This window comes from Mus caroli, unplaced genomic scaffold (assembly GCF_978045245.1).
Source record: "Mus caroli unplaced genomic scaffold, Mus_caroli_1 scaffold_18, whole genome shotgun sequence".
Taxonomy (NCBI): domain Eukaryota; kingdom Metazoa; phylum Chordata; class Mammalia; order Rodentia; family Muridae; genus Mus; species Mus caroli.
The window spans coordinates 77,095,054-77,167,142 of NW_028227273.1; the positions used below are offsets into that span (position 1 = coordinate 77,095,054).

The window sequence follows — 72,089 nt, forward strand, 5'->3', positions numbered from 1 at the left end:
ATAGACTCTTGTAAACTAAGTCTAAAGGACAGGGAAAGAAATAGGTGAGACCTTTGCAGTCAGCAAAAACTATCATAAAATGGAAGAAATTTAGGAGGAGTCTAATAAAAAGATGCTGCCCAAGGGGAATACAAGAAAGTCTAGAATCTTACTGAGCAAATCTCCAGTAAACTCGGATTAAGAACCACAGTTTCGTGTGGTAGGAAGAGTTGCAATTTCAGGATCTTAAGCAAGACCTCCCCTGAAACCTTGGGAAAAGGTCATTCTTAGATTTCCCTAGCATATTCCTTGTTTTAGAAGATAAACTGTTTTTATTTTCCCTTTACCTCATGGCCTTAGGAAAGTTCCCAGGGCCTAGAGTTTTGTGCTCTGCCAAGCACTTTCCTGGATTTGAGAAATAACTTTATCATTGCCCATTCATAAGGGCCTTGGTGAAAGCTGTGATTGACCAGCCCAGACCACAACAGAATGGTGTTTTTCCATTTCAAACCATGTCACCTAGTGTCATCTTGTCCATGTTGTAGAACAGTGCTTTTATCAAGAACAGAACTGAACTTCTATGGCACAACAGATATTACTATTTACTATGATCTTGTAATGCAACACTCAGCAGTTATTTAGATACCTGCTCTTTGATAGAAGATGTTCACAGTGGCTGGTTGTAAATCAGAGTTGTCACATTTTATGATTTGGAGTTATATTTCTGTTCAATCTTGGAGAAAAAACCTAGTATATCCTAGGGTTGTAATTGCTAATAAGCCTGGTTGGAATAATATTTATTTGTGAACGTTATACAGGCAGTCTTCAGTCAAATAAATTCTATTTGGTGAGACTTATAATCTCCTGAGAACTGGTAAATACTTAATACATTTTAGTCATTTAAATCACAGCTTAACATTGTAGTGCTATACAACACATGAGATGCCATTTAAGACCTCCAAAAATTTACCTTCCAATGGGTTTTACACCTAAATGTTTATTCTAAAGGCAGAACTTGTAGAAGATACTAAAGAAAGAAGGCCTCTCCAATGTATCCAGCCAAGGATATTTCTGTACATAAGCTCCTGCTCCAGATGATTTCTTCAGGTGCAAACTCACAGCCAAGTAATTCAGATAGGAACACTGGGTCTTTGGAATGCCTGATACCACAAGGAACATCAATGCTGTGTACATCTAGCTGCTGGTTCCCATCCAGGCCTTGAAAGGACCCACCATTTCAGTCCTCTCCAGCTCCACCTAATTGAGGGCATTGAACCTATGCTCCTCTGAACTCCCCTGACACACCCCAGCAGTAGCACACAGAGCAAAGCACTCTGAAGTATTTTATCCTGCTTAGCTACAGGGAAACTTCAGCAAACCAAGAGGAAGAACCCTCCTCGTCTTCTGACTGGCAGGTCTGCCTGGAGGCCCTGAATGGCCAGTGAGTCTTGAATGACATGAGCACTTCCTTCAGGGTTAGAGTGTGCTGAAGTGACACAGTATAGTGGTTACTGGCCTTTCAGTCAAGAGCAGGACCTTTTCCAGATCTGTAGAGATTTGTATTTCAGTAGCACTTGTGCATGCCTTCCCCTTAGCCTACTTTCTACCCAGCTAACCTTTGGGAGGACCCGCCACAGTTGCTCACCCAGGATTATCGGCTTGCTTCCCTTTGTGGGCAGAGACTGAAAGAGGAAAAGCTGAATTCTCCATGAACTCTTCAGCTCAAGGTCCTCTTACCCCTCCCATCCAGAGACTGTTCCCGGAACACTCCTGAACTTCTCACCCCAGAAGTCCCCCTCCCAAATGGAAACTGTTCCAAGAACATTTTTAGATAAGGGTCTCCTGGAACAAACCCAGTCCAAACCCACCCAACTTAGGACTGTGCCAGGAACATTTTCAAGATAAGGGTTTGAACAAACCTCAGAATGTTCCAATAAATCAAGTACATTGCCAAGATATAGGACACGACCCCTTGGTTACGAAAAACCCCTTGGAAAGTCCCTGGGAATAACCTTTGGCAGAACCCCTTAGTGACGCACATTTGTACTTTCCCTGCCCTGCTCCCCCCTTGCCTTTCTCCTATAAAAGCCTGTGAAAAATTTGGGCCGGTTGTCGAATCTCCTCTGCACCTTGCTTGGTGTATGAGTTTCGACCCCAGGGCCTCTGGTCCATGTGCTTTGCTTGTTGCTGCTTTATAAAATCTTACTCTCTACATCCTGAGTTCGGTCTCAGTGTCTTCTTGGGTGCGCGGCTGACCCGGGGCTTGAGTGAGTGTCTCCCTTTGGGAGTCTTAAAGTCTTTCATTTGGTGCATTGGCCGGGAAACAGCGCGTCCACCCAGAAGTCCTGGACCCACTCAGAGGTAAGATTTTCTGTTCTGTTTTGGTCTGGTGTCTGTGTTCTGTTAGTTTCTGGAGGCCAGGTAGGCCATTCTGTATCTGGTGCGATCGCAGTTCTGGTTTTGCGTGATGCTCTGTGCTCACTACGAGCACCAGAGACCGCGCTCCGGGAGGGAGCGCAGGGTGGATAAGGACAGACGTGCCCAGGTGTCCACCGTCCGATCTGCCCCTGGGAGACGTCCCAGGTGAGATAGGGGAGGACCAAGGACGCTTGGTGGACCCCTCTGGAGACCAGGTAGGTCTCAATCTGTCGGCCTTTGGAAGGCCATCTGATTCTGTAAGTTGCCTGTGGGCGACGCGAAGTCGCCGCCGTTTTTGGTTTCTTTTTTGTCTCAGTCTCGTGTCTGCTCTTGTTGTGTCTGCTATTATTCTAGAAATGGGACAATCTGCCTCCTCTCCCCTGTCTCTAACCCTGGAGCATTGGGGAGAGGTGAGGGTCAGAGCTCATAACCAGTCGGTGGAGGTTAAAAAGGGCCCTTGGCAGACCTTCTGCACCTCCGAGTGGCCGACATTTGGAGTGGGCTGGCCACCGGAGGGTGCTTTTGACTTGTCACTAATCGCTGCCGTCAGGCAAATTGTTTTTCAGGAAGAAGGAGGTCACCCTGATCAGATCCCTTACATTGTGACTTGGCAGAGTCTTGTTCAGTTCCCACCTCCATGGGTCAAGCCTTGTATTCCAAATTCTTCGAAACTGATGGTCGCGGTTGTCCAGTCCGATGCAGCCGAAAAATCCAGTCCCTCAGCACCCCCCAAGATTTATCCAGAGGTTGACGACCTCCTCTGGATGGACTCCCAACCTCCCCCTTATCCCCCACCCCAGCAGCCGCCTGCGGCTGCCCCGCCGCAGGGACCAATAGCGAGAGGGGCTCAGGGACCGGAGGGGGGAACTAGGAGCCGCCGGGGCCGAAGCCCTGGAGAGGAAGGGGGGCCAGATTCAACAGTTGCCTTGCCACTTAGAGCACATGTGGAGGGGCCGGCACCAGGACCTAATGATCTCATTCCTTTGCAGTACTGGCCTTTTTCCTCTTCTGATTTATATAATTGGAAAACTAACCACCCTCCTTTCTCAGAAAACCCCTATGGGCTCATTGGGCTTCTTGAATCACTTATGTTCTCCCATCAACCCACTTGGGATGATTGTCAGCAGCTCTTGCAGGTCCTCTTCACCATGGAGGAGAGAGAAAGAATTCTGCTAGAAGCCAGGAAGAATGTCCTGGGACAAGATGGGACCCCCACTAATCTCCCCAATCTCATAGATGAATCCTTCCCCTTGACTCGCCCTAATTGGGACTACAACACCGCGGAAGGTAGGGAGCGTCTCACGGTCTACCGCCGGACTCTAGTGGCGGGGCTCAAAGGGGCTGCACGGCGACCTACTAATTTGGCCAAGGTAAGAGAGGTCCTTCAGGGACCAGTGGAGCCGCCCTCTGTTTTCTTAGAATGACTAATGGAGGCTTACAGGAGATATACACCGTTTGATCCCTCTTCAGAGGGTCAGAAAGCAGCTGTGGCTATGGCTTTCATTGGTCAGTCTGCCTCTGATATTAAGAAAAGGTTACAGAGACTAGAGGGGCTCCAAGATTATACTTTACAAGATTTAGTAAAAGAAGCTGAAAAAGTGTATCATAAGAGGGAGACAGAAGAAGAAAAGCAAGAGAGAGAAAAGAAAGAGATGGAAGAGAGAGAAAATCGGCGTGATCGCTGCCAGGAGAGAAATTTAACCAGAATTTTGGCCACAGTGGTAGGTGCAAAAAAGGCAGAAAAAGAACAGTCAGGGTACCTGGGCAACAGGGCAAGAAGATCTCCAAGAGAACAGAAACTTCCACTTGAAAGAGACCAGTGTGCATTCTGTAGAGAAAAAGGACATTGGGCTAAAGATTGCCCCCAAAAGAAGCCAAGAGAACCCAAGGTGTTGGCTATGAAAGAAGACTAGGGAAGTCGGGGCTCGGATCCCCTCCCTGAGCCTAGGGTAACACTTTCTGTGGAGGGGACTCCTGTTAATTTTTTAATAGACACAGGAGCAGAACACTCAGTTTTGACTAAACCGTTAGGACAATTAGGAAGTAAAAAGACTATGGTAATAGGAGCTACTGGCAGTAAATTTTACCCCTGGACTACTAAGAGAGTTTTGGAAGTAGGAAAAAATCAAGTAACTCACTCTTTTCTTGTGATTCCTGAATGCCCTGCGCCCCTTCTGGGACGAGACTTGTTGACCAAACTTAAAGCTCAAGTCCAGTTCACCTCAAAAGGACCAGAAATCACCTGGGGAGAGACTCCTATAGCATGTTTGGTTTTAAATTTAGAGGAAGAGTATCGCCTCCATGAGCAGGGTCCCAAACAATTGCCAGACCCTGAATGGCTATCCGTTTTTTCTGGAGTATGGGCTGAGCAGGCAGGGATGGGATTAGCTAAACAAGTGCCTCCGGTCGTGGTAGAGTTAAAAGCCGATGCCTCCCCCGTCTCGATCAAGCAATACCCTATGAGTAAGGAAGCTAAAGAAGGCATCCGGCCGCATATTCAGAGAATGATAGAGCAAGGAATTCTAGTGCCTTGCCAATCCCCTTGGAACACTCCTCTCCTGCCAGTGCGGAAGCCTGGGACTAATGATTATCGACCAGTGCAAGATTTAAGAGAGGTTAACAAGAGAGTACAGGACATTCACCCTACTGTTCCAAATCCTTACAACCTACTAAGTTCCCTCCCACCAGAGCGGACTTGGTACACTGTTCTGGACTTAAAAGATGCCTTTTTCTGCCTTCGATTACACCCTAATAGCCAGCCACTGTTCGCTTTTGAGTGGAGGGACCCAGAAGGAGGATATACAGGCCAGCTAACTTGGACAAGGTTGCCCCAAGGATTCAAGAACTCTCCTACTCTTTTTGATGAAGCACTCCACCGTGACCTTGCACCTTTTAGGGCACAGAATCCTCAGATTTCTCTCTTACAGTATGTAGATGACTTGTTTGAGTAATTAAATTTATAATCTTCCAATAGAGATTTTTTTAACCTAAGGAGGAATTAGTAAGGTTTTCATCAAATTAGTGACCAACCATAATTACAACTTAACAAGCATTTTAGGCATAGATCAGAACAAGCTGCCCTCATTCCTTAAACACATGTTTTTGGTACTGGTAGGAATAAAAAGAACATTAAAATTACTTTGCATATAATTTCTTTTTTAGTTACACAAGCATCTGAGGTTATTTCTGCCTGTACTCTTTTTTTTTTCATTTTTAATATTTTTATTACATATTTTCCTCAATTACATTTCCAATGCTATCCCAAAAGTCCCCCATAGCGCCCCCCACTTCCCTACACACCCATTCCCATTCTTTTGGCCCTGGCATTCCCCTATATTGGGGCATATAAAGTTTGCAAGTCCAATGGGCCTCTCTTTCCATTGATGGCCGACTAGGTCATCTTTCGATACATATGCAGCTAGAGACAAGAGCTCCGGGGTACTGGTTAGTACATCATGTTGTTCCAACCATAGGGTTGCAGATCCCTTTAGCTCCTTGGGTACTTTCTCTAGCTTCTCCATTGGGAGCCCTGTGATACATCCAATAGCTGACTGTGAACATCCACTCCTGTGTTTGCTATGCCCCGGCATCGTCTCACAAGAGACAGCTATATTTGGGTCCTTTCAGCAAAATCTTGCTAGTGTATGCAATGGTGTCAGCGTTTAGAAGCTGATTATGGGATGGATCCCTGGACGGCAGTCTCTAAATGGTCCATCCTTTCATCACAGCTACGAACTTTGTCTCTGTAACTCCTTCCCTGGGTGTTTTGTTCCCAATTCTAAGAAGGTGCACAGTGTCCACACTTTGGTCTTCATTCTTCTTGAGTTTCATGCGTTTAGCAAATTGTATCTTATATCTTGGGTATTCTAAGTTTTGGGCTAATATCCACTTATCAGTGAATACATATTGTGTGAGTTCTTTTGTGATTGTGTTACTTCACTCAAGATGATGCCCTCCAGGTCCATCCATTTGGCTAGGAATTTCATAAATTCATTCTTTTTAATAGCTGATTAGTACTCCATTGTGTAAATGTACCATAATTTCTGTATCCATTCCTCTGTTGAGGGACATCTGGGTTCTTTCCAGCTTCTGGCTATTATAAATAGGGCTGCTATGAACATAGTGGAGCATGTGTCCTTTTTACCGGTTGGGACATCTTCTGGATATATGCCCAGGAGAGGTATTGCTGGATCCTCCGGTAGTACTATGTCCAATTTTCTGAGGAACCGCCAGAATGATTTCCAGAGTGGTTGTACAAGCTTGCAATCCCACCAACAATGGAGGAGTGTTCCTCTTTCTCCACATCCTTGCGAGCATCTGCTGTCACCTGAATTTTTGATCTCAGCCATTCTGACTGGTGTGAGGTGGAATCTCAGGGTTGTTTTGATTTGCATTTCCCTGATGATTAAGGATGTTGAACATTTTTTCAGGTGCTTCTCTGCCATTCGGTATTCCTCAGGTGAGAATTCTTTGTTCAGTTCTGAGCCCCATTTTTAGTGGGGTTATTTGACTTTCTGGAGTCCACCTTCTTGAGTTCTTTATATATATTGGATATTAGTCCCTTATGTGATTTAGGGTAGGTGAAGATCCTTTCCCAATCTGTTGGTGGTTTTTTTGTCTTATTGATCGTGTCTTTAGCCTTGCAGAAGCTTTGTAGTTTCATGAGGTCCCACTTGTCAATTCTCGATCTTACAGCACAAGCCATTACTGTTCTATTCAGGAATTTTTCCCCTGTGCCCATATTTTCAAGGCTTTTCCCCACTTTCTCCTCGATAAGTTTCAGTGTCTCTGGTTTTATGTGAAGTTCCTTGATCCACTTAGACTTGACCTTAGTTCAAGGAGATAGGAATGGATCGATTCGCATTCTTCTACATGTTAACAACCAGTTGTGCCAGCACCATTTGTTGAAAATGCTGTCTTTCTTCCACTGGATGTTTTTAGCTCCCTTGTCGAAGATCAAGTGACCATAGGTGTGTGGGTTCATTTCTGGGTCTTCAATTCTATTCCATTGGTCTATTTGTCTGTCACTATACCAGTACCTTGCAGTTTTTATCACAATTGCTCTGTAGTAGAGCTTTAGGTCCGGCATGGTGATTCCACCAGAGGTTCTTTTATCCTTGAGAAGAGTTTTTGCTATCCTAGGTTTTTTGTTATTCCAGATGAATTTGCAGATTGCACTTTCTAATTCGTTGAAGAATTGATTTGGAATTTTGATGGGGATTGCATTGAATCTGTAGATTGCTTTTGGCAAGATAGCCATTTTTACAATGTTGATCCTGCCAATCCATGAGCATGGGAGATCTTTCCATCTTCTGAGATCTTCTAGAATTTCTTTCTTCAGAGACTTGAAGTTTTTATTATACAGATCTTTCACTTCCTTAGTTAGAGTCACGCCAAGATATTTAATATTATTTGTGACTATTGAGAAGGGTGTTGTTTCCCTAATTTCTTTCTCAGCCTGTTTATTCTTTGTGTAGAGAAAGGCCATTGATTTGTTTGAGTTAATTTTATATCCAGCTACTTCACCGAAGCTGTTTATCAGGCTTAGGAGTTCTCTGGTGGAATTTTTAGGGTCACTTATATATACTATCATATCATCTGCAAAGAGTGATATTTTGACTTCATCTTTTCCAATTTGTATCCCTTTGATCTCCTTTTGTTGTCGAATTGCTCTGGCTAGGACTTCAAGTACAATGTTGAATAGGTATGGAGAAAGTGGACAGCCTTGTCTAGTCCCTGATTTTAGAGGGATTGCTTCAAGCTTCTCACCATTTACTTTGATGTTGGCTACTGGTTTGCTGTAGATTGCTTTTATCATGTTTAGGTATGGGCCTTGAATTCCTGATCTTTCCAAGACTTTTATCATGAATGGGTGTTGGATCTTGTCAAATGCTTTTTCCGCATCTAACGAGATGACCATGTGGTTTTTGTCTTTGAGTTTGTTTATATACTGGATTACGTTGATGGATTTCCGTATATTGAACCATCCCTGCATCCCTGGGATGAAACCTACTTGGTCAGGATGGATGATTGTTTTGATGTGTTCTTGGATTCGGTTAGCAAGAACTTTATTGAGGATTTTTGCATCAATATTCATAAGGGATATTGGTCTGAAGTTTTCTATCTTTGTTGGGTCTTTTTGTGGTTTAGGTATCAGAGTAATTGTGGCTTCATAGAATGAGTTGGGTAGAGTACCTTCTGTTTCTATTTTGTGGAATAGTTTGTGAAGAACTGGGATTAGATCTTCTTTGAAGGTCTGATAGAACTCTGCACTAAACCCATCAGGTCCTGGGCTTTATTTAGTTGGGAGACTATTAATGACTGCTTCTATTTCTTTGGGGGATATAGGGCTGTTTAGATCATTAACCTGATCTTGATTCAACTTTGGTACCTGGTATCTGTCTAGGAACTCCTCCATTTCATCCAGGTTCTCCAGTTTTGTTGAGTATAGCCTTTGGTAGAAGGATCTGATGGTGTTTTGGATGTCTTCAGGATCTGTTTTTTTTAATTTTTAATATTTTTATTACATATTTTCCTCAATTACATTTCCAATGCTATCCCAAAAGTCCCCCATAGCGCCCCCCACTTCCCTACCCACCAATTCCCACTCTTTTGGCCCTGGCATTCCCCTATATTGGGGCATATAAAGTTTGCAAGTCCAATGGGACTCTCTTTCCATTGATGGCCAAATAGGTCATCTTTCGATACATATGCAGCTAGAGACAAGAGCTCCAGGGTTCTGGTTAGTACATCATGTTGTTCCAACAATAGGGTTGCAGATCCCTTTAGCTCCTTGGGTACTTTCTCTAGCTTCTCCATTGGGAGCCCTGTGATACATCCAATAGCTGACTGTGAACATCCACTCCTGTGTTTGCTCGGCCCCGGCATCTTCTCACAAGAGACAGCTATATTTGGGTCCTTTCAGCAAAATCTTGCTAGTGTATGCAATGGTGTCAGCGTTTAGAAGCTGATTATGGGATGGATCTCTGGATACGGCAGTCTCTAAATGGTCCATCCTTTCATCACAGTTACGAACTTTGTCTCTGTAACTCCTTCCCTGGGTGTTTTGTTCCCAATGCTAAGAAGGTGCACAGTGTCCACACTTTGGTCTTCATTCTTCTTGAGTTTCATGCGTTTAGCAAATTGTATCTTATATCTTGGGTATCCTAAGTTTTGGGCTAATATCCACTTATCAGTGAATACATATTGTGTGAGTTCTTTTGTGATTGTGTTACCTCACTCAAGATGATGCCCTCCAGGTCCATCCATTTGGCTAGGAATTTCATAAATTCATTCTTTTTAATAGCTGAGTAGTACTCCATTGTGTAAATGTACCATAGTTTCTGTATCCATTCCTCTGTTGAGGGACATCTGGGTTCTTTCCAGCTTCTGGCTATTATAAATAGGGCTGCTATGAACATAGTGGAGCATGTGTCCTTTTTACCGGTTGGGACATCTTCTGGATATATGCCCAGGAGAGGTATTGCTGGATCCTCTGGTAGTACTATGTCCAATTTTCTGAGGAACCACCAGACTGATTTCCAGAGTGGTTGTACAAGCTTGCAATCCCACCAACAATGGAGGAGTGTTCCTCTTTCTCCACATCCTCGCCAGCATCTGCTGTCACCTGAATTTTTGATCTTAGCCATTCTGACTGGTGTGAGGTGGAATCTCAAGGTTGTTTTGATTTGCATTTCCCTGATGATTAAGGATGTTGAACATTTTTTCAGGTGCTTCTCTGCCATTCGGTATTCCTCAGGTGAGAATTCTTTGTTCAGTTCTGAGCCCCATTTTTTGATGGGGTTATTTGACTTTCTGGAGTCCACCTTCTTGAGTTCTTTATATATATTGGATATTAGTCCCTTATCTGATTTAGGATAGGTGAAGATCCTTTCCCAATCTGTTGGTGGTTTTTTTGTCTTATTGATGGTGTCTTTAGCCTTGCAGAAGCTTTGTAGTTTCATGAGGTCCCACTTGTCAATTCTCGATCTTACAGTACAAGCCATTACTGTTCTATTCAGGAATTTTTCCCCTGTGCCCATATCTTCAAGGCTTTTCCCCACTTTCTCCTCTATAAGTTTCAGTGTCTCTGGTTTTATGTGAAGTTCCTTGATCCACTTAGACTTGACCTTAGTACAAGGAGATAGGAATGGATCGATTCCCATTCTTCTACATGTTAACAACCAGTTGTGCCAGCACTATTTGTTGAAAATGCTGTCTTTCTTCCACTGGATGTTTTTAGCTCCCTTGTCGAAGATCAAGTGACCGTAGGTGTGTGGGTTCATTTCTGGGTCTTCAATTCTATTCCATTGGTCTATTTGTCTGTCACTATACCAGTACCATGCAGTTTTTATTACAATTGCTCTGTAGTAGAACTTTAGGTCCGGCATGGTGATTCCACCCGAGGTTCTTTTATCCTTGAGAAGAGTTTTTGCTATCCTAGGTTTTTTGTTATTCCAGATGAATTTGCAGATTGCACTTCTAATTCGTTGAAGAATTGATTTGGAATTTTGATGGGGATTGCATTGAATCTGTAGATTGCTTTTGGCAAGATAGCCATTTTTACAATGTTGATCCTGCCAATCCATGAGCATGGGAGATCTTTCCATCTTCTGAGATCTTCTAGAATTTCTTTCTTCAGAGACTTGAAGTTTTTATTATACAGATCTTTCACTTCCTTAGTTAGAGTCACGCCAAGATATTTAATATTATTTGTGACTATTGAGAAGGGTGTTGTTTCCCTAATTTCTTTCTCAGCCTGTTTATTCTTTGTGTAGAGAAAGGCCATTGATTTGTTTGAGTTAATTTTATATCCAGCTACTTCACCGAAGCTGTTTATCAGGCTTAGGAGTTCTCTGGTGGAATTTTTAGGGTCACTTATATATACTATCATATCATCTGCAAAGAGTGATATTTTGACTTCATCTTTTCCAATTTGTATCCCTTTGATCTCCTTTTGTTGTCGAATTGCTCTGGCTAGGACTTCAAGTACAATGTTGAATAGGTATGGAGAAAGTGGACAGCCTTGTCTAGTCCCTGATTTTAGAGGGATTGCTTCAAGCTTCTCACCATTTACTTTGATGTTGGCTACTGGTTTGCTGTAGATTGCTTTTATCATGTTTAGGTATGGGCCTTGAATTCCTGATCTTTCCAAGACTTTTATCATGAATGGGTGTTGGATCTTGTCAAATGCTTTTTCCGCATCTAACGAGATGACCATGTGGTTTTTGTCTTTGAGTTTGTTTATATACTGGATTACGTTGATGGATTTCCGTATATTGAACCATCCCTGCATCCCTGGGATGAAACCTACTTGGTCAGGATGGATGATTGTTTTGATGTGTTCTTGGATTCGGTTAGCAAGAACTTTGTTGAGGATTTTTGCATCAATATTCATAAGGGATATTGGTCTGAAGTTTTCTATCTTTGTTGGGTCTTTTTGTGGTTTAGGTATCAGAGTAATTGTGGCTTCATAGAATGAGTTGGGTAGAGTACCTTCTGTTTCTATTTTGTGGAATAGTTTGTGAAGAACTGGGATTAGATCTTCTTTGAATGTCTGATAGAACTCTGCACTAAACCCATCTGGTCCTGGGCTTTTTTTAGTTGGGAGACTATTAATGACTGCTTCTATTTCTTTGGGGGATATAGGGCTGTTTAGATCATTAACCTGATCTTGATTCAACTTTGGTACCTGGTATCTGTCTAGGAACTTCTCCATTTCATCCAGGTTCTCCAGTTTTGTTGAGTATAGCCTTTGGTAGAAGGATCTGATGGTGTTTTGGATGTCTTCAGGATCTGTTGTTATGTCTCCTTTTTCATTTCTGATTTTGTTAATTAGGATGCTTTCCCTGTGCCCTCTAGTGAGTCTGGCTAAGGGTTTATCTATCTTGTTGATTTTCTCAAAGAACCAGCTCCTTGATTGGTTGATTCTTTGAATAGTTTTTCTTGTTTCCACTTGGTTGATTTCACCCCTGAGTTTGATTATTTCCTGCCGTCTACTCCTCTTGGGTGAATTTGCTTCCTTTTGTTCTAGTGCTTTTAGGTGTGTTGTCAAGCTGCTAATGTGTGCTCTCTCTAGTTTCCTTTTGGAGGCACTCAGAGCTATGAGTTTTCCTCTTAGAAATGCTTTCATTGCGTCCCATAAGTTTGGGTATGTTGTGGCTTCATTTTCATTGAACTCTAAAAAGTCCTTAATTTCTTTCTTTATTCCTTCCTTGACCAAGGTATCATTGAGAAGAGTGTTGTTCAGTTTCCACGTGAAGGTTGGCTTTCTATTATTTATTTTTTTATTGAAGATCAGCCTTAGTCCATGGTGATCTGATAGGATGCATGGGACAATTTCAATATTTTTGTATCTGTTGAGGCCTGTTTTGTGACCAATTATGTGGTCAATTTTGGAGAAGGTGCCATGAGGTGCTGAGAAGAAGGTATATCCTTTTGTTTTAGGATAGAATGTTCTGTAGATATCTGCCAGATCCATTTGATTCATAATTTCTCTTAGTTTCTCTGTGTCCCTGTTTAGTTTCTGTTTCCATGATCTGTCCATCGGTGAAAGTGGTGTGTTGAAGTCTCCCACTATTATTGTATGAGGTGCAATGTGTGCTTTGAGATTTACTAAAGTTTCTTTAATGAATGTGGCTGCCTTTGTATTTGGAGCATAGATATTCAGGATTGATAGTTCCTCTTGGAGGATTTTACCTTTGATGAGTATGAAGTGTCCCTCCCTGTCTTTTTTAATGACTTTGGGTTGGAAGTCAATCTTATCAGATATTAGAATGGCTACTCCAGCTTGTTTCTTCATACCATTTGCTTGGAAAATTGTTTTCCAGCCTTTCATTCTGAGGTAGTGTCTATCTTTTTCTCTGAGATGAGTTTCCTGTAAGCAGCAAAATGTTGGGTCTTGTTTGTGTAGCCAGTTTGTTAGTCTATGTCTTTTTATCGGGGAGTTGAGTCCATTGATATTAAGAGATATTAAGAGATATTAAGGAAACGTAATTGTTGTTTCCTGTTACTTTTGTTGTTAAAGTTGGCATTCTGTTCTTGTGGCTGTCTTCTTTTCGGTTTGTTGAGGGATTACCTTCTTGTTGTTTCTAGGGCGTGGTTCCTGTCCTTGTATTGGTTTTTTTCTGTTATTATCCTTTGAAGGGCTGGATTCGTGGAGAGATAATGTGTGAATTTGGTTTTGTCGTGGAATACTTTGGTTTCGCCATCTATGTTAATTGAGAGTTTGGCTGGGTATAGTAGCCTGGGCTGGAATTTGTGTTCTTTTAGTGTCTGTATAACATCCGTCCAGGATCTTCTGGCTTTCATAGTCTCTGGTGAAAAATCTGGTGTAATTCTGATAGGCTTGCCTTTATATGTTACTTGGCCTTTTTCTCTTACTGCTTTTAGTATTCTATCTTTATTTAGAGCATTTGTTGTTCTGATTATTATGTGTCGGGAGGTATTTCTTTTCTGGTCCAGTCTATTTGGAGTTCTGTAGGCTTCTTGTATGTTCATGGGCATCTCTTTCTTTAGATTTGGGAAGTTTTCTTCTATAATTTTGTTGAAGATGTTTGCTGGTCCTTTGAGTTGAAAATCTTCATTCTCATCCACTCCTATTATCCGTAGGTTTGGTCTTCTCATTGTGTCCTGTAATTCTTGGATGTTTTGAGTTAGGATCTTTTTGCATTTTACATTTTCCTTGATTGTTGTGCAGATGTTCTCTATGGAATCTTCTGCACCTGATATTCTCTCTTCCATCTCTTGTATTCTGTTGCTGATGCTGGTATCTATGGTTCCAGATTTCTTTCCTAGGGTTTCTATCTCCAGTGTTGCCTCATTTTGGGTTTTCTTTATTGTGTCTACTTCCCTTTTTAGGTCTAGTATGGTTTTGTTCATTTCCATCATCTGTTTGGATGTGTTTTCCTGTTTTTCATTAAGGACTTCTACCTGTTTGATTAGGTTATCCTGTTTTTCTTTAAGGATTTGTAACTCTTTAGCAGTGTTCTCCTGCAATTCTTTAAGGGATTTTTGTGCTTCCTCTTTATTGTCTTCTACCTGTTTACCAGTGTTCCTTTGTATTTCTTTAAGTGTGTTATTAAAGTCCTTCTTGAAGTCCTCTACCATCATCAGGAGATATGCTTTTAGATCCGTGTCTAGCTTTTCCGGTGTGTTGGGGTGCCCTGGACTGGGCGAAGTGGGAGTGCTGGGTTCTGATGATGGTGAGTGGTCTTGGTTTCTGTTAGTAAGATTATTATGTTTACCTTTCGCCATCTGGTAATCTCTGGGGTTAGTTGTTTTTGTTGTCACTGTTTAATGATTGGAGCAGAAGCTGTGTTCCACTTACCAGCAGTCTCAAAATCCTGTGGCGGGGGTTGTGGGTAGCTGGCAGTACCCAGGTGCTGGTCCAGCCGGAAGAGGCCTGTGGTCCTAGTCAGGCCGGCTTTCTGCTTCCCTAACTAATGCAGTCTCAGGTCCTGCGCGCAATTGGATTGGAGCAGAAGCTGTGTTCTACTCACCAGAAGTCTTAAGATCCTGTGGCGGGTGTTGTGGGTAGCTGGCGAGTGTCAGCCGACCCTGCGCCCTAGCTACCCCGGTGCTTTTCTGACCGGAAGAGGCTTGTGGCCCTATGTAGGCCGGATTTCTCCCTCCCCAACCAAAGCAGTCTCAGGTCCCGCGTGATTGGACTGGAGCAGAAGCTGTGTTCCACTCACCAGCAGTCTCAAAATCCTGTGGCGGGGGTCGTGGGTAGCTGGCGGGTGTCAGCCGACCCTGCGCTCTAGCTACCCCGGTGCTGATCTGGCCGGATGAGGCCTGTGGCTCTACTCAGGCCAGTTTCTGCTTCCCTAACTAATGCAGTCTCAGGTCCCATGCGCAATTGGATTGGAGCAGAAGCTGTGTTCCACTCACCAGAAGTCTTAAGATCCTGTGGTGGGTGTTGTGGGTAGCTGGCGAGTGTCAGCCGACCCTGCGCCCTAGCTACCCTGGTGCTTTTCTCCTGAGCCCCATTTTTAATGGGGTTATTTGATTTTCTGGAGTCCACCTTCTTGAGTTCTTTATATATATTGGATATTAGTCTCCTATCTGATTTAGGATAGGTAAAGATCCTTTCCCAATCTGTTGGTGGTCTTTTTGTCTTATTGACGGTGTGGAACTCTTTTCAATGAAGGATACAAATTACTCTATTCAATCCAAAAGGCTCAGAGTGTATTTTGATAATGACCTGGTGACTTTTTTGCTACTTTAAGACAGACCTTGCCTACCTTTGGCTGTCAAGGCAGATCTTATCCAAGTTCGGCTGAACAATTCTGCCAGACTTTCTTCCCTAGGCTTTTAACCATGGTTAGGTGAAATGTCAGATGTATTTCTATGCCTTTAATGAATAAAACCCATTATTTTGGTCACATGTACTTTGTAAAATGGTTTCTTTGTAGTCAAAACTTAACCTATATTAGGTACTTAGAATTGGACTGATTAGACTGATAGTTGTCTGGAATTCTTTCCACAAATTGTACTGTATTTTAAATATGCTGGTAATGGGCTGGAGAGATGGCTCAGCGGTTAACAGCACTGTCTGCTCTTCCAGAGGTCCTGAGTTCAATTTGAAGCAATCACTTGGTGGCTCACAACCATCTGTAATGAGATCTGATACTCTCTTCTGGTGTGCTTGAAGACTCAGTGTACTCACATACAAAAATAAATAAATCTTTTTAAAAAATATATGCTGGTAATGATTTGGCTGGAATTAGACTCCCCTCGTCTATACCAGGTAGATAAATTCGACCTGCACCAGGTTTTTATTCTCCTCTCTTAATATGGTTCACTTCACTATCTGATACCTAAAGGGTCCCCCTGTTGGATCCCCAGGTGACCTAGAATGCCTTCAATAGAAAACAGTATCGGTTTAGAAAAATAATGGGATGCAAACTACCTCAGAACCTAAGATCATAGCATTCCTTTAAGAGCATCCAGGTTTTATTCCCAGTACATAAAGAAGCTCACTATTATCTGTAACTCAGGTTCCAGGGGTTTTAACATAATCTCTATACCCTACAGGCATGAATGGTGAACAAAATCATACATACAGGCAAAATATTCCTAGAAATAGAGGGAGGGAGGGAAGAAGGAAGGGAGAGAGAGGGGAGAGAGGGGAGAGAGGGGAGAGAGAGAGAGAGAGAGAGAGAGAGAGAGAGAGAGAGAGAGAGAGAGAGAGAGAGAGAGAGTTCTCCAAGAATTTCTTTTTATCCTAAAACATTTTCTGGAAACCTCATCTGTTGCAGAACACTGGTCCAGTTTCTAATGCTAATAAAAATCCAATCTTTTACTCCAGGTTTCCTTTTGAGTATCTTATGAATCAACATCCCTTAAGATGTCAAAAGAACTCACAGATCTGTCTGCATTTGATAAGCTAATAGTGTAGATGCTGCCCTGAAAGTACCATTTCTTCCATGCCTGCTCCAGCACCTGCTGTGTCCCAGGCTGACCTTGAACTGGGGAATCAGCCTGCCTTTGTTTCTTCCTGCCTTGAATCTTTCTGACAAGGTGGGTCAAAGTGTATCTGCCTTTATTCCTTTAGATTCTTGAAGGAGCCCCTCATTTAATTCATTTTTTTCCCATAGTTGAGAAATTATATATTTTCAAACTCATATATGTACAGCTCTTCCCCTCAGCATCAAATGCTGTTCTGAAATTCCGAGTGTTTACCATTTTGATGGGAAATAGACACACCCTCATCTTATGTACTCCTGCTGTTTCTAATCATCTAGTCAATAACAGGGAGGATATTCCTTAGAAGGAAAGAGTACTCCACTGATAGTGGGTCCACAAAATATGTACATTATTACACAAACAAGCTATAAGCACACAGCAGCCATCAACACTAGTAGAAGCTCACACCTGGGGCCTGTCCCAGGGGCAAATAAAACGTCACTCTGTCTCCATCAAGGACATGCCATGCACAGCTCCTCTAACCAAGGCCCTATACTAGGTGCAAGACTCATGGGCCACACCCACCAAGTACACAGATAACTTCATAAAGTGGTGATTATTAAACTGTAGCTCTACATGCAGAGCCTGAAAAAAACTAAAATCCAAGTGGAGTAAAGACTTAAAACCAGACACATGAACCTGATGGTAGAGTAAGGGGGGAACGTCCCCAACAGCACTGTCACAGCAGACAGCCTTCTGAAAAACACTAATATTGCAGGCATTAAGATCAGCAATTAATAAATTGGAACTCAAGGAGTAATAATGTTTCTCTAAGGCAAAAGCCAAGTTAATGAGACAATGTGCAATATGAGGAAAGGGTATAGTTTTTTTTTTTTAACCATATCTGATAGTCATAACTTACAAAAATATATAAAGACCTCAAGTAACTACATGTTCTAAAAATACAACAAACAAACAAAGAACAGGTAAAAAAAAAAATTGGGAACAGCTTTAAACAGAGAATTCAATTCCCAACAGATAATTTCAAATGGCTGAGAAACACTTGAAGAAATGTTCACCATCCTTAGTCATTATGCGTAGCCTCCCTCAGCCCTGGATCAGGCTGATCCAGAATTGACCTTGCTGCCACTGAGAAGGAAATTACCAAAGGTGGAGCCTTCTGACCTAGATGACTCTTTTGTTCTGTCACCTGGCACTGCTCTTTCCAAGACACTGCTACCTGCTGAGAAGGACCCAATATATTCTTGAGGAACATCCTATTCTGCACATCACCTACAGGCTGGCCCTAGACACCAAGAATGGACTGGCAGGGGATGGGCCTTCCCCTTTTATAAGTAAACTCTCTTAGTAAAATGGAGGGCCTTGAACAGAGTCATGTCTTGGCTCCATTATTCTCTCACCATCTAAGTCTCTTTCAGTCCCAGCCTGCATCCCCGGTGTACCCGGTTCAAGTAGGCCACAGGCCTGCATACAACAATTATGGAAATGCAAATAAAAACTACTTTATACTTCCATATTACATGTCAAAATGGTTACAATCAATCACACTAGTGATTGTTCATATTTGTGAGAATATAGAGTAACTTTATATCGACTATTCTGCTTGTAGGTATGCAAACTAATACAAATGTTATGGAAATCAATATCATGATGTCTTAGGAAAGTGGGAGTTTATATACAAGATCCATCTATATCAGTCTTGGGCAAAAACACAAAGGGAACTCCATCCACAAAATGAAAAGACATGCTCAACTATGTACATAGCAGCTTTATTTGTACTAGCCAGAAGCTAAAGACAACTTAGATGTCTTAAAGCTGAAGAATGAATAAAGAAAATGTGCTATGATTATATAATCGAAGTATCACTAACCTGCTAAAATAAAACAACATGAAATGAATGCATGAAAACAGGCTAATGAATGCAACTAGAAGAAATATCACACTAAATCAGGTAACCCAAAATCTGGAATGACAGAAATGGTATATATTCACTCATAAATGGATACTAGGCTTTAGGTAAACTATAATCAAGCTATCCTCCAGAGATTCAGAGAGGTCATGTAAAGAGAAGAGATACATAGGGGATTCATGGATTGTTGGAAAGGGGAACTAGAGTAGACTCTCTAGGTAGACTGAGGTGAATGGAAAATGGATGGAGAGGGAACATTTGGAGGGTGCTTTATAAGGAAAGAGTATGATACAGGGAGAAAGACCTGGAAGTAGAGGCCATTTGGAGGTCAGTATAGGAAATTAGTGCACTAGAAACTTTTAGGGAAATATGAGGGTGATCCTAGTGACCACTCCTACTAATGAAGGGCAACAGGCTGAACTTGCCAGCCTTTATAGCCAGTAAGGCTTCAGTATTGTGAACAGACCACATTTCCTTGATGAGGTAGCTAGCCAAGAGGCCTCTAAACAATGCATGCTGATTTCAGGAAAAACATTTTGCTCTATGGACACTGACCAAATGGTTCCATTGCTTTGGACAACTTCCACACAGCTCACTAAATGTGAAAATCAAGTGGATGCAGCCTTGGAGACTTCACCCCTATCTTCTAGTCTCTCTGTAGAGAGAAGGTGTTCCACAAGTCATAGAAAGAAAAACCCAGAAAGCAAGCAAGCTACAAAATCAACCTACAAACTCTCCTGCCTTGTGCTGAGCCTAGGTAGTAACAAATCTTGTTGAGTGCCAACAAATATTTGGTTTAACTTGAGGTGCTGCACTTGAGAGAGAACACTATCGTTACACTGACTGGATTCTAGGAATCTCACAGAGATGTAAATACCAAAAATAGGGTTTCAATTTGTCTCAGTCAGGTCTGTTGCTTGTATGTTATGGCTATTATCTTTCGATCTGAATAATGTCTTACTCTGGGAACAGATGTAGCTCTGATTCTTTTCCTTGATCTTATTGCTCTTTACTTCCTATTGTCTTGCTATGTACAGCCTCAAAATGAGGGCTTTCTACCTGTCTTTACTATCTTGTCTTGTTTGAATCTCCTCTCTTTGAGAGCACCTTTTTCAAAAGGACAAACAGAAGGTGGGGTGGCATGTCAAGGGAAGGAGAATAGGAGAGGTGGGGGTTATGTAACTGGAACAAGCGAAGGGAGGAGCAACTGTGGTTGTGCTATATTGTACAAAAGGAGCTGCTATTTTCACACAGTAATTCAGTATTTCTTAAATGAAAATGCAAGGAAGAAGGGAAAGTAAAATGAACAAAAAAAAAAAAGCAAAATAGTGAAGACAAGGAAAGCATGATTTGACAGAGAGAGTTCTCATTTTTTTGTGAAGAGGATCACCATCACACAGGACTTTATGACTAGATCATTTCTAGGCCCTGTGTAGGTCTCTGAAATCACAAGTTTTGCACTCTGCAATGTCACACACACACACACACACACACACACACACACACACACACACACACACACACTATGTTCTCGTTTTGTGGAGAGAAGGAAATCCATAGAAAGACAACTCAACTGTTCATTTAATTATAAAAATATCTATCCTTCCCTCTAAGAAAAACTAATATTTGAATAAGGGTTCCAAAAATAAAAATACATGTGTAAGGTTACCCAGCATTGATGCATTACTTATATACCAAACATTAAGTGCTATGTAAAAGACGTTCAGTGTTTAAAAACATTCTCCAAATCAAAAATGAATGGGTTAGCATCTAAGACTGGCTATGTACTCAGAAGAAAAGAAAGGTGAGTCACTTGTCTAAAGCTATTGCATTATTGTTCATCTATCATTTACAGTCATTATTTAGGATCAAACAAAAATAATTCTATCTACTTACTTTTAAAAATTAAAAAACAAAACAAAACAAAACAAAACAAAAGAATAAAAATTTTAAAAAAGATTTATTTATTTATTTATTATATGTAAGTGCAGTGTAGCTGTCTTCAGACACTCCAGAAGGTGCCAGATCTCATTAAGAATAGTTGTGAGCCACAATGTGGTTGCTGGCAATTGAACTCAGGACCTTTGGAAGACCAGTCAGTGCTCTTAACTGCTGAGACATCTCTCCAGCCCCTTCTGTCTATTTCTTAATGTCATTTCCAGTTTTTCATTCACTCCAACTTATTCTCAGAAAAGTTCTCATTACAATCAAATTAAACAAATTTCTGGGTTTTTATACTATAGTATAAAAGCTATTTGCTTCTGATCTATCTGAAAACTGTGACAGTAAAAAGCTTAATATCTACATTTTCTTCCTCACATACAAAATAAAAGAATATTATAAGAAACCTATGACTGTAAATGCTTCAGCTAGATTCTGTGCTTCCTCCCCTTCATTTTCTATTTCAACCTGTAATGCAGACAAGTCGGATGAAGACTCACTTTCATCTGAGAGTGCAATGAGAGTACCATTAGAGATATAAGATGAGAGTCAGCTTGACAATGCTTAAGCTGTCATTGTGTTATGAAGTTTCATGACCAATAGGGCATAGAATGTAGGGATCCTTTTTAAGTGTGTATTTCTTCAAATATGAACTTGATAAATTTAAAATATCTGTATGTGCATAGAAATCAAACAAACACAAACCTAACAACTCCCGCAAAAATAACTCAAAGTGACCTTCAAAATTGTTACACTTCTGTCTTTATATTACTCATCTCTTGTCCCAGTACAGAGGTCCCAGTGTACACAAATCACTGCAGTAGCAGAAATTGTAAAAGGTTTCTAATAAAATATTGCTGATGTTAGATCCCTATCATCTTTTTTCTAACAGTTTTTAAACTCTTATAAAATTTATCATACAAAACTGATTTTGGCCTCATAGTGGTAGTGCATGCCCTTAATCACAGCACTTGGGAGACACAGGCAGGAGGATTTCTGAGTTTGAGACCAGCCTGGTGTATGGTGTACAGAGGGAGTTCCAGAACAGCCACAGCTATACAGAGAATCCGAGTCATGACAAAAAAACAAAATAAGAAGTCCCAAAACACCCAAAACAACAAAAAAGATTGTGGAATAAAATATTAAAGAACTTCTAGAAAACACACATTCAATTTTTAAATCTTTCTTCCCAGGGTGTTTTGTTCCCAATTCTAAGAAGGGGCGAAGTGTCCACACTTTGGTCTTTGTTCTTCTTGAGTTTCATGTGTTTTGCAAATTGTATCTTGGGATTCTAAGTTTCTGGGCTAATATCACTTATCAGTGAGTACATATCATGTGAGTTCTTTTGTGGTTACCTCACTCATGATGAATGCTCCAGATCCATCCATCTGCCTAGGAATTTCATAAATTCATTATTTTTAATAGCTGAATAGTAGTCCATTGTGTCAATGTACCACATTTTCTGTATTCATTCCTCTCTTGAGGGTCATCTGGGTTCTTTCCAGCTTCTGGCTATTATAAATAAGGCTGTTATGAACATAGTGGAGCATGTGTTATTACCAGTTGGAGCTGAGACGAAAGGATGGACCATCTAGAGACTGCTGCACCCGGGGAACCATCCCACAATCAGCCTCCAAATGCAGACACCATTGCATATGCCAGCAAGATTTTGTTGAATGGACCCTGATATAGCTGTCCCTTGTGAGGCTATGCCGGTGCCTGGCAAACACAGAAGTGGATGCTCACAGTCAGCTATTGGATGGAACACAGGGCTCCCAATGGAGGAGCTAGAGAAAGTACCCAAGGAGCTAATGGGGTCTGCAACCTTATAGTTGGAAAAACAATATTACCTTACCAGTACCCCCAGAGCTCGTGTCTCTAGCTGCCTATGTAGCAGAAGGTGGCATAGTCGGCCATTATTAGGAAGAGCGGCCCCTTGGACTTGCAAACTTTATATGCCCCAGCACAGGGGAACACCAGGGCCAAGAAGGGGAAGTGGGTGGGTATGGGAGCAGGGGTGGGGGGGAGGGTATGAGGGACTTTTGGGATAGCATTTGAAATGTAAATGAAGAAAATACCTAATAAAAAATTGAAAAAAAAAACTTTCTTCCGAATGCATGGCAAAAGTTACACCTGTCATGTATACTGGGCAGTGATATTATAAGCAACACAGCTTTCTATGATCAGAGCTGTAGAGTCTCTTGTTCTCCAGGGGAACTCCACATTAAATGACCCTCAATGCCTAAGGCCATGTTTGTACATCTACCAACAGAACCACAGTGATGGTCAATCTAAGTCCTATCAGAAGGAACTCTGAGAGTTTAGCCATCCTGTGTTTCCTGGTGCCGCTACCCAACACATGACACAGCTTATGGCCTACCTAACACCTCCCTCCAAGTGGATCAGAGGAGAATCCTGGAAAGAACCTGTGAGCTACATGCCCTGGTGCTCCTAATTTCTATATCTTTCCAGAACCTTCTGTACCTGTGACCATCCAGCTTGGAAACAGCACAATATCCCCTCAACTACTGGAGGATTAGAACCCAAATGAGTCAGACAGAACAGGCCTCCACAGATCTGCCCTTCCACATTATGGGCAGATACAGCCCTTCTCTTGTAAACTTTTAGTTTCATAGAACATCCAAGTATTTATCATCCAATGAGCAGGAATCCTCTGCATTCACAAAATTGAGCAAGTGTCCTTGCGGTAAGATGTAGTATCTGTTGGATTTGTGCCTAAGAATGGATTAGTTGGGTCTTGAGGTAGATAGACTCACAGACTTCTGAGAAAGCAATAAATAGTACCTCATATATAAAATTTATCTGCCCCCCCACATTTTAAAAGTACTTGTGTCTAAGATGTTGCTATTTAATAGTTTTAAAATATTTACCTCTAAAATGCCTGTGGTCTTCAACAAATATGTCTTCTGAGTATGCTGAAAATTATGTTCACATTTGTAAGTTTATTACATATGGTAAAAATCTGTTAAAAATTAGGCTAAAACTTATAACCCAATATTTATACTTTTAAATGTGGGAAAACTCTGCTAATTAAGGTTACAGTCCACCAATGTGTAAATTGCCTTTTCTGTCAACACATAATGGAAAATGGCCTTCATTTTTGGGGCTTCTACTTTCTGACCTTGTCTGGGGAATTAAAAGCCCTTGCACAGAACTCACCCTTAGGAATGTCACAGTGACTTAACTGGAATATAGGATGAACTAACTTCATCCTGATTAAGAAACCCATACTCCTAGATTCTCAGATTCCTGAAATGCTTGCCCCTGCTAATGAGGCATTTTGGTATTCTCAGCATTCAGCTTTACCCATTCTGGAAGTTCCTATCCCCAGTCCTGCAAATTATATAAGCCTTCAATCACCAAAAAGTTGTTCTGACTCCCTGCCAGCTGCAGCGTACTGCACTGATCATTCATTGTCCATTTGCACTGGGCTTGTGAACCTGAAGTTTGCTGTGTGCTCCCACTGACCCGATGAACCAATATCGCCTTATGATCCTTGAGGGCATGGAGACATACACTGAATATTCTATACCTAGGTTATCTTAGTTTGTTACAACTTATTATATACTTAATTCATACCTTGTTTAAAAGGTGTGTATGTGTGTGTAAATATGTACAGTTACATTCTTTTTATTTTTTTTACTTTGTTCTCATCTCTCACTTTATATCTGGACCACAGTACACATCCCTCCACTTCTCTATATCCCTCCCAAACTAACATCACACCCATTTATTCTACCATTTCCCCTGAAAAAAAAAGCAGCATACTTGGGGATAGCAAATGAATAAGGCATACCATATTTTAATAAAAATAGGCACAAACTCTCATATCAAACCTAGCAAAGCAAATAATTAAGACAAAAACCATCCCGAGAGTAGGCAAAAGAATCAGACACACCCACCCACTATATTCCCACAAACTATGCTGCATCCCTTAGAAGGTGACTGCTAACAAATGGCTTTATTAGATTGATTACATTTACAGGGTTCTCACAAGAATTTGTTTTTAAAATTCCTTTTCAGACCACCATAGCAAAGCCTTGACCACATTCACTGCATTATCAGGGTTTCTCATCAGTATGTATTCTTTTATGTGCTTGAAGCTGACTGTGTCGTGCAAAGGTTTTACCACACTAGTTACATTCATAGGGTTTCTCTCCAGTATGTGATCTTTTATGATTTCATGGAGTACTGTGACATGCGAATGCTTTGCCACATTGTTTACATACACAGGTTTTTTCTCCAGTATGGGTGTTTTTATGGATTTGAAGATGGCTGCGACATGCAAAGGCTTTGACACATTGATCACATTCATAGGGTTTCTCTCCAGTATGTCTTTTACGGATTTGAAGACTACTGTGACATGTAAAGGCTTTGCCACATTGTTTACATTCATAGGGTTTCTCTCCAGTATGTATCCTTTGATGACACTGAAGATGAACAAATTGTGTAAAAGCTTTGCCACACTGGTTACATTCATAGGATTTCTCTCCAGTATGTGTTCTTTTATGCTTTTGAAGAGTACTGTGATGTGTAAAGGCTTTGCCACATTAGTTACATTCATAGGGTTTCTTTTCAGTATGTGTTATTTCATGACACTGAAGATGAACAAATTGTGTAAAGGCTTTGCCACACTGGTTACATTCATAGGATTTCTCTCCAGTATGTGTTCTTTTATGGATTTGAAGATATCTGCGACATGCAAAGGCTTTGCCACATTGATTACATTCATAGGATTTCTCTCCAGTATGTGTTTCTTCTTTATGGATTTTAAGAGTTTTGCGATATGCAAAGGCTTTGCCACATTGGTTACATTCATAGGGTTTCTCTCCAGTATGTGTTATTTTATGCTTTCGAAGAGTACTGTGAAATGCAAAGGCTTTGCCACATTGATTACATTCATAGGGTTTCTCTCCAGTATGTGTTATTTTATGCTTTTGAAGAGTACTGTGCAATGCAAAGGCTTTGCCACATTGTTTACATTCATAGGGTTTCTCTCCAGTATGTGTTCTTTTATGGATTTGAAGATTGCTGCGACCTGCAAATGTTTTCCCACATTGATTACATTCATAGGGTTTTTCTCCAGTATGTATCCTTTCATGGACTTTAAGATAACTGTGACATGTAAAGGCTTTACCACATTGTTTACATTCATAGGGTTTCTCTCCAGTATGTATCCTTTCATGGATTTTAAGATAACTGTGACATGTAAAGGTTTTACCACATTGTTTACACTCATAGGGTTTCTCTCCAGTATGTATTCTTTGATCACACTGAAGATGAAAGGCATGTGTAAAGGCTTTGCCACAGTGGTTACATTCATAAGGTTTCTCTCTAGTATGTGTTTTTTTATGTCTTTGAAGATTTTTAAAACATGCAAAGGCTTTGCCACATTGATTACATTCATAGGGTTTCTCTCCAGTATGTGTTCTTTTATGGTTTTGAAGAGATCTGTGATATGCAAAGGCTTTGCCACATTGGTTACACTCATAGGGTTTCTCTCCAGTATGAGTTTTTTTATGGATTTGAAGATATCTGCGACATGCAAAGGCTTTGCCACACTGGTTACATTCATAGGATTTCTCTCCAGTATGTGTTTCTTCTTTATGGATTTTAAGAGTTTTGCGATATGCAAAGGCTTTGCCACATTGGTTACATTCATAGGGTTTCTCTCCAGTATGCGTTACTTTATGGTTTCGAAGATTGCTGTGAAATGCAAAGGCTTTGCCACATTGATTACATTCATAGGGTTTCTCTCCAGTATGTGTTATTTTATGCTTTCGAAGAGTATTGTGCCATGCAAAGGCTTTGCCACATTGTTTACATTCATAGGGTTTCTCTCCAGTATGTGTTCTTTTATGGACTTGAAGATTGCTGTGACGTGCAAAGGCTTTCCCACATTGATTACATTCATAGGGTTTTTCTCCAGTATATGTTCCTTTACGGATTTGAAAATGGCTGTGAAATGAAAAGGTTTTACCACATTGGTTACCATCATAGACTTTTTCTCCAGTGTGTGGTCTTCTATGTATTCGATGATCAGTATAAGACATGAAAGATCCAGTGCTCTTATGTAACTGATGATGATGGTTTCTTGCAAAGGCTCCATCATATTGAATACATTCAAAGGGTTTCTCTCCAGTATTATTTGGTCCATCCCTTTGAAGATGCCTGTGATATAAATAGAGTTTAACACATTAGATATTTTCAGAGTGTTTCTCTACAGTAAGATTTTATTTAAGACTATGTATGCAATTGGTACACGTATAAGTTTTACCCCATTTATTATACCAATGAATCATTTATCTGTATGGATTAGGTTAACAATCTATTCTAATTGTAAAGAGGAATCAGATATAATAAGGTTCTATCATGTTGTTTTTATTAATGGTGTTTTGATTCATTATGGTTATTATTTACATCTTTAAAAGTACCTGTAATGGAAAAAGTATTTATCACATGGCCCAAAGTTACAATCTTTTTCATCTTTGAGGTTTTTCATATATTTGACAAAATGTGCAAGCATTCACAGCTTTACCACAATGATTGGATTCATGAATTTTCCTATAATATGAGCCATACAACATTTGGGAAGTTCAACAGGAGAAACAGAACATTTCTACATTACTAATACTCATAGGTATTTTCTGCAGTCTGAGTTTTTTGATGTATTCACAAAGAAGTTGTGAATTTAATTAATTGTACGCCTTCATAATTTTCAACAAATTTATTCTAAGTTGGGAAAATTAACCAATCTTCTAATTGTCCTGAGCGAGCTATGTAGGTTTAGCTCACCTTAAGCAGAGTATTGAATCATTTATGTTCAATGAATAGATGATAGATTAGAAAGACAGATACATAGACAGATAGACAGACACATAGACAGACAGAGATATATCTGTCCCATATAATACAACTATGTAAGGAATAATAACAATATATATATATATATACCTTGTATTCACTTAGTTTTAATTTTTGTTCCTCATAGACATGTGGCATTTAGATTAAGATTTCACAACAAACTTTTTCACTTCCATGAACTTCCACATTCAATAATATAAGCAACCTTGACACAAGTATATGAGTAACATCAGTATACTATGGACTGTTTGCATATCAGATAGTTTTGGATATAAACTGATTTCATAGTCAATTACTATTTATACTTGCTGAGTGGTAGGAGACTAAACAGACTGGCAGATCTACACTGTAGAATGAATGGGGCTGTGCTTGAAATGGTACTGTCTGTTAAGGCAGTGTTTCCGTGTTTTCTGTCTTAAAGGAAAGCCTTACAAACACAATCAAATACCTGATACTGAGTTTTCCTTCTTGTGAGTATTTAATAATCAGTCCATAAAACTGTGCTTATTTACACCCCTGATTTTAACTAAAACTTCAAGAACAAACTAAGATTTCTTCAAAGGCATATTTGGATCAGCATGCACAAGAAAATTACCATCTGGGTCTTCCAGAATTTTCACAATCTTCTTCAATATTGTCATCTTCCCAGTTATAGCCTAGAAGACAGTACAAGGAAATACATGATATATTTGTGGAATTCAGGCAAAATTTAAGAAACTATCTTCAGTGATCTATACAAACAAGCCTAATTTATTCTCATCATTCTTCCTCCTTCTCAAATGAAATTGTAGATGTACATCAATAACAACAAGAAAAACAAACAAACACACACACATACAACCACACAACTAAAATACAGTTGCCCCCTCTTTCAAAAGGAGAAACAACAATCACAATCTTACCTATGGCAGTGAGGTTCTTATAGGTTTCGAGCATCACATCTTTGTAGAGATTCTTCTGGGAAGGATCCAGCAAAGCCCATTCTTCCTGAGTAAAGCTCACCAGTACATCATTGTACGTCACTGTGTTCTAAAACATCCCATATATATGTACAAAAGTAGCATGAGAATGAAATATTAGACATGTACATTTCATTGACAATATTTTCAAATAATGTTGGTAGTTCACCCACTTGTTACTTTACACAGAAGTTATAATGTACTCATGATCACCAAGTCATTTTTGAAGGAAACTGAATAATGAGTTCTCATCTGTCATTTCTTCACCCTTTGAGTTGGAGAAAGTCTTGGAAGACAAAAGCCAATGAATACACATAAAGAGACAAGCAAAAAAAAAAGTTCAATAGTAGTAAGCAAACAGAGATATTGTATGAAATATTGTCATTACAAAAGTAATGAACAAGATACTTAGATTCGAGAATGCATTTAATTACAGCACTGAGGATACAGAGGCACAAATATCTCATTGTTCTTGATGCCAGCTTGGTATAGGCAATGAGTTCTAGGATAGTCAGAGTTGTATACTATGACACAGTATCCCTTACCAAAAAAAAAAAAAAAATCAATTAAAGAATCAAGCCACCTCTAGCCTAGAGACACAGATCAGTGAAAAAATGCAAGTATCATAGGATTTTTGACGATGAATAGGTCAGATTAACTTAGAAGATGTAAATAGAAGAAATCTGCTTAGTTATTGTTCCCTGAAAACTTGATAAATAAATAAATAAATACATATAATGGCCCAGTTTCAATTATTTAGGAGCTAGCTTTGTTACTACAGGCACTGACATTTGGCATACCAATGACTGACAAGAATTCCCTTAGAGCAGAAACTCTAAGGGGAGGCTCTGAGGCTCAAATGTGGGTAACCTTAGTCAAATGTGTAACAGAGTGAATATGGAATCTGAAGAAACCACCTCCAGTACATGGACAGGGCCCCAGTGGAGGCTCTCACATCCAACATTCTCACCTCAAAGTTGTTCCTTACTAAAAGGAATGTGGGGACAATCATGGAGCTGAGCATGAACAAATGGCTGAACATTCACTGACCCAACTTGGAATCCATCCCCTGGGTGGTCACCAAACCCTAACATTATTACTGATGCTATGTTGTAACTGCAGACATGAGCTTAGCATGGGTGTTCTTTGAGAGGCTCTACCAATAGCTGAATGAGACAGTTGCAGATACTCACAGGCAAACACTGGATAGATAAGATTAACATAGTAAAAATGACCACACCCAGATACCCCTTCTCTCAGAACATCTTTGTAAGCCCAGCCTGGTCTTTTGGCACCTATGAACACATACCTGTAACATATACCATAAAACCCACATGAGACAACAGATACTGAAGAAAAATATCAGATCCTACTACAAAACACTATACTCAACAAAAGTTGAGGAAATGTAGATGAAATGGACCATTTTCTAGACAGTTACCAATACCAAAGTTAAATCAGAATCAGATAAACCTTCTAAACAGTCGTATAACCCCCTAAAGAAATAGAACCAGTCATTAAAAGTCTCTGTCAGTGCCAGGACATTCCAAACCCAGGTGCTAACAATGTGACCCATGACCTATGTTGCCAAGCCAACAACCTCAATCCCAGAAGCCATTCTGCTCACCTCCCACCCTTACTTGTGTGATGTCATTTTCCATATAAATTAGGAGATCAACCTCTCCTCACTCTCTTTCTTCTCTACCCCTCTACTTGCCTTGCTGTCCCCTTTGTCTATACACAATAAACCTCTCTCATGTGGAACCCCTTGGTATTGTGCACTGTTTGGTATATCTGGTAAATATATATATTATTATTAATATCAATAATATATGAGTCTCCCAGTCCAAAAAAAAAAAAAAAAAAAAAAAAAAAAAAAAAAAACAACCCAGGATAAGATGGTTTTAATGTAGAATTCTATCAGAGCTTCAAAGAAGAATACCAATACTCTTCAAACTATTCCACAAAGTAGAAACAGAAGGAACACAACACAGTTCATTCTATGAAGCCACAGTTACACTGAGTACTCCACCTTGGAGATGGAGTGGTTTCTGTGTAATCAGGAACTTTTCACAATTTCTTTTCATAGAGGATTCATAAGAGATTCTTCTTTTCTTTTTTTTTTAATGCACTTTTTTTATTAGCTATTTTCTTCATTTACATTTCTGATGATATCTGTAAAGCCCCCTACTATACCCTTGCCCCACTGTGCACCACAATCCACCCACTCCCCCTTCCTGTCCCTGGCATTTCGCTGTACCGGGGCACATGATCTTCGCATGAACAAGGTAGAAATTTTTTTCTCCTCCCTACTTCTATCATGCTTAATTTTTGAAACAGATTTTAAAAATGAAAAAAAAAGAGTTGCTACTAATGTCTCCTACAAACAGAAAGGTCTAATGCTCTACCTATCTCTTTGTGAATTCAGGTGATTAAAATGGTTTATATGTCTCTGCAGATGCTCATAGATCTTTATGATTTCAGGATAACAACTGCAGTCCACACAAAAAACAATGTTGAAGAACAATTTAATGTCTGCTTAGTGCCAAGAACCATGCAACCTGAAAAACCTGTAAAACTCAAAACTCAGATGGACAGTAGTGGTGCACACCTTTAATCCCAGCACTTGGCAGGAGGCAGAGGCAGAAGCAGCAGAGTCAGAGGAGGCAGAGAGGCAGAGGAGGCAGAGAGGCAGAGGAGGCAGAGAGGCAGAGGAGGCAGAGAGGCAGAGGAGGGAGAGGAGGCAGAGAGGCAGAGGCGCAGAGGCACAGAGAGGCAGAGGCAGAGGCAGGCCGATATCTGAGTTCTAGGCCAGCCTAGTATACTAAGTGAGTTCTAGGACAGCTAGCACTATACCAAGAAACTCAGTCTGAAACAAACAAACAAACAACCCTAAAAACTCCCTATGTGCCTTAGAATTTAATTTCCATGAAACACAACCATGTTGATGGTAATTCAATTAAATTGAAAAAATTAAAAACAAATCAAATTTAATATTCAAAAGAAATTAAATTAAAAATGTTGCAACAATTGAAGGTAGATGTGGCCATAAATGTGAAAACAAGGAATGGTTAATGGAAGGTGAAAGGAAAAAGAAATAAAAAGGAAAGGAACATGGCTATTCCTAGACATGGTGGAATAGAAAGTTTATTGCTGATACATGGGCGAGTAGAGTTAAGAGAAAGACACATCTTAGAGAGTGACCAGCATCAAGTGGAACCTAAGCCATGTGGGTAAATGATAGATGAAAAAGATATTCTAACAAATTTGAGTGGATTACATAAGAAAGGGGAGCAGGGAGAGTTGCAGACCAATCCCTGGGATCCAGGGTAGGTTATGGGAGCCATATAATATAAAAGGTAGAGACTGAGGGATTTAGGGAGAAACTGTCATACAGGCCTGCTATGATTTGTTAAATAGGCACCTAAGCCATTTGTGCTGGGCCTTGAGAAGTAACAACAGAGAGAAAGGATAAGCCTAAAGGATTTAACTATAGTATCAGAATTTTTTTCCTTTTCTTTTTTCTTTTTTTTTCTTTTCTTTTTTTTTGAGACAGGGTTTCTCTGTATAGCCCTGGCTGTCCTGGAACTCACTTTGCACTGATCTGTGTCTCTAGGCTAGGGGTGTTGTCTCCTGATGACTCCAGGACTGTTCCAGACTGAATCCCCACTCCCATTATCCTTCTCCATGTTTTGTGTAGAGGAGGTCTTGCATTAGTCTATCACCTGCTTAGTCACGGACTTAATAGGTTTATTGAAAAAATTCAGGAGGAGAAAACACCCCTAGCCTAGAGACACAGATCAGTGCAAAAATGCAGTATCACAGGAGTTTTGACTGGGAATTGGTCAGATTAACTCAGCAGATGAAAATAGAAAAAAACTGCTTGCTTATCGTTCCTTTAAAGCATGACAAATAAATGAATATAATGGTCCAGTTTCAATTATTTAGGAGATAGCTTTGTTACTACAAGGCATTGATATTTGGCATACCAATGACTGACAAGAATTCCCTTAGAGTAGAAACTCTAAGGGGAAGCTCTGAGGACACAATGGGGTAACCTTAGTCAAAAGTGCAATAGAGGGAGTAAGGAACCTGAAGAGACTACCTCCACCCCAGTGGAGGCCCTCACATTCAAAATTTTCCGTTCAAAATTGTTCCTTTCTTAAAGAATGTGGGGACAAAAATGGAGCAGAGCATGAACAAATGGCTGAATACTTTCTGGCCCAACTTGGGATCCAACCCCTGGGTGGTCACCAAACCATAACATTATTACTAATGCTATGCTATGCCTGCAGACAGGAGCTTAGCATGGGTGTTCTCTGAGAGGCTCTACCAGTAACTGAATGAGAGTTGGAGATATTCACAGCCAAGCATTGGATAGGTAGGATTAATATAGTGAAAATATGCAAGTTACCAAGTGCAATCTACAGGTTCAGTGTAACCCCATTAACATTCTAATACAACTTTTTTTACAAATATTGAAAGAGAAATTCTCAACTTCATAGGGGGAAAACAAAACAAAACAAAACAACAAAACAAAACAAAACAAGGAAAGTCAAAGTAATCCTAAACAGCAAAAGAACTTCAATAGGAATCACCATCTTTCAACTTAAGCTGCACTATTGCTCAAGCAATAGTGATGAAAACTGCATGATATTGGTACAAAAACAGGAATGTGGACCAATGGAATCGACCCAAAGACTCACATATAAACCAATTTGATTTTTTGATAAGGAAAGAAAAGCAAACAATGGAAAAAAAGAGGACATCTTCACAAAATGGTACTGGTCCAACTGGATATTTGCATGTGGGAAAATTAAAATAGATTCATATTTATCACTCTGCACAGAATTCAAGTCTGAGTGGATCAAGGACCTCAACATAAAACTGGATACAATGAATCTCATAGAATAGAAAGTAGGAATGAAAAGGTCAGCTCAGGAACTTTGGAAAGGTCATGAAACACATGCACCTCAGGAAGGGAGAGGCTAGTTACCATTTTTTAGACGACAGGGAGGGAACAGACCTGTGGGTGGGGATATATTCCACAGGATGTACCATTGACCACCTTCAGACAAGGGAAGTCCTTTTCACCTCATTTCCTAAACACTAATCAGTTTAAGGGTGCACTGTTCAGCCAATCATATTGTGCCTAGTCACTGATGCTCTATTCTGCCCCTGGAAACCATATACAAAACCCGCCAAATCTATGCTGGGGGTCGCTGCCTCTTCTTTGGGTCTCTGATGACTCCAATGCACTGGAACAATAAAATCCTCTTGCTTTTTGCATTGATCCTGGCTCCACATGGTTCACTCAGGGGGTCCCTGGTAAGCTAAGGCTCCCCAGAGTCTTACAGGAAAAACACTTGAAGTATTTGAACAGGAGACAATATTCTAAGCATAACATCAAAGGCTCATGCTCTAGTCTAAACAATAAATGGAACCTCATAAAATTGCAAAGCATCTGAAAAGCAAAGGGCACTGTCAATAGAACAAAAAGGCAGCCGACAGATTGGGAAAGATATTCACCAACTCTACATCCTACAGAGGGTTACTATATAAAATTCATAAAAAACATGAGAAGTTAAACACCAATATTAGCCAACAAACCTGATTTAAAAAGGGGTACAGAACTAAACAGAGAATCAACAACAGAGAAATCTTGAATGGCTGAGATGAAACTAAAAAACTGTTCAAAGTCCTCAGACATCAGGAAAATGGAAATCAAAACAACTTTTACACCCATCAAAATGACTAATATCAAAATCTCAAGGTATACCATAAGCTGGCAAGAATGTTGAAGAAGGGGAATAATCCTCCATTTTAGGTGGGAGGGAAAACTTGTACAAGCAATTTGGTAATCCAGATTCAGAAAACTGGGAATAGTTCTACCTCAGGAGCCAGCTATATGCCCAACCCCTGATCATATATTCAACATTCCACAAAGACTGAAAAAGTGTAATATAAAAACAAAAAAGAAAACTAGGCCTTTAGGCCCAGGCTTGAGAATGTGACCTTTGTGACTCAATGCTCCAAGGTATGCTAATCATAAAACAGATACTGACATTCCTCCACCCACCCGCTTCCTGGGTTCAGGGAGTATTTGTTCAAAAAGGTCCACTCTGACCATTCATGGAACCCACTATGCAAATGTGCTATGTTAGAGGCTCATAGAAACTGTCTTGAGAAATAACTGTACAATTACCAGGTATTCCTTGTGACTTCCTTGTGACTCTTAACTGGTATTTTACTATTTTCCAACAACGCCCTTCCCACCCCGTTGAGTAGTGGTTTCTTCCTTTAAATACCCGCTGTTCCAGCTACTTGAGGCCCACGGTCCTCTACCCCTGCATGGTGTACAACTGTGGGTCCCAGAGCGCTCTTGGAATAAAACTCCTCTTGCAGTTTACATCAAGACCATTTCTCATAAGTGATTTGGGTTGTCGCCTCTCCTGAGTCAGAAGCTTTCCTTTACATATCATTATACACAATTGAATGTTGATGAGAGCATATGGACTAATTCATAAGTCCTTGAAATGGCAGGTCCATTAATGGTTTCTCCAGTTGTTGAGGTAATTTCAGATTTAACTAGAATTTGATACACTTGATGACAAATTCAATGCACAAACACCAAAATTAATTTTATCATTTTATAGTCCGGTTTTCATATTAGCTACAATAAAATTGTATGTGTCATCTCCAAGAAGTTGTTAAGTATAATGCGAGGACAAGGCCTTTAAATGCCCTGTGTTCTTGATCCTCAAGAGTACACCAAGACCTCCAAATACTTGGGTGTTGGCTTAACCTGCTGGTCTGAAAATTTTATATTGGTAATAAAATGTGTGGAGTATTTAGGTCTTATGGGCTCTCTAAAACAGCATTATTTGCTTCACCTACATGGACTCCACCTCTTAATTGATGGTTTCCACAGGTAACTACCAAATCACAGTGTCACAGAAAGCCACAAGAAAGAGTTGGATACCATACTCTAAAGACAGATTTCAAAGGATTTGAATGCTAGGTATTCAATTTGGGTCATCAGTAAAAGCAGGGAGGATTCTCAAATGCTCTGGAAATTTTACTTTTCTTTTGGTTTTTTTGAGACAGGGTTTCTCTGTGTAGTCCTGGCTGTCCTGGAACTCACTTTGTAGACCAGGCAGGCCTCAAACTCAGAAATCTGCCTGCCTCCACCGCCCCAGTGCTGCGATTAAAGGCATGCACCACCACGCCCGGCTGTTCACATTTTACTTTTATATATGTGGAATTCTTGAAAGGGCATGAACTTGTATGCCTGTGTGCACACTCATACTCACACACACACACAAAATAATTTTCATAAGAACAGAAAACACCCATTAGAAACAGTGACATAAGACTGTGTGCTCCATCACCCCTTCCCTCCCATGCACACATCTCAACAGCATGACTCCCAGTAGTTCTGACATTACCAGACTCACAGGTGAGTCTTCCACACCTGACCTAACTGGGATCCCCATCCTGGGCCCCAGAAGACACAGTAACTCCCACCCTGCCAGAGATACACACTTCTGGTCTGAAACAGTGCCCTGGAACAGCACCAGTACCCTAACTCCGCCTAGACCCAGAGTCAGCTTGACTACCAGGATGTCTGCCACAGCCAGGCTCACAGATCAAGTGCTCCAGACCCCCCCTTCCCATACCCAGAGACAGCATGAACCAAGGAGGCCCAACACAACTAGGTTCTTAGGAGGGACAAGCACCAGTCAGAGACAACAACATCACATAACAACAGAGATAACAGGATGGTGTGAGGCAAACACAAGAACATAAGTTACAGAAACCAATGGTACTTGGCAACATTACAACCCAATTCTCCCAACACAGTAAACACTGGATACTGTAACCCATTTGAAAAGCAATATTATGATCTAAATATCCCACCTCATGGAAATGATAGAGGATCTTAAGGAGGAAATAAATATCTCCCTTAAAGAAATACAGGAGATTATTAGAATTGGGAAGAAAACATGGAAGGAGTTACAGAGACAAAATTTGGACCTGTGACGAAAGGATGGACCATCTAGAGACTGCCATGCCCGGTGATCCATCCCATAATCAGCCTCCAATTGCTGACACTATTGCAAACACTAGCAAGATTTTGCTGAAAGGACCCTGATATAGCTGCCTCTTGTTAGGCTATGCCGGGGCCTAGCAAACACAGAAGTGGAGGTTCACAGTCAGCTATTGGGTGAATAACAGGGCCCCCAATGGAGGAGCTAGAGAAAGAATCCAAGGAGCTAAAGGGATCTGCAACCCTATAGGTGGAACAACATTATGAACTAACCAGTACCCCCCGGAGCTCGTGTCTCTAAGCTGCATATGTATCAGAAGATGGCCTAGTCGGCCATCACTGGAAAGAGAGGCCCCTTGGACTTGCAAACTTTATATGCCTCAGTACAGGGGAATGTCAGGGCTAAGAAGTGGGATTGGGAGGGTGGGGGAGTGGGGGGAAGGGTATGAGGGAGTTTTGGGATAGCATTGGAAATGTAAATGAAGAAAATATCTAATAAAAAATGTATTAAAAAAAACAAAAAGAAAAATATAGCAAAATACATACAAGTCCTTAAACAGATAACACGTAAATCCATTAAAGAAATGAAGAAAACTACAATCTGAAATAATAATTTGGAAAGTAAGAAGTCAAAATATCATAATTAGAATTCATCATACAATAATATACATTAGTGCCCCAAAATTTCCAGTACCAACTTTATATAGGTGACAAATACTCTCAGGAAAATGGCTTGATACATACAATGTTAACAAATAAATAAATAAATAAATAAATAAATTTATCAGTAGTCCTCTCCTATGCCTCCTATATACAAAGGACAAATAGAGAAAAATCAGAGAAACAAAACAGCTTCAAATACTGTAAAAAGGTTACAGTAACTTTAAAACAGAAATTGAAGTACATGTATGATAAAAAGTACAACTATGCCAGGCAGTGGTGGCGCATACCTTTAACCCCAGTGCTTGTGATGCAGAGGCAGGTGGATTTGTGAGATCAAGGCCAGCCTGGGGTACAGAGTGAGTTCCAGGACAGCCAGGACTGCACAAATAAACCCTGTCTCCCAAATAAATAAATAAATAAATAAATAAATAAATAAATAAATAAATATAAAAATAAAAAATCTGTGCAATATATTGGCACACAAATAGACAGTTGATTATGGAATAGAGTATAGACAGAGATATAATTCCTATGACATACACACTGGTGATTGCTAAGGAATCAAAAAACATACAAAAAAAGGCAACAACAATAAACAAAGAAACAAACAAAACATACCAAAAAACCCATAGCACCTTAAACTAGTGGTGCTTGTTAAACTATAACATGCTCTACATGCAGAAGAATGTGCAAACAAATCTACAATCTTTACCCTGAACAAAATAGAAGTCCAAGTAGATTAAACACTTAAAACCAGACACACAGGACCTGATAGAAAAGAATGCGAGCAATGGCCTTGAGTGCACGGTCACAGGAGACACATTAGTGGTCTTATGGGAAGAACACTAGTAGTTCAGGCAATAAGATCAGTAATTAGTAAATTGGACATCATGCAACTGTGATGTTTCTGGAAGGCAAAAATCTAGTCACTGGGACAAGAGACAGACTACAAAATGGGAAAAGATTTTTGCCATATCCATATCTCATAGTATTATATAATAAAAATATGAGACATAATATACAAAGATATATACAGACCTCAAGAATCTAGATAGTATAAAAATAAAAACAAACAAACAAAAACAGATAAAAAGCAGGGTTCATATATTAACAGAGACTTCTCAACAGAGGAATCTTCAATGGCTTAGAAACAAGTATTCAACATTATAGAAATGGAAAGGAAACCTTCTATGTCATTAAACATGTCAGAATAGTTAAGATCAATAACAGAGTGACTGTTCACGTTACAGAGAATATACCTCTGCAGCTTGTGAGAGACTGCAAACTAAAACAGACACTGTGTAAATCAATATCATGGTTGTCAGAAAAAGGGGAATCCATCTACCTCAATACCCAGATATACCATTCTCTTGGGCATTGTGGTGGTTTGCATATTCTTGGCTCAGATAGTGGTCTTATAAGGAGGTGTGGCATTGTTGGAGTAGGTGTGGCCTTCTTGGAGCAGGTGTGCCACTATCTGGCTTGGGCTTTAAAATCCTCATGCTAGCTGCCTGGGAGACAATCTTCTCCTAGGAGCCTTCAGAGGAAGATGTAGGTACTCTCAGGTCCTCCTGCACCATGCCTGCAAGGATGCTGGTGCTCCTGCCTTGATGATAATGGAGAGAATCTTTGAAGCCAGCCTCAATTAAATGTTGTCCTTATAAGAGCTGCCTTGGCGGACTGGAGAGATGGCTCAGCGGTTAAGAGCACTGACTGCTCTTCTGAAGGTCCTAGGTTCAAATTCCAGCAACCGCGTGGTGACTCACAACCATCCGTAACAAGATCTGACTGCCTCTTCTGGAGTGTCTGAAGACAGCTACAGTGTACTTACATATAATAAATAAATAAAAATCTAAAAAAGAGCTGCCTTGGTCATGTGTCTCTTCACAGCAATAAACACCTAAGATAGGCATACATGCAAAAGTTTCTCCATCTACAATAGACTTGATCAACTCTGTTGATAGGAGATTTATTTGTACTAGCCAGATACTAAAAACAAGATTATATGTCCCACAGCTGAAGAATGGATAAAAAAAAAAATGGTACATTTACACCATGGCCTATCATTCAGCTGCTACCTTCTACAGACCCTGATAGGTTAGAGGAAGAGAAGAGATATAGAGGGAAGCATGCACCTTTCTGGAAAGGGGAAAAACAACAGACTCCATGGTAAGATTGGGGTGAATGTGAAAAGAAGTGGGAGGGATCATTTAGATGGGAATGTAGGAAGAGAGCAGGAGATACAAGAAGAAAAGAGCTGGAATTGGGAATTTCCAGGTTAGTATAGGAACTCAGTGTACTGAAAACCTTTAGGAAACAATGAGGGCGATCCTATTGACCATGACTAAAGGAGTTTCTGAACTGGCCATCTTTATAGCCAGCAAGGCTGCACTGTGATGAAAGGTTTGCATTTCCTTGAGGTGTTGGCCAAAGAGGTCTCTAACGATCTCATGATTATTTTAGGGGGGAAAATTACTCACTGAAAACTGACCTCAGGGACTCATTCTTGAAGACAACTTTGACACAGCCAAATCAAACTGAAAATCAAGCGCGTAAAGGCTTGGGTCTTTCACCCCCATGTTCTAGTCTCTCTATAGAGAGAGGGTACTCCCTGGGCCACAAAAAGAAAATCCAGGACATAATAAAAGCTACAAAACCCTCCAACTGCAATCTCTCCAGCTTGAATATGTTCTGAGCTAAGGTTGTGACAAATTTTTTGAGTGGTTAGCCAATATTTGAAGAGCTGGACATCAGAGGGAACCCATGGCTTACACTGTCTGGATTTCTAGGAATCCTCACATGGACTTATTAGGCAAAAATCTGGCATGTGTATTAGCTAGGCCTTATTCCTCTACGTCATGGCTATTAGCATGGGCATTTGAATAATTTCTCTCACTGGGAGCAGGTGTATCTCTGTTTTTCTTGCTTGGTCTTGACCCTCTTTTCTTCCCATTTGCTTGCCAAGTCCAGGTTCGAAAGGAGAATTTTCATCATGGCTTTTCTATCTTGTTTTGAGAGAACAGAAGGGGAGGGGATCTATGGAGGTGTTCGGGAAGCAGATGCGGCTGCAGGCCCTGTGAAACCCACTTGTTTACTGCCTTGCCCGAGCATTCCATTCGCTGGAAGGCTGCATGTGTGGGCTTCCTGTCAGGCTGGACAGTTCCTCATGATCCAGACCTGTCAGCCTATCTGTGAAGGATCTAAGCTAGAGCCTGGAGCGTGTGTGAATTCTGATTGGATGAGGTGGGGTTGAGCTAGAAGGAGGTGAGTCAGCACGAGTAGTGAGTAGTGAGTTGTTGTTTAGCCCTTGCCCTAGGTAGAAGCCAGAAGTAGAATAGGAGTAGTTTAGCCCTTGTCATAAGAAGATGCTGCTGGGGAAGAGCTGTAAAAGAAAAAGCCCGAAGTTGCGCGTGAACCCAACCCGTGTCTGTGTTGTTCGTGTTACCGCCCACCCAGGGACGCCAACGACAAATGGTGGCCAGTATGGGGAATGGGGAACTCATCGTGTTGGTCGGCAAAGGTAAGGAAAAAATTTTTGGTAAACAGTGGTTAAAAATTTTTAGTAAACAGTGGCAGAAAAATTTTTAGTAAACTGCGGTAAAAAAAAAAATTTGGTAAACAGTAGTAAGAAAATTTTGGTAAACAGAGGTACAGAAATTTTAGTAGACAGCAGTAAAGAAACCTTAGTAAGCAGCAGTAAGAAATTTTAGTAAACAGAGGTAAAGAAACCTTAGTAAACAACGGTAAGGAAATTTTGGTAAGCAACGGTATTTAAAGAAAGCACAAGCCTGTAAGGTTTCTGGGAAAAAAGGGATGAAGCATTAAGGTTCTCAGGGATAGAGACGAGGGTAAGGTTCCCGGGAAAAGAGGGACGAAGCATTAAGGTTCTCAGGAATAGAGAGGAAGCATTAATGTTCTCAGGAATAGAGACGGAGGGAATTTAAACGATATGGGTTCAACTGTGACTAAAATGAAAGTAAAAATGTTAGTCATCTGGAACTTGGTCAGGGCATGCTTGGGGGATTCCAGTGAAAAGTATAATGCTGAAATAGAGGAAGGAACGGCGGTGCTTGAGGAGGCTAAGGAGATTGCTTCTCAGGCTAGCCGCCGAAAGCCTAAACAGGTTAGACAACAAATCAAAGATAAGAAAGAGAAGACAGAATCTATCTCTGAAGGGTCTACTAGTGACAGCGTCAGGACTGATAGCAACAGTGACATCGATAGTCAGATGTTCCACTGGAGGTTGAGGCACGGCCTAAACTTGTCAGCCCCTCTGTTGCCATCTCCTCTCCCCTTTAAAGACGAGGGAGACAAAAAGGGAAAGTGTAGTATGGATGATATTTTGATTTGTGGATCCTCTAATGTGGAAATGGAAGAAGTATTTGGGACCCTAACTAAACAGTTGGAGAAGTGGAATTTGGTGATAGCCCCAGAAAAGGTTCAAAAGACTGAAGTAAAATACTATTTAGGTACTAAATTGAGAGATGCTATTGTCGAGCCACTAAAGCTGGAACTAAGGATGGATAAAATGCATACCTTGAATGATTTTCGGAAATTGTTAGGAGATCTCAATTGGATTCGGCCCTACTGTAATCTTCCCAATGCAGAGTTATGCCCGTTATTCCATATTTTAAAAGGAGTTTCCGATTTACAATCTCCTTACCAATTAACACCCTTAGCCAGAGCTTGACTTATATTTCAGGAATGTGTGTAACCTCTGTTCAGTATCAGAATTTTCCAGAGCTGCAAATCTGTTGTGTGCAATTGGTGCGATGTTGCTAGGATATTAGAGTCATGATCTTGAGACAAAGATGAAGGAATTGAGAGCATCGATTGTTGCCATGAACAACACTCATGTGGAGATTGCAAGTGCAAAGCAATGGCTGGAGATCATCCAGGGAACTGTGGGATTCTTAAGAAATTGGGGAGGGATAACCCTTTGAGGGCTCCTGCTGAATGTTGTGTGTGGAGGAATGCTTTGGTGGATGGCACGTATGCGAAGGCGGCACAGGGCTGATAAAAGAGCCTTAGTGCAGGCTATGGCAGCCTTGGAAGCAGGAACATCCCCCCAGTGTTGGCTCTACATGCTGGATCAGTAATCAATGACGGGTAAGACCCTCACGTGCACATACCAACCTAACACAGGATGGTGAAAGTGAGTTCCTCACTCTCATGATGGGTAAGGATGTGGCATAGATGGGGGCATCCTAAGACAGATGCTGATCCCAGAGCTTCTAATAAAACTAAAAGGGGGAGATGCGGGAAGCGGGTGTGGCCACAGGCCCTGTGAAACCCACTTGTTTACTGCCTTGCCCAAGCATGCCCAGTGAGGCTGCATGCGTGGGCTGCCTGCCAGGCTGGACAGTTCCTCGTGATCCAGACCTGACAGCCTATCTGTGAACGTCCTAAGCTTGAGCCTGGAGCGTGTGTGAATTTTGATTGGAGGAGGTGGGGTGGAGCTAAAAGGAGGTGAGTCAGCGCAAGTAGTGAGTAGAGCTGTTGTTTAGCCCTTGCCTTAGGTAGAAGCCAGAAGTAGAATAAAAGTTGTTTACCCTTGCCATAGGTAGAAGCCAGAAGTAGAATAGGAGTGGTTTAGCCCTTGTCATAAGAAGAAGCTGCTAAAAAAAAAAAAAAAAAAAAAAAAAAAAAGAAGCTGCTGGGGAAGAGAGCTATGAAAGAAAAAGCCCGAAGTAAAGTTGCTGCATGAAACTGACCCATGTCTGTGTCGTTCGTGTCGCCACCCACCCAGGGACGCCAACGACAAAGGAGAAGGATAGAAGACGGTGAGGGTAAGTGAATGGAGTGGAGGGAGGAAAACAGTGGCCTTGGTACACTGTATGAGAGAAGAATCTAGTTCCAATTAAATGAATTCAACATTTCCTAAGTGAAAACTCATGTAAGAAGGGAAACAACAATAAACAAAGAAAAGCATAAAATGGAGACAAGGAAAGCATTATTTTGACAGATACAGTTCTCAATCTGTTTGGGTACAAGATGAACATCATGCAGGAGTTCATGACAAGCACATTCCTAGGCCCTAACTTAATTTAGGAAATCAGAAGTTTTGCTCACCTCAAAGTGAAAACTACACACACACACACACACACACACACACACAAAACATAAAACTCACTCATGTCATTTTCTTGTGTTATTTTTCAATAGTTGGAATAGTGGAATTACAGAGGTAACTGCTCACTGAATTCTAAAAATATTCTTGCTTCCCTTTAAGAAAACCTAATGTTTGAATTAATATTCAAATAAAAAATACATCTTTTTGGCCGGGCAGTGGTGTCCCATGTCTTTAATTCCAGCACTTGGGACACAGAGGCAGGTGGATTTCTGACTTCCAGGCGAGCCTGGTCTACACAGTGAGTTCTAGGACAGCTAGGGCTACACACACACACACACACACACACACACACACACACACACACAAACAAAACTGTGTATCAAAAACCAAAAAACAAGAAAATAAAAACAAACAAAAAATCATCTTTAATGTTACAGAGTATTGATGATACATTCATTATATAATACATTAAGTCTTTCTAGTTTGAGCCAGTCCCTGAGCAGACCTTGGCTGCTAGCTGTGCACCCAATCCCACAACACCTAGAGGAAGGTGCACTCCCAGGTGCTCTAACACACCCAGGATTACAGGATAATAGGATTACAGGATGGCAGAACTTGGTCACACCAGGATTTCAGGATCCCAAAGGCATCTTGACTCCCAGGAGCTCTTATACCCAGGATCTCAGGATCACAGACAGAGCTGGACTCTGAGTTCTGACACAACCACAATAACAGGAGAGACAGGCTCCAGTCAGAGACAGTGAGTGCAAGTAATAATAAGAGATAATCAGATGGGGAGAGGCAAGAACAAGAACATAAGCCACAGAAACTAAGGCTATCTGGCATCATCTGCACCCAGTTCTCCCAGCATAGCAAGTCCTGGATAACCCATCACACTGGAAAAGCAAGGTTTAGATTTAAAATCACTTCTCATGATGATGATAATAGAGGACATTTTGTATTGGATATTTTCTTAACTTACATCTCAAGTGTTACCCCCTTTCCCGGTTTTTTCCCCCTCCTAAAAGCCCCTTATCCCATACCCCATTTACCTGTTTCACCCTTCACCATCAATTACCATAGATGGAGAAACCAAGATATTCCGTGACAAAAACAAATTTACACCTTATCTTGCCACAAAGCCAGCCTTACAAAGGATAACAGATGGAAAATATAAATCAAGGAGGGAAACTACACCCTAGAAAAAGCAACAAAGTAATCTTTCAACAAACCAAATAGAAAATAGCCACAGAAACATAAAAATAATATCAAAAATAACAGGGAGCAGCAATCACTATTCCTTAATATCTCTTAACATGAATGGACTCAATTCCCTAATCAAAAAGATATAGGATAACAGACTGGATGCATAAACAGGACCCAACATTTTGGTGCAAACAGGAAACTCACCTTAGTGTCAAAGACAGATACTTACCTCAGAAAAAAAGTGCTGGAAAACAATTTTCCAAGCAAATGGTCCCAAGAAACAAGCTGGAGTAGCCATTCTAATATCGAATAAAAGCAACTTTCAATCAAAAGTTATCTAAAAAGGATACGGAAGGACACTTCATACTGGTGAAAGGGAAAATCTACCAAGAGGAACTCTCTAGTCTGATCATCTACACTCCAAATGCAAGGGCAACCACGTTCATAAAAGAAATGCTACTAAGCCTGTAAGCACACGTTGCTTATCACACAATAATAGTGGGAGTAGTCAAAACTGCACTCTTATCAGTGAACTGATCATGAAAACACAAAATAAACAGAGACACACTGAAACTAAGAGAAGTTATGGAACAAATGGATTTAATAGATAGCTATAGAAGTCTTCATCCTAAAACAAAAGAAAATACCTTCTTCTCAGTACATCATGGTATTATCACCAAAATAGACCATAGAATCAGTCACAAAACAGGCCTCAACAGATAAAAGACTGAAAGAATTCCATGCATCCTGTCAGATCACCAAGGACTAAGGGTGGTCTTCAATAGTAACAAAAAAACAACAGAAAGCTGACATAAACATGAAAGCTGAACAATGCCCTATTCAATGATAATATGGTCAAGGAAGAAAAAAAGAAATTAAAAACTTTGTAGAATTTAATGAAAATGAAGGCACAACATACCAAAACTTACGTGACACAATGAAAGCAATGCTAAGAGGAAAACTCAGGTCTGAGTGCCTCCAAAAACAAACTGGAGAGAGAGCATACACTAGCATCTTAACAGTACACCTGAAAGCTCTAGAACAAAAAGAAGAAAATAAACCCAAGAGAAGTAGACAGCAGGCAATAATCAAACTCTGGGCTGGAATAAACCAAACAGAAAGAAAAAAATCTATGCAAATAATCAACAAAACTGGTTCAAAGAAGCTGGTTCTTTGAGAAAATGAACAAGATAGGTAAACCCTTAGCCACACCAACTAGAGGGAACAGAGACAGTGTCCAAATTAACAAAATCAGAAATGAAAAGGGAGATATAACAACAGAAACTAAAGAAATTCAAAAAATCATCAGATCCTACTACGAAAACCATATATTATACAAACTGGAAAATCTGGATGTAAATGGACAAGTTTTTAGACAGATAATAAAAACCAAAGTTAAATCAGGATCAGATAAATCATGAAACAGTCCCTTAAGCCCCTAAAGAAATACATGCAGTCATTAGGAGTCTCCTAAACAAACAAACAAACAAACATCAAACAAGAAACGCCCAGGATAGACAGTTTTAGTGCAGAATTCTATCAGACCTTCAATGAAGACGCACTACCAATACTCTTCAATCTAGTTCACAAAGTAGAAACAGAAGGAACACAACCCAATTCATTCTATGAAGCCACAGTTACACTGAGTATTCTCCCTTGGAGATGGCGCGGTTTCTGTCTAATCAGAAACTTGTCACAATTTTTGTTCACAGAGGACTTCATAAGAGATTTTTTTCCACTTGTACCATGTTTAGTGGTGTTTCATCCAGATTTTAAAAACTGGAAAAAAAAAAAAAAAAAGATACTACTGATCTCTCCTCCAAATAGAGCAGCTCAATATTCTACAGCTCTCTTTGTGAATTCAGATGAGCAAAATGGTTTGTATGTCTCTGCAGCCACTCACACTTCTTTGTAATTTCAGGACAACAACTGAAGCCCACATGCAAAACAATGGTAAAGAACAATTTAATGTCTGCTTTGTGCCAAGCACCATGCACACCTGAAAAACCTCTGAAACTCAAAACTCCTTATGTGGCCTGGAATTTAATTTCCATAAACACAACCATGTGGCTGGTAATTCAATTAAATTCAAAAAATTAAAATCAAATCAAATTAAATATTCAAAAGAAATTAAATTAAAAACGTTGCAACAATTGAAGGTAGATGTGGCCATAAATGTGAAAACAAGGAGTGGTTAAAGGGAAGTGAAAGGAAAAGGAAATAAAAAGGAAAGGAACATGGCTATTCCTAGACATGGTGGAACAGAAAGTTTATTGCAGATATATGGGAGAGTGGAGTTAGAGACAGGCACATCTTAGAGAGTGACCAGGATCAAGTGGAACCAAAGCCATGTGAAGAGAGGAAGGAGAGGAGAGGAAAACCAGACTAAGTGATGAGGTGGGTAAATGATAGATGAAAAAGATATTCTAACAAATTTGGGTGGATTACATAAGGAAGGGGAGCAGGGAGATGTATACCCCAATCCCTAGGATCCAGGGTGGGTTTTGTTAGGCATACACTGTAAAGGGTAACTGGTGGATTTGGGGATAAACTGACATTCTGGCCTGCTTTGATTTGTTAAATAGGCACCTAAGCCATTTGTGCTGGGCCATAAGACATAATAACAGTGAGAAAGGATAAACCTAAAGGATTTAATTATAATATCAAAATGTATTTTTAAAAGTTGATATTGTCTTTATGATTGAAAAGTTATCCAAGTATTAGACAAACCAGGTATTACTCATACATTTCTCTCCCAATGCACACTGTAAAATTGGAATAGTAAAATTCCTACTAGGCACAGACACAGAAATTTGTCAAGCACTTACGTGTTGGTTGAATTCGTGTACATACAGATATTTTAGTTTCTAAAAATTAATTAATTTCCTTCTCTAGATTCTTGATTGTCTTGTTCTGTGAACCACATAAATTTTCAAGTTTGGACTTTTGTTGATCATCTAATATTGATAACATTAGTATTCACTGATAATAGAAGGTATTTTCAAAGAAAGCTCCCTCCGTCATTCTTCCCACTCCCCTTATTTGCGGTGAATACACCATTTTCAAAGTTGGTTAGTGAAATCAATTGTTACTAATGTCCCTCTTGATCTATAATTTCCCCTAGAAAGTCGTGGAGGTAGGAGAACATTCATTCATTCATTTCTTCATTCATATCTCTCTGTCTTTTTCACTCATTGACCAGTCAGGGCTGATCCTGGAAGAATTTATATGCTTCTGTTCAGGCATTGAACAGCAGAAGCAGGATTAGGTGTTCAAAGAAATTACACAGCAAAAGGTAAGCCTGGGCTATAGAAGAAATTCTTCTAAAGAGAAACAAATAATCATAGCAGTTGAGAAAATGGATAAAATACTTAAATTCTCCAGAAACACTAAAGAGAAAAAAAAAATCTAGATGTTCAGAGAAATTCTAAGAAAATGAAACTGTAAAAGTGTTATCAAGAATTGACTTCTTAAAAAGATAGATATTATTGAAAGTATGAATAGCTACAGTGTCTTTCAACAAGAGTAGTCCATTACCTCGTAGGCAAATACAGCAAACCAGTAGCCAACATCAAACTAAATGGAGAGAAACTTAAAGCAATCCCACTAAGATCAGGGACTAGACAAGGTGGCACACTTTCTCCATAACTATTCAGTATAGGACTTGAAGTCCTAGCCAGAGCAATTCGACAACAAAAGAAGATCAAGGGGATACAAATTGGAAAAGAAAAAGTCAAAATATCATTATTTGCAGAGGATATGATAGTATCTATAAGTGACACTAAAAATTCTACCAGAGAACTCCTAAACCTGATGAACAACTTCAATGCAGTAGCTGGATATAAAATGAACTCAAATAAATCAGAGGCCTTTCTCTACACAAACGATAAACAGAATGAGAAATAAATAGGGAAACAACACCCTTCACAGTACTCACAAATAATATAAAATACCTTGGTGTGACTCCAAGTAAGGAAGTGAAAGATCTGTATAAGAACTTCAAGTCTCTGAAGAAAGAAATCAAAGAATATCTCAGAAGATGGAAAGGTCTCCCATGCTCATGGATTGGCAACATTACTACAGTAAAAATGACTATCTTGCTGAAAGCAATCTACAGATTCACTGCAATCCCCATCAAAATTGGAACTCAATTCCTCACAGAGTTAGAAAGGGCAATTTGCAAATAATTCTGGAATAACAAAAATCCTAGGATAGCAAAAACTATCTCAACAATAAAAGAACCTTTGGTGGAATCACCATCCCTGAACTCAAGCTGTACTACAGAGCAATTGTGATAAAACAAAACAAAACCAACCAAACAAAAACCCCCTGCATGTTACTGGTACAGTGACAGTCAGATCAATGGAACAGAATTTAAGACCCAGAAATAAACTCACACATCTATGCTCACTTGATCTTTGACAAAGGAGCTCAAACCATCCAGTGGAAAGAGGACAGCATCTTCAACAAATGGTGCTGGCTCAATTGGCAGATAGCATGTAGAAGAATGCAAATTGATCCATTCTTATCTCCTTGTACAAAGCTCAAGTCTAACTGGATTAAGGAACTCCACATAAAACCAGAGACACTGAAACATATAGAGTAGAAGGTGGGAAAAGCCTCAAAGATATGGGCACAGGGGAAAAAATCCTGCACAGAACAGCAATGACTTGTGCTGTAAGATCGAGAATCAACAAATGGGGTCTCATAAAATTGCAAAGCTTGTATAAGGGAAAAGACAGGAGGGTCAATAATACAAAAAGGCTTGCAACAGGGGGCTGGAGAGATGGCTCAGCGGTTAAGAGCACTGACCGCTCTTCCAAAGTTCCTGAGTTCAAATCCCAGCAACCACATGGTGGCTCACAACCATCCGTAATGAGATCTGACGCCCTCTTCTGGAGCATCTGAGACAGCTAAATGTACTTACATATAATAAATAAATAAATCTTAAAAAAAAAAAAAAAGGCTCGCAACAAATTGGGAAAGGATCTTTACCAATCCTAAATCTGATAGGTGGCTAACATCTTGTGGCCTCCCTTCCCCCCAGCCTGGAACCTGCCTGCTCAAGGGTGGAGCTACCGGCTCATTCGTCCTGCCACACCCACTGCTGGAACCTGCCTTTGCTGCCTGGAGGCACACACGTGTTCGTCCTGCTATTGGACCCTGAGTTACTTGGCGGGATATTGGGTTCCCTCCCCCTTCCTTTATAACTGAGTGTCTGGAATTAGTAAAATTGAGCTTTGATCAGGATTTGTCTTAGCTCCATTCTTTTCTTCCGCCCCGTCTAGATTCCTCTCTTTTCAGCGAACTGCCATTTTCAGTTGAACCATTCGTGTTGTGGACTGCGGGCAGGCCGCAACAACATCTAATATATATAAAGAAGTCAAGAAGCTGGCTTCCAGAGAACTAAATAACCCTATTAAAAATGGGGTAAAGAGCTAAACAAAGAATTCTCAACAGAGGAGTACTGAATGGCTGAGAATCACCTGAAAAAATGTTCAACATGCTTAATCATCAGGGAAATGCAAATCAAAACAACCCTGAGATTCCATCTCACAGCAGTCAGAATGGTTAAGATCAAACATTCAGGAGACAACAGATGCTGGCAAGGATGTGGAGAAAGAGGGACACTCCTCCATAGTTGGTGGGATTGCAAGCTTGTACAACCACTCTGGAAATCAGTTTAGCAGTTCCTCAGAAAATTGGACTACCTGAGGACCCAGCAATACCACTCCTGAGCTTATACCCAAAAGATGCTCTAACATGTAATAAGGACACATGCTCCACTATGTTCATAACAGCCTTATTTATAATAGCCAGAAGCTGGAAAGATCCCAGATGTTCCTCAATGGAGGAATGGATACAGAAAATGTGGTATATTTACACAATGAAGTACTATTAAAAACAATGAATTCATGAAATTTTTAGATAAAAGGATGGATCTGGAGGATATCATCCTGAGTGAAGTAACTGAATCACACAAGAACACAAATGATATGCACTTACTGATAAGGGGATAATATCCCATACACTCAGAGTACCCAACATACAATTTGCAAAAGACTTGAAATTCAAGAAGGAAGACCAAAGTGTGGATACTTGGGTCCTTCTTAGAAGGGGGGAACAAAATGCTCATGTGAGGAGTTACAGAGACAAAGTGTGGAGCAGACTGAAGGAATGACCATCCAGAGACTCCCCCACTCGGGGATCTATTCCATATACAACCACCAAACCCAGACACTATTGCATATGTCAGAAAGATTTTGCTGACAGAACCCTGACATAGCTCTTCTTGGGAGGCTATGCCAGTGCCTGGTAAATACAGAAGTGGATGCTCACAGTCATCTACTGGATGGAACACGGGGCCCATAATGAAGGAGCTAGAGAAAGTACCCAAAGAGCTAAAGATGTCTGAAACCCTATAGGAGGAACAACAAAATGAAAACCAGTAACCCCCAGAGCTTTGTCTCTAGTTGCATATGTAGCAGAGGATGGCCTAGTCAGCCATCAATGGGGGGAGAGGCTCTTGGTCTTGGGAAGATCATAAGCCCAAGTACAGGGAAATGCCAGGGCCAGGAGGAGGGAATGTGTGGGTTGAGGAGCAGGGCAGGGGGAGGCTATAGAGGGCTTTGGGGACAGCATTTGAAATGTAAATGAAGAAAATATCTAAGAAATAAAAAAGAAAGTATTCCTAGATACAGTGTCTTTTAAGAATATTAGGCTATTACCTTTTAGGGAAATGGCATCAATAAGATAATGTATGATCCCGTCATTATATGCAACATTAGCTGCTGAAGTCTATAACTTGACACACATAGATAAAGCCAGTTCCCCTTGATTCAAATTTCTGAATGGACTTAACTAGATCAATGAAGTTTAGTTTAACATAACCTCCCCAGGTGGTATACCCACCAATCTGGATTATTTTTATTCACATGCATGACTTAATTTACCCTGGGTTATTACAAATTACACCATCAGAAGCTTGTTCATAATGATGACCCCTGCAGACGATTCCCTTAAACTACAGTGTATGAGCTAGCTATTGTCTACACTGTTTAGCCCTGAAGTGTACACAGTAAACTCTTCCTCCTGTTCAGGTGTGAAGACAGAAGGCATGCTCCATATGCAAGTACTTCTCCTTCTACTGCAAAAGGCAGTACATTACATGACTAAAATGAGCAATTTTAAAACTCTCTGTGGTACAGCCATTTAACTAATGAATTACGAAATTTAGCAAGGTAGAGGAAGAGACTAGGATCCACGTGCCAACATACTTTGTCTCAGAAACAATTTTTATAAAAAAACTAAAGACGAAGCTGTTCTAAAATTAGTCTACACTTTTTCTGGTTATTTAAAAAAAAAAAAAACCACGGAGAAATATTGAAAAAAATTGTGTTTTCATTCGCCAAATACATGAGATACATATTAAATGTAGACAAATTTAACTCAAAATGAATGACAACCAAAATGCTTAATGCCAAGAGAAGAACTTGTAGAATACACGAAAGAAACTTAGCCTGTTTGCCTTTGGCATCCTGCTAAGGTGTTTCTATACACAGGACCCTGCTCGAAAGGTTTTGTGAATATTCAGCCCAGATAGTGAAGTTACGCACGTGCCACCATTGGGTCCAGAAGCGGCTAAAACCACGAGGCAACTCACAGGTGCCTGCATGTAGCTGCTGGTTCCGACCCAGCCTTCCATAGGACCCACCACACCCGATCCCGCTCCTCACCTCTGTGGGAAGTGACAATATCCTCATCATGTCGCACTTTCAGAACCTGCCTGAGCTTCCTTCACAGTACCCAGCAGCACACAGGACAAATCACTTAAACCTGCTTAATTACAGGGAACCAGCGAAAAGGACTCCGGAACAACCACCCTCTTCTTATGACTGGCCGATCCCACAGGGAAACTGCATTCCGGAAGAACCACCCTCCGCTTTTGAGTGGCAGATCTCACAGGGAACCAGCGAAATGCATCCGGAAAAACCACCCTCCTCTTATGACTGGCAGATCCTACTTGATGCTGTGATTGGCCAGTAAATCTTGAGTGACAGGAACAACTCTCAGGGTGAGAGGGTGAAAACGAAACTCGGAATAGTGGTTCAGTGCACAGGCTTCCAATCTAGACGCACACCTATTCCAGATCAGCAGAGATATGCATTTTGGTAGCAATTTTCCCAGGTTTCCGATAGCCTACACGCCAGCCTTTGCCACCCCGTCTCTCCAGCTCACTTCTGATTGGCTGCGTGCTCCTCCCCCTTGTGGGCTGTGACCTTGTTGTCAATATCCAGGACTCAAATTCTTGCCTGTAAGTCCACTGCCCTCAGAAGGTACTTCCTCTTATTGCTAGTGGAATGAAGCATATTACTAAAGTTGCAGTGGAGTGAAAAATCTATCTCACATGTGGAAGGATGCCCAGTTTAACTGCTAATTAAAGAGTGCCTTTAAGAAACAACGTTTTGTATTGTGGCTTCTTACTGGGTTCAGGTAAATTGCACAAACTTTCCAGGTGGAGCTCTATTGTTATTCTATAATCTACTATTCTATTGTCTATTCCTCAGTAGGAAAATGCCAAAAAATAAAATAAAATCTTAAAATAAACCAAAAACACAGGTGTACTAGGAAAATGCTGTAGGGTCTCTCTATGTATGTGGAAAGTGGATTTATTAGTATGGCTCACAAGCTGATAGGCAACTCTTCCAACTATAACTCTATACAAATGGGAAGTTGAGCAATCCAGTGGTTGTTCAGTCCATGTGGCTGAATGTCTCAGCTGGTTTTCAGTATATACCATAATATGTATAGGAATAAAACGTAACTGTAAGGACCCTAGGAAGTATATAACGAATACATGAAATCATAAAAGTAGCCACAAAATCCATACTGGAGGTAAACCTTAAGCATTTAAAGAATGTGGGCGAGCCAGCACTATAGTATCCCTGACTGAAGACATAAGAAGATGTATGTCAGCCAGGCGTGGTGGCGTGTGCCTTTAATCCCAGCACTGCGGAGGCAGAGGCAGGCAGATTTCTGAGGTCGAGGCCAGCCTGGTCTACATCCAGAGTGAATTCTAGGACAGCCAATGTTACAAAGAGAAACCCTGTCTCGAAAAAAAAAACCCACATAAAATAAAAATAAAGAAGAAGGAGGAGAAGGAGAACACAAAGATGAAGACAAAGAAGGGAAATATAAGACTTAAATAGTTTAAAAAAGAAGAATAGAAGCATAAGACTTGAGATGTAGGAATAGATGAAAAGGAACAGAGAGGAACACCACCTCCACCTCTACCCAAAATACAGAAATAAAAATAAATAACTTGATCAGAATAGTTCATTAATACTATGACTATTTTGAACGGATACAGGTCTGCCATTGCTCAGGAGGAATGTGATGACTTCTGTAATAGCATCAGGAATAATTGGAAGGCCAGTTAACAGTCAATGTGCATTCTAAGTAAAGAAGAGGGGTGTGCAATTCATCAGATGTGGAAGGAGTATCTACTTTTAGTGTAGCACGTTATGAAATTAAAGTTTCCACTGTGAAAAATTTAAACTTTTTTGCATAACTAGTAATAAATAGAAACAAATACTTGTATCCTTTCTTGGAATTTTGAGATAAACATAATCTACATTGATAGAGGCTTTTTTAAGTACTTCAGGAATACCAAATAATCCTCGAAGTCTATATTTCCTGGTCAATTGTATAGAAACATTAGTAATAGTAACATTGCTTTCTGCAAAACGAATTAATTAGGAATAATGTATTGTATGTATAAGCAAGGATAGTGCAAAACCACTGAACTTGACTGTTCCTGGATTAGAAAAATATATGTATTTTCATACATTTCAGGCTGGCTCTTTTGGATAGAAAGATTGGCAAAACTTGAGGAAAGCCTTGCAGGGTTTGAAGAGGTAAATTTGCAGTGGGAATGAGTGTATAATTGGGGATAGTGGGGGAGATAGGGTGTTATTCCTGTGCATCAATGAACCTAGAATCTCTTCTGGGAAACATGGAATATGTTACCAGTATGTGAATATGTGTTTATAGGTGCCAAAGACCAGGTTTGGTTTAGAGAGAGGTTCTGAGAGAGAAAGAAGTGGTGTCTGGATAAGAAAAAAGGTGATTCCAAGCTGTTGATCTGTGTTCTACTTGATACAGCCTTTCTAGTCTGCTTTCTGTTCTGTTTCCTCTCTGGAGATTTCTCTGTCTATATTTTGCTTGCTTGCCATTCTTAAAGATCTCTCTGTCCAAGTCCTTCTTTCCGGCTTGCTTCTCTCTCTCAATCTCTCTCTCTCTCTCTCTCTCTCTCTCTCTCTCTCTCTCTCTCTCTCTCTCTCTCTCTCTCTCTCTCTCTTTCCCACCCCCACCCCCTTTCACTGTGTGTGTCTCACACCTTGTCTCTCTCACTCTTTGTACGTGTTTGTGTGTTTTTATTCTCCAAGCAGTTCTATTTGTCCTAAAATTTTTCTGGATGAATCGTCTCAATGAGAAGACAGGTGCAGTCTTTTATTTTACCTATCAATCCAGTCATTTACTCCAGGTTTTCCTTTTGATTAGCTCATGAATCAGCATCCCATGACCCCAGTGCTTTGATTCTTAGAAGATAGGAGGCATATATTTTTTCTTAAAATTCCAAAATAACTCAAAGATCTCTCTGTCTTTATTAAGCACGGATGATAGGCTAGTTGAGCAGGACTCTGCTCTGAAATTACTATTTTCACCACGCCTTAGGGTAACCTTGATCTGTCTTTGGCTGATCCTGAACTCAGGAATTTATTTGTCTTTGTCAGCTTAAACAGAGAAACAAACAAGTAAACAAACAAGCAAAAACCTGGGTGAAATCTCCTTCAATTACCACTCCCTAAATCTCTTTACTTCCTTCCTTAGTAATTTTCTGACATGTTGGTTCACAGTGCAGCTGCTTTTGTTCCTTCAGATTCATGAAGATGCTCATATAATTCGAACTGAATCATTATTTTTGCATGTTTGAAAAATTATACATTTTCAAAATTCATGTATTTAGAACTCTTTCCCTTAAGTGCTTGTCTGAGGTTCCAGTGTTTACCATTTTGCTGAGAGGTAGCCACACCCTTAACTCTGGGATTTCAGCTTTTAATTAATGTAGAGTCATTAATCTTGATAGGGAGGACTTTCTTCAGAGGTATGTGAAATAATAACATTACTATGCAAGTAATTGTGTTGGCCACAGCTGCCCTGAACTCTCTAGGAAGCTCTAGGCCCTGTCCTAGGGGTAATATGTCACTCTGTCCCAGCAGGGCCAAGCCAGGCTTGGCACATAGGGAACTTGATGCTCCATTGCAGAAGGTAGATCGAGATGTTTGCCACCTCCCCAGCTCCTTCAGTTACAGATTTCCATACATTCTCATGGCCATCTGACTATCTGTCCTCTCCCTCCCCACACCTGATCCTGAACCCTCCCATTGTCCTCCTGTTGTCTCCTCTCCCACCCAGTTCCTTCCCTCCACCTGCCAACTGGGACTAGAGGTGGTCTCTTTTATTTCCATATTCCCACTATTTCAGCTAAGGTTACCCATATTGAGTCCCGAGAGCCTAGCCCATGCCAGGTCTCTGTAACTTTCTAAGTGTTCCCCTTTCCCTCACCCATCAAATGCATATTTCCTTTCATATTGCTAGCCCTCTGGGCCCCTTTCCACCTTCTTTTATCCTGTCCCGAAGAACTCACTCCTTCTCCTTCCCATGTCAATTTTGTTCCCCCTTCTAAGTGGGATTGAAGCAGCCCCACTTGGGACTTCCTTAACTTCTTGGATTCTGTGGCCGGTATTATGGGTATTTTGTAACTTTGGCTACTATCGTCTTCTGTGACTACATACTATGTATGTCTTTTGGTCTGGGGTACCTCACTCAGGCTAAAATTTTCTACTTTCACCCATTTTCCTGCAAAATTAATGATCTCTTTGTTTTGGAACCTGAAAAGCCTTCTGTTGTGTAAATGTGTTCTTCAGATAAGGTACAATCTGTTTGCTTCTACTTTCTAGCTATTACTAATAAGGCTGCTATGAACATAGTGGAGCACATGTCCTTGTGGTATTATGGAGAATCTTTTGGGTACATGTGCAGGAGCAGTATAGTAAGGTCTTCAGGTAGAACTAATTCCAATTTTCTGATTAACTTGCAGATTGTTTTCCAGAGTGTTTGTACCAGTTTGCAAACTCACCTGCTTTGGAGGCATACACTCACCCCTTGTTTCACATCCTCACCAGCATGTTCTGTCCCTTGTGGTTTTTCTCATCTACTTTCTGATGGAAGTAAGATGAACTCTCAGTGTTGTTTTGATTTGAATTTCTGTTATTATTGACAATGGTGTCTATTTCTTTAAGTGCTTCTTAGCCATTTAGATTTCTTTGTTGAGAGTTCTCTATCACTGGATCACAGTTTTTTTTTTTTTTTTTTTTAAGATTTATTTATTTATTTCATGCATGTGGGTACAATGTAGCTGTCTTTAAACACACCAGAAGAGGGCATCGGATCCCCATTAAAGATGGTTTTAAGAGCCACCATGTGGTTGCTTAGAATTGAACTCAATAACTCTGAATACACTCAATACACTAAAACTGGCTTTGTTGATTTTTTTTTGGGGGGGGGAGACTTTAATGAGGGCTTGTATGTCCTTAGGAATTAATAGTGTTTTCAAAATAGTTTCACCCACTCTGCTGTGAGGTAATGTATTTCTTTATGCATGTGATGTGTTCCTTGTATGTGGCCAATTGATGGATCCTGCTTTAGCTTACAGTCTGTTAGCCTGTGTCTTTTAATTGGGGAATTAAGTCCATTGATGTTGAGAGATATTTATGACCAGTAATCGTTATTGTTATTTCCTCTTATTTGATGTTGATGGTGTTAGTGTGCTTTCCTTGTTTTTGCATGCATGGAATTAAATATTTTTTGTTTCTTTAGGTCCAGTTATCCTTCTTGCATTGGAGTTTTTTTTCCATTATTGTCTGTAGGATTGGGTTTGTGGAAAGATATTGTGTGAACTTGTTTCTGTCTTACTAACCCCAAAACCTATCTGACACTTAGAGAGGAACAAAGCCTGAACAACATAAGCAGTTATGGACCAAGTAGGCATGGTAGGGGAGAGGGGGAGAGTATAAAGGCATTCTCCCCAATAACAATAAAGTTAAAAAAAAAAAAAAAAGGCTGGGCAGTGTTGTGGCATGCCTTGAATCCCAGCACATGAGAGGGAGAGGCAGATGGATTTCTGAGTTAGAGGCCAGCAAGGTCTACAGAACGAGTTCTAGGACAGCCAGGGCTACACAGAGAAACCATGTCTAGAAAAATCAAAGAAAGAAAGAATGAAAGAAAGAGAGAGGGAGAAGGAGAGAGAGAGAGAGAGAGACAATGTGAATTCATTTTTTAAATAAATGTTTTTTTAATATTTTTAAAAAAATTTTATTTGTAATCCATTTTTTACACTCCATATTCCATTACTGACCCTCCCCATCCACCCGTCGACTGCTCCCCATCCAACTCCTCCTCCCCATCCCACCCCATCTCCACTTGACCTCTAAACTCCCTGGGGCCTCCAGTCTCTTGATGGTTAGGTGCATCATCCCTGAATGAACACAGATCTGGAAGTCCTCTACTATATGTGTGTTAGGGGCCTCATATCAGCTGGCTTATGCTGTCTGTTTGGTGGTCCAGTGTTTGGAAGTTCTCAGGAGTCCAGATTAACCAAGACCATGACACTCCTATAAAATCCCTGTTCTTCTCAGTTTCTTTCAGCCTTCCCCAACTCAACAACAGGGGTCAGCTTCTTCTGTCCTTTGGTTGTGAAAGACTCTAAGACTCCCAAAGGGAGACACTCACTCAAGCCCCGGGTCAGCCGTGCACCCAAGAAGACACTGAGACCGAACTCAGGATGTAGAGAGTAAGATTTTATAAAGCAGCAACAAGCAAAGCACATGGACCAGAGGCTCTGGGGTCGAAACCCATACACCGAGCAAGGTGCAGAGGAGATTCGACAACCAGCCCAAATTTTTTACAGGCTTTTATAGGAGAAGGGCAAGGGGGGTGCAGGGCAGGGAAAGTACAGATGTGCGTCACTAAGGGGTTCTGCCAAAGGTTATTCCCAGGGACTTTCCAAGGGGCTTTTCGTAACCAAGGGGTCGTGTCCTATATTTTGGCAATGTACTTGATTTATTGGAATATTCTGAGGTTTGTTCAAACCCTTATCTTGAAAATGTTCCTGGCACAGTCCTAAGTTGGGTGGGTTTGGACTGGGTTTGTTCCAGGAGACCCTTATCTAAAAATGTTCTTGGAACAGTTTCCATTTGGGAGGGGGACTTCTGGGGTGAGAAGTTCAGGAGTGTTCCGGGAACAGTCTCTGGATGGGAGGGGTAAGAGGACTAGAGGACTTGAGTTCAGGAAGAGTTCAGTTTTTCCTCTTTCAGTTGGGTGCAAATAACTGCATTTGACTTTTTCAGGTGCTTGCTGGGTCCCTTGGAGGGAAGTCATGATAGGTCGCTTTTTGTGATCATTCTATAGTCTAAGTAATAGTGTGAGGCCTGGGTTGGAGAGATGGCTCAGTGGTTAAGAGCAGCCACTGCTCTTCCAAAGGTCCTGAGTTTAAATCCCAGCAACCACATGGTGGCTCACAACCATCTGTAATGAGACACTCTCTTCTGGTGCATCTGAAGACAGCTACAGTGTACTTAGATACAATAATAAGTAAATATTACTAAAAAATAGTGCCAGGCCCTGGGACCTCCCTTGAGCTGGATCCCTCTTTGGGCCTGTTGTTGAACCTTTTTACTTCAGGCTCTGCTGCAGACCCTCTTTATCCCTTTGTCTGCGTGGAAAGGGTCTCTGGGGCAGGTGGGCAAAGCCTTGGATGGAATGAAAGACAGATGCACACAGGAGAGGTTGTGTAGAATCTGAATGTAATTTGTAAAATCGAGCATCAAACTTTTTATACAGAAGAAAATAGGGAAGTTGGGTGACACACCAGCAAGGTACAAAGAGGTAACTGGATTCTTACACAAAACAGAGGAATGCAAACACAGAAGGTCTAACAGGAACCACCTGGGATAGAATTCATTGTTAACAACTGGGATCAACAAGGGCTCCACCTAAAGTTCTCTTAATCTTAGAAGCCAGGGTCAAGGACTTCCTGCCCTTGCCATAGTTCCTATTTTAGTATATTGTATAGTCCACCTTCCCCCTAGGCCATTGTAAATACGTGTGTATGGGTGTAACTCAGCTATCTATAGTTCTAAGTATCTATCTGGTTTCTCTTTAGGTCTCAAATTTCCTTCTTCCTAGTTGATGGTAAATTCTTGTGTAGGGCAGTGACTTAGCTTTTATTCAAAGTGATAGTGTAATGCCAGAGGCAATTCTGAATGTCACTGAATAGCAACATTCTTACTGAATTCCAAGCCCATGGTCTGCTCAAGGTCTTTCTAGGACTGTTGGAACACTGGTGAAGGCTTGGCTAGGTCAGAATTCAATCTTAAAAGGCACTTATAATAGGATAATGCTAAAAGAGAGCATGTGGATCCATACACCAGACTAACTTGGGAATGGAATATTAATGTATGGGTTAGAGAGAATGCCAGACTCCAGGAGGTGAGTTTCCGTGAAACTCTTTGCCTTGTGAGTAGCTTTTAGGCCTCTCGGCCTGTCAAGCTGACTCGACCAGAGCGCATGGCAAGGCTCCTCTCCATTTCCATCCCTGTAATTCTTTCAGAAAGAAACCATTATGGGCCAGAGGTGTGACTGTGGGATTACAACACCACAAATGTCCTGTCTTCCAGCTGTAGGCAGGCTCCACAGGTTCCCTCTCCCCATTGTAGGGCACCTCATCAAAGGTGAGTCCTGGGAGTCTCTCACCTCCCAGGTCTCTGGTCATTCTGAGGGGTTCCCCCACCTCCTATTTCCTGAGGTTGCCTGTTTGTATTCTTTCTGCTGACCCTCAGGACTTCTGTCCTTTTCACTTACCCAATATCAGGTCAGGTTCCCCTACATCCCCCACTGCCCCTCCACACTGTCCACATTCCCTCCAACGTCAATCCCTCCTTCCCTCCCCACTTCTGATTGCTTTCTTCTCTCTCCCAAGAGGGATTGAGGAATCCTCACTTGTGCAATTCAGCTTGTTGAGCCTTTTGAACTATGTGGACTATATCTTGTGTATTCTGTTTGGGATTTTTATTTGTTTCTTTTTTTCTTTTTATTTTGGGTAATATTCAGTTACTAGTGAGTTTCTACCATGCATGACCTTTGGGTGTGAGTTAACTCACTCAGTATGATATTTTCTAGTTCCATCCATTTGCCTGCAAATGTCAGGATGTCGCCATTCTCAATAGCTGTGTTGCATTCCATTGTGTAAATGAACCACATTTTTCTGTATCCGTTCTTCTGTCTTGGGACTTCTAGGTTGTTTCCAGCTTCTGGCTATCACAAATAAGGCTGCTATGAACATAGTGGAACAGGTTCCTATGTGGCATAGTAGGTCAAATTTTGGGTTTATTCCCAAGAGTGGTATAGCTGGGCAATTCTTAATTTTTTTTTATGATTTATTTATTTAGTTAGTAAGTTAGCTAGTTTTATGAGACATGATTTCTCTATGTAGCCTTGGCTGTCCTGGAACTCACTTTGTAAACCAGGCTGGCCTCAAAATCAGAGATCTGCCTGCCTCTGCCTCCCAAGTGCTGGGATTGAAGGCATGAGCCACCACGCCAGCTTATTATTATTTTTTTATTTATTAGGTATTTTCTTCATTTATATTTCCAATACTATTCCAAAGTCCCCCATACCCTCCCCTTAAAATCAGGGACTAGAGAAGGCTGCCCACTTTCTCCATACCTATTTAACATGGTATTTGAAGTCCTAGCCAGAGCAATTCGACAACAAAAGGAGATCAAGGGGATACAAATTGGAAAGGAAGAAGTCAAAATATCACGTTTTGCAGATGATATGATAGTATATATAAGTGACCCTAAAAATTCCACCAGAGAACTCCTAAACCTGATAAACAGCTTCAGTGAAGTAGCTGGATATAAAATTAACTCAAACAAATCAATGGCCTTTCTCTACACAAAGGATAAATAGGCTGTGAAAGAAATTAGGGAAATGACACCCTTCACAATAGTCACAAATAGTATAAAATACCTTGGTGTGACTCTAACTAAGGAAGGGAAAGATCTGTATGATAAAATTTCAAGTCTCTGAAGAAAGAAATTAAAGAAGATCTCAGAAGATGGAAAGATCTCCCATGTTCATGGCATATTTTTTTGAAATACTTATTTATTTTATGTATATGAAGTACACTGTAGCTGTCTTTAGACATACCAGAAGAGGGCATCGGATCCTATTACAGATGGCTGTGATCCATCATGTGGTTGTTGGGAATGAACTCAGGACCTCTGAAAGAGCAGATGGTGCTTTTAATGGCTAAGCCATCTCTCCAGGCCAGTGAATTACATTTTTAGAATATTATTTATTTTAAATATCTTCTCTTATGATGATGACCTTCAATGCATGACACACCTTTACTTTTATGAATCTCCTTGATTTAAATATTTTACATTATGATTTGGATCTTCATTGAATACCACTACACACTTGTCCAAATCTTTTCCTATCATTCCGTACCCCCTTCCATATTTTTAGCAGGGAGGTTTCACATATTGCATGTGTGTATGTCAGTGAAAGGCTAGCAGCACTTAATTCTCCAAATTTCAGGCTTCTGGACCAAATAGTGGACTTGGATTTGTATGCCTTTGCATATTTAGACCATTTGAAGATTAGGAAATCCTTCAATCTAATCCAAGAGAATATTGCTGGAAATCTAATAGATTATCTATCACCCTGCATGATATTGAAGTCCAAGTGAATAAAGGAACTCAACAGAAAACCGTATACACTAAATCTAATCCAAGAGAATGTAGGGAATATCTTGAGTTCTTTGGTACAGAGACAAAAATCCTAAACAGAACACTAATAGCTTAGGCTCTAAGTTAAATATAACTTCATGAAACTTCAAGCCTCTCTGAAGCAAATGGCAAAATCAATAGGAAGAAACAGAGGCTATAGATTAGGAAACGTCCTGTTTAGAAATATGATATTTTTACAAAAGTTACACACCAAAGTGAAAGATATTTTATGCAACATACTGAAGGACTACATAAATATGCTTCTCGACCAAATAGTGGAATTGGATTTGTATGCCTTCACATATTCAGACCATTTGAAAGGTATGAGATTTCTACATTTTGGGAAACTTATATCAACTTTATATTTGTTGGTATGTGGATTTGGGAAGCCCTGGAATGATTTAAATGGGGTTCAATGGATCATCCAACAGCAACATGGAAAATTGCTGCTGAGGATGATTTGATATGTGCAGAACCAAACTCTTTTAGTGAAATAGAATTCTACTATGTCACCGAGAGAGTTCTGCTTTGATATCTTGGTGAAGAACGGGACTGTTTTTTCCCTGCATGTGTGAAGAGTATACCTGGGGTTAAGACAGATTACAATTAATGATTTTTACAAAAGAAGTCTCAGAAAAGCCCATCATAGACTAGTTTACTCTCACAAAGAACGTTCTGATCAAGTATAGCAAATATGAAATGTTTGATTCAAATAATAAAAGGGCATGGAGAAGTGCAATAAAACTAAACTCTTTGATGAACAGAACATTCTAGCCTGCTTATGGATCCAACTGTAGTTGAGGGTGTCCCTTTAGATTAGTTAGGGCAGTGAACCATGCTAAGAGATAAGCATGAAAACTTGGTACATAAGACTTTGTCAATCTGGGACAGACATGGGGAGTATAATTCCACACAAATCATTGCCAACATATTTAAAATACAGTAAAGCTTATGGAACAATTTCCAGGAAACAATCAGTCCAATCACTATATCTAAGTACACGATATAGTTTAAGTATGCACTACATAGAAACCATTTTACAAAGTACATCTGACCATGAGAGTAGGTTCTATATATAAAAAACCCTAGAATTTAATGTTGTGTATTACTTATAGAAGTCAGCCTGCTATAAAGAACACTGACCATTTCCTCCAAGGATGTTTAACAGGTAAGAGAAGAAAAAGTCTGAAAAAAATCCATCTGCAGAAGTTAGGTAAGGTTTTCCTCTATAGATAAAAATAGGTAAGGTCTGCCTTCAATAGCAATGAGGTTCCCATGTCATTAACAAATTCCACTCTGAGCCTTTTGGATTTATTGCAGGTCTTTTTCTACTTCCTCGAGAAGAATCCCCTATATGATTAATATTTCTACATTCTGTAGTGACCCGTGCTTTCAACTTTGGCCCCAATATTCTCATGATCATTGAAGAGTAAAAATCTCCAGCAATTGTAGGAATTAGCCTCAGAGAATGATGAGGTCCCTGTTTGACTATTCAGTGCAACCTGGCCCATCCTGAACATGCATACAAGAAAATGTACTCAGAAAATTTTATTCATAAATATGTGCATGCTATCTTGTACATACTTAACAGAAAACAAATCAGCTGGGAAAATATTTGGGAGGGATTTAGAATAGATTAAGGGGAAAGCTGACCTAAAATATTCTTTTTTTAAAAAACTTTTTCCAATTTTTTATTAGGTATTTTCTACATTTACATTTCAAATGCTATCCTGAAAGTCCCCTATACCCTCTTCCCACCCTGCTCACTTACCCACCCATTCCTACTTCTTGGCCTTGGTGTTCCCCTGTACTGGGTATATAAAGTTTGCAAGACCAAGGGGCCTCTCTTTCCAATGATGGCCAACTAGGCCATCTTCTGATACATATGCAGCTAGAGACACGAGCTCTGGGGGTACTGGTTAGTTCGTATTGTTGCACCACCTATAGGGTTGCAGACCCCTTCACCTCCTGGGTACTTTCTCTAGCTCCTCCATTGGGGGTCCTAGAGATGACTGTGAGCATCCACTTCTGTGTTTGCCAGGCACTGGCATAGCCTCACAAGAGACAGCTATATCAGGGTCCTTTCAGCAAAATCTTGCTGGCATATGCAATAGTGTCTGCATTTGGTAGCTGATTATGGGATGGATCCAAAGGTGGGGCAGTGTCTGAATGGTCCATCCTTTTGTCTCAATTCCAAACACTGTCTCTGTAACTCCATCCATGGGTATTTTGTTCCCAATTCTAAGAAGGGGCGAAGTATCCACATTTTTGTCTTCCTTCTTCTTGAGTTGCATGTGTTTTGCAAATTGTATCTCGGGTATTCTAAGTTTCTGGGCTAATATCCACTTATCAATGAGTTCATATCATGAGTTCTTTTGTGATTGGGTTATCCCACAGGCTAGTTAGAGGCTAGTCTGGTCTACAAAGTGAGTTCCAGGACAGCCAAGGCTATATAGAGAAACCCTGTCTCGAAAACAATAACAATAACAAAAAAAAAACCCAACAAAACAAAAACAAACAGACAAACAAAAAACCCAAAAGACTCTTTAATCTCAGATATAAATTTACCACAACTATTTCAGTTTGTAATTTATAAAGTATAAGACACAACTAAAACTCTGTCCATCATTTTTGTCAATTAAATACTCTTGTCATCTACCCTAACTTACAAGACTATATAAATTTGTAAGTTATGTCTCGGTTTGGTTTAGCTTGTATACTCTCTGAAAATTATCTTCTCAAATATATCATCTCAATGTTCAATATCCTGTGTTGACTGAGACTGTAAGTAGCCTTTCAACCCTGTTAGAAATACAGGAATGACCAACAGTTTCTGAAAATATAGGAAGCCTAACACAGCTTCCAGAACTGAGACAAATCTTAGAGACAGCTGCCTACATATACAACCCCAGTAGGTCAGGAAGTTGGAGCATCAATCTTCAGCCCCCTGGCCCAGGATATTCTGACAGACCATGAAAAACAGGGATTACTAAGGACTAGCTTATTCTGTCTTGGCAGAACTAAATTGTCCAATCCTGTAACTTGTGTCCTCTCAAGGATGGTACAGGTCTGCAGGAGAGATAGGCAATTTCTGTCCATTGGCTACTGGGCCACAGTGCACTATGTCACCTAGAGATAGAGATGTTCCATTTCTTCTTTGAATCCACAAAAGGGAGCTGTTAGGAGCAGATATGTCTCAACAACGAAAGAATAAAAAACATTAGATGTCACATTCTGGGAATTTCTGGTATATTTGAAAACCAAGTATCTATGTAAAGTAATCTGGACTGTTTTCATTAACTACTCCCAGCTATTTCTAACTAAATTATCTGAAAACACTGTAACAATGAACTCAGAGCCATGAATTTGCTGTTTGGCCCATAATTCACAGGTTTAAACATCTCAAATCAGTTTATAACAATAGCTATAGAAGGAGTGGCTCTAAACCTTCCACTGTAAAAAGTTTTGTAACAATAGAAGAAATTTGTACAAATGAAAACCTTGATTTTCTATTAAAATAAATTCTGTACCAAAATCAGAAATTATAACTTTAACATAAAGATTTCTATCAAGTGAGATAATGGCTGCACAATCAATTGTAGTTATATCCTCTCTGTCAAATTCTTATCATTTCTAAGTTCCCCCAGAAAGACTATTCTGGAATAACCACTTCTACAACCCCAAGTCCTAGAAACCGGGATGATAAATCTTTATAAGTTCTTCAAGCTGAATATGGTTGTTGACATATCTTAAGGAGAGAGAGGGCAGGGAAAAGTGAGGGAGTTGTTTGGACTTAAGAAAGCCACAGTAGTGGATGTATAAGGTTGCAATCCCACCAACAATGGAGGAGTGTTCCTATTTCTCCACATCCTCTGGACATAGTACTACCGGAGGATCCTGCAATACCTTTCCTGGGCATATATCCAGAAGATGTTCCAACTGGTAAGAAAGACACATGCTCCACTATGTTCATAGCAGCCTTATTTATAATAGCCAGAAGCTGGAAAGAACCCAGGTGTCCCTCAACAGAGGAATGGATACAGAAAATGTGTACATTGACACAATGGAGTACTACTCAGCTATTAAAAACAATGAATTTATGAAATTCCTAGACAAATGGATGGATGTGGAGGGCATCATCCTAAGTCAGGTAACCCAATCACAGAAGAACTCACATGGTATGTACTCACTGATAAGAGCATATTAGCCCAGAAACTTAGAATACACAAGATACAAGATACAATTTGCAAAATCCATGAAACTCAAGAAGAACAAAGACCAAAGTGTGGACACTGTGCCCCTTCTTAGCATTGGGAACAAAACACCCACGGAAGGAGTTACAGAGACAAAGTTTGGAGCTGACACGATAGGATGGAGCATCTAGAGACTGCCATAAACGGCAATCCATCCCATAATCAGCCTCCAAACACGGACACCACTGCATACACTAGCAAGATTTTGCTGAAAGGACCCTGATATAGCTGTCTTGTGAGGCTACGCCAGGGCCTAGCAAACACAGAAGTCGAGGCTCACAGACAGCTATTGGATAGATTACAGGGCCCCCAATAGAGGAGCTAGAGAAAGTACCCAAGGAGCTAAAGGGGTCTGCAACCCTATAGGTAGAACAACAATATGAACTAACCAGTACCCCCCCAGAGCTCGTGTCTTTAGCTGCATATGTATCAGATGATGGTCTAGTCGGCCATCAGTGGAAAGAGATGCCCATTGGTCTTGCAAACTTTATATGCTTCAACACAGAAGAATGGCAGGGCCAAGAAGTGGGAGTGGGTGTGTAGGGGAGTGGGGAGGAGGGTATGGGGGACTTTTGGGATAGCATTGGAAATGTAAATGAAGAAAATACCTAATAAAAAATTAAAAAAAAGAAAGCCAAAGTAACCATATTATTAAAGTTTCCGATGTCTACGTCCTGATTGGATCCTGCTGAAAATCCATGAGATGAGGAGTTTAACTGGGTCATGTTTGACATTGGATCTCACCAAAGCTGTATATTCTGTAATATATAAATCTGAAAACAAAAATTTAGTATCATTAAGATAACTTTTTTGTTCGATTTTCTAGAATCTAGTTTTCTGGGGAATCCCTCTATCAAATCTGATACGTATAGCTCTGGAAGATGTCCAGAGCCTAATCATCTTTTCTAAAAACACAAAGAGAAGACCTTTCTCCCAAATCAGCATATCCTTGAGACACTCACTAGAAAACCCTTTATTTTGACCTCTCTCCAAGAGGAATAATATACCCACCAAATTAAAAATCACATCCATTTTGAATATTAAAACAATCCAAAACAAATTAAGTAAACTAAAACATTGTATGTGACTATTCTTAGGCTTTTTCTATTTATTCATGTCAGAAAATTAACCCACAATTTTCGTGGAACTCATACTCAAAGAATATGATTTGCTGCAGACTTTTTTTTTCTTCTTGGTTTTTCGAGACAGGGTTTCTCTGTATAGCCCTGGCAGTCCTGGAACTCACTTTGTAGACCAGACTGGTCTCGAACTCAGAAATCCGCCTGATGCTGCTTCCTGAGTGCTGGGATTAAAGGCGTGCACCACTAAGCCAGGCTCCTGCAGACTTTTTTTTTTTTTTTTAAGATTTATTTATTTAATATATATAGGTACACTGGAGCTGTCTTCATACACACCAGAAGAGGGAATCGGATCCCATTACAGATGGTTGTGAGCCACCATGTGGGTGTTGGGAATTGAACTCAGAACCTCTGGGAGAGCAGGCAGTGCTTTTAACCTCTGAGCTATTTCTCCAGCTCCCTCCTGCAGACTTTTTAATAAACCATTTATCTGTTATGCTCTCTATCTGGAGACACAGATTTCAATCAGTAACTGTTCATTCCAGGGAATTATCACTTCCCCCTCTACTTGGAAGCAGTGACTAATTTTCTCTATCCTAGAAATGCAAGGCAGGTGAAATTCTCCACAGTGGAATACTACTCAGCTATTAAGAGCAAGGATATCCTGAGTTTTGTTGGTGAACGGATGGAACTAAAAAATATCATCCTGAGTAAGTTTACTCAGACCCAAAGAACATGCATGGTATGTACTCACTAATAAGTGGATATCAGCCAAAACCAACCAAACAAAAAAGTACAGATACCCAAGATATACTCCACAGAACTCAAAAAGGTTAGCAAGCTGAAGTGCCCAAAGGAAGACCCCCCTCAGTCCCACTTGGAAGAGAAAAGAAAGCAATCACAAGTGTGGAGGGATGGAGGGATCTGGGAAGGAAAATGGACTGGGAGCATATGTGGGGGGATGAAGAAGGGAACCTGATCTGGTATTGGGTGAAGGAAAAGAACAGAAGCCCTGAAGGCCAGCAGTAAAACTGGAAAAAGGAAACTTCTGGACATAGAAGGTTGGCTATTATCTTTCAATTTGAATAATGCCTTACTCTGAGAATAGATGTAGCTCTGATTCTTTTCCTTGATCTTACTGCTCTTTTCTTCCTATTGTCTTGCTATGTACAGCCTCAAAATGAGGGCTTTCTACCTGTCTTTACTATCTTGTCTTGGTTTGTTTGAATCTCCTCTCTTTGAAAGCACCGTTTACAAAGAGACAAAACAGAAGGTGGGGTGGCATGCCAAAGGAAGGCGAATAGAAGAGGTGGGTGTTATGTAACTGGAACAAGTGAATGGAGGAGCATATTGTACAAAAGGAGCAGCTATTTTCACACAGTAATTCAGTATTTCTTAAATGAAAATGCAAGGAAGAAGGGAAAGTAAAATGAACAAAGAAAAGCAAAATAGTGAAGACAAGGAAAGCATGATATGATATAGGGAGATACCATACTTTTGTGAAGAGGATCACCATCACACAGGACTTTATGACTAGATCATTTCTAGGCCCTGTGTAAGTCTCTGAAATCACAAGTTTTGCACTCTGCAATTTCTCTCTCTCGATCTCTCTCTCTCTCACACACACACACAGTATGTTCTTGTTTTCTGGAGAGAAGGAAATCCATAGGACACAGAAAGACAACTTAACTGCTCATTTAAGTACAAAAATATCTATCCTTCCCTTTAAGAAAAACTAATATTTAAGTAAGTGTTCCAAAAATAAAAATACATGTGTAAGGTTACCCAGCATTGTACATGTGGGTACAAAAATAAAAATACATGTGTAAGGTTACCCATGCATTACTTATATACCAAACATTAAGTGCTATGTAAAAGACGTTCAGTGTTTAAAAACATTCTCCAAATCAAAAATGAATGGGTTACCATCTAAGACTGGCTATGTACTCAGAAGAAAAGAAAGAGGTGAGTCACATGCCTAACGCTATTGCATTGTTGCTCATCTATCATTTACAGTCATTATTTAGGTTCAAACAAAAATAATTCTATCTACTTATTTATAAATTTTAAAAAACGATTTATCTATTTATTTATTATATGTTAAGTGCAGTGTAGCTGTCTTCAGACACTCCAGAAGAGGGCGCCAGATCTCCTTACAGATAGTTGTGAGCCACAATGTGGTTGCTGGGAATTGAACTCAGGACCTTTGGAAGACCAGTCAGTGCTCTTAACTGCTGAGACATCTCTCTAGTCCCTTCTGTCTACTTCTTAATGTCATTTCCAGTTTTTCTTTCAAACCGACTTATTCTTAGAAAAGTTTTCATTACACTCAAATAAAACAAATTTCTGGGTTTTTATACTATAGTATAGAAGCTATTTGCTTCTCATCTATCTGAAAACTGTGACTGTAAAAAGCTTAATATCTACATTTTCCTCACATACAAAATAAAAGAATATTATAAGAAGCCTATGATGTAAATGCTTCAGCTAGATTCTGTGCTTCCACCCCTTCATTTTCTATTTCAACCTGTAATGCAGACAAGTCGGATGAAGACTCACTTTCATCTGAGAGTGCAATGAGAGTACCATTAGAGATATAACATGAGAGAGTCAGCTTGACAATGCTTAAGCTGTCATTGTGTTATGAAGTTTCATGACCAATAGGGCATAGAATGTAGGGATCCTTTTTAAGTGTATATTTCTTGAAATATGAACTTGATAAATTTAAAATATCTGTATGTGCATAGAAATCAAACAAACACAAACCTAACAACTCCCGTAAAAATAACTCAAAGTGACCATGAAAATTGTTACACTTCTGTCTTTATATTACTGTGAGTTCTTTTGTGATTGGTTACCTCACTCAGGATGATACGCTCCAGATCCATCCAGCTGCCTAGGAATTTCATAAATTCATTGTTTTTAATAGCTAAGTAGTAGTCCATTGTGTCAATGTACCACATTTTCTGTATCCATTCCTCTGTTGAGGGACACCTGGGTTCCTTCCAGCTTCTGGCTATTATAAATAAGGCTGCTATGAACATAGTGGAGCATGTGTTATTACCTGTTGGAGCTGAGACGAAAGGATGGACCATCTAGAGACTGCTGCACCCGGGAAACCATCCCACAATCAGCCTCCAAATGCAGACACCATTGCATACGCCAGCAAGATTTTGCTGAATGGACCCTGATATAGCTATCCCTTGTGAGGCTATGACAGTGACTGGCAAACACAAAAATGGATGCTCACAGTCTGCTATTGGATGGAACACAGGGCCCTCAATGGAGGAGCTAGAGAAAGTACCCAAGGAGCTAAAGGGGTCTGCAACCTTATAGTTGGAAAAACAATATGACCTAACCAGTAACCCCAGAGCTCGTGTCTCCAGCTGCCTATGTAGCAGAAGGTGGCATAGTCGGCCATCATTAAGAAGAGGGGCCCCTTGGTCTTGCAAACTTTGTATGCCACAGAACAGGGGAACACCAGGGCCAAGAAGTGGGAGTGGGTGGGTATGGGAGCAGTGGTGTGGGGAGGGTATGGGGATTTTCGGGATAGCATTTAAAATGTAAATGAAGAAAGTACCTAATAAATTAAAAAACAAAAACCTTTCTTCCCAAGCATGGCAAAAGTTACACCTGTCATGTATACTGGGCAGTGATATTATGAGCAACACAGCTTTCTATGATTAGAGCTGTAGAGTCTCTTGTTCTCCAGGGGAACTCCACATCAAATGACCCTCGATGGCTAAGGCCATGTTTGTACATCTACCAACAGAACCACAGTGATGGTCAAGCTAAATCCTATCAGAAGGAACTCTGAGAGATTAGCCATTCTGTTTCCTGGTGCCGCTCCCCAACACGACACAGCTTATGGCCTACTTAACACCTCCCTCCAAGTGGATCAGAGGAGAATCCTGGAAAGAACCTGTGAGCTACGTTCCCTGGTGCTCCTAATTTCTATATCATTCCAGAACCTTCTCTACCTGTAACCATCCAGCTTGGAAACAGCACAATATCCCCTCAACTACTGGAGGATTAGAACCCAAATGAGTCAGACAGAACAGGCCTCCACAGATCTGCCCTTCCACATTATGGGCAGATACAGTCCTTCTCTTGTAAACTTTTAGTTTCATAGAACATCCAAGTATTCATCATCCAATGAGCAGGAATCCTCGGCATTCACAAAATTGAGCAAGTGTCCTTGCGGTAAGATGTAGTATCTGTTGGATTTGTGCCTAAGAATGGATTAGTTGGGTCTTGAGGTAGATTCACAGACTTCTGAGAAAGCAATAAATAAATAGTACCCCATATATAAAATTTATCTGCCCC

At 40.3% G+C, this 72,089-nt stretch overlaps 1 pseudogene across 1 annotated transcript; it reads right to left on the reverse strand.

Annotated features, from left to right (window-relative positions):
• Positions 1 to 24,484: 24,484 nt before the first annotated feature.
• LOC110312579 (uncharacterized) lies at positions 24,485 to 52,449 on the reverse strand (annotated as a pseudogene). Its single transcript, XR_015045984.1, has 4 exons — positions 52,250 to 52,449; positions 28,465 to 28,807; positions 28,158 to 28,218; positions 24,485 to 26,869 (listed from the first exon to the last, which is right to left on the reverse strand). The product of XR_015045984.1 is annotated as an uncharacterized LOC110312579 (transcript).
• Between the last annotated feature and the right edge of the window lie 19,640 nt (positions 52,450 to 72,089).